The 72,089-nt window shown below is 39.6% G+C and overlaps 4 protein-coding genes and 1 pseudogene across 4 annotated transcripts; all 5 read left to right on the top strand.

Annotated features, from left to right (window-relative positions):
- Positions 1-7,329: 7,329 nt before the first annotated feature.
- LOC113588566 lies at positions 7,330-7,831 on the top strand (annotated as a pseudogene).
- A 3,838-nt stretch (positions 7,832-11,669) lies between these two features.
- On the top strand, positions 11,670-13,918 carry LOC113588570 (perforin-1-like). The gene is made up of 3 exons (XM_035529483.1): positions 11,670-11,733; positions 11,871-12,406; positions 12,511-13,918. The coding sequence occupies exons 2-3, from the start codon at positions 11,871-11,873 to the stop codon at positions 13,682-13,684; spliced, it is 1,710 nt and encodes a 569-aa protein (XP_035385376.1). The 5' UTR covers positions 11,670-11,733; the 3' UTR covers positions 13,685-13,918.
- A 7,503-nt stretch (positions 13,919-21,421) lies between these two features.
- On the top strand, positions 21,422-23,586 carry LOC118241928 (perforin-1-like). Its single transcript, XM_035529484.1, has 2 exons — positions 21,422-22,074; positions 22,179-23,586. The coding sequence occupies exons 1-2, from the start codon at positions 21,539-21,541 to the stop codon at positions 23,350-23,352; spliced, it is 1,710 nt and encodes a 569-aa protein (XP_035385377.1). The 5' UTR covers positions 21,422-21,538; the 3' UTR covers positions 23,353-23,586.
- An 8,855-nt stretch (positions 23,587-32,441) lies between these two features.
- On the top strand, positions 32,442-34,607 carry LOC113568899 (perforin-1-like). Its single transcript, XM_035529485.1, has 2 exons — positions 32,442-33,095; positions 33,200-34,607. The coding sequence occupies exons 1-2, from the start codon at positions 32,560-32,562 to the stop codon at positions 34,371-34,373; spliced, it is 1,710 nt and encodes a 569-aa protein (XP_035385378.1). The 5' UTR covers positions 32,442-32,559; the 3' UTR covers positions 34,374-34,607.
- Positions 34,608-58,923: 24,316 nt separating this feature from the next.
- LOC118241927 (perforin-1-like) lies at positions 58,924-61,037 on the top strand. Its single transcript, XM_035529482.1, has 2 exons — positions 58,924-59,576; positions 59,681-61,037. The coding sequence occupies exons 1-2, from the start codon at positions 59,041-59,043 to the stop codon at positions 60,858-60,860; spliced, it is 1,716 nt and encodes a 571-aa protein (XP_035385375.1). The 5' UTR covers positions 58,924-59,040; the 3' UTR covers positions 60,861-61,037.
- Positions 61,038-72,089: the final 11,052 nt, after the last annotated feature.

The raw sequence follows: 72,089 nt of genomic DNA, 5'->3' as shown, positions 1-72,089 counted from the left end.
ACGTCATCTGAGCCTCTGTTTCTGCTGACTTCACAAGCAATTACACTCATGAGGAAAAGCGGGAACATGCGGAAGTTGCGTACTGATGCCGAGAAAACTGCCTCCATGAAGAAACGTCCCCAGTGGCCACAGTTAAACTTGCAATGCCTCGCTTGGAATATCTGCTGGCAGAAGTCATTAAATTCAGATGCTTTCAGGTTCCCCCTCAGTTCAGCTATAGTATAGCAATCTTTCTGGGTCTCAAAGGCATCTAAAAACTTATTAATCTCTTGCTGATTATTGCATTTCATAAATTTACCCACAAGGGCAGAGCAAAAGGTTTTTTTCTGCACTTTGAAAATAAAATTGTTTAGGACATAGTATGTCATCAATTACATTCTCTCTTGCATGGTACCTGATTTCAATAACAAGGTCCAGAATACTTGTAATGTGTTTAACAGAGGTTCCCTCTTTTGGTCGTCCATTGCTTAGCCATACAGGTAAAAGGTCATTTGCTGGGATAAAATCTGGTGCTCGCCTTTTTTCCTGTTTCTCAAAAAACAGGCTCCATGTTAGACCCTCTAAACAATCAATAGTTTTATATTTTTTGCGCAAGTCGGCAGGGACTTGTGAATCATCTCGCCTCTCCCTCCAGTCTCCACTCTATACAGGAGTGTCTCTCTGTCATCTCACCAGGCAATGATTTTCATGCTGTTGTCTCTCTGTCGCCAAACATCCTCAGCCATTGTTAGTTTCTCTCCACTGGAGCTTACAGAGACTGCAGATCGCATTAAGTGTAGCGTTGTCTCTACATTTAGGTTTCTTAGTGCCCTCAGAAGTTTTTTGGCAAACTGAATGTCATTTCCAAGATCACATCCCACCAGACTGACAGTTTGTATTTGCCCCCCCGACAGTTTCCATGGAACCTACTAGCTTAGCGATTTCCTCAGGACCCCAACCACCAAGCCTGGAAGCCCCATCACTTCCTTTACTGCCATGGCCAACCAGCCCCACCCAACTGACCTGAGACAGATGGACTACATAGCCCTCGATTACATGCAATGTCCCATTCTGGTAATTCAGCAATGTTGACCTAGAGGGATGTTTCTTGAAAAGGAAATGGGCAGACTTCACTACTACTGGATCATCCTCCAGGATAACTATAATTTGGTGGTTATAGTTAGTTGTTTTTTGACTAAATGTGATGTTCAACTCCAAAGATGGAGACTGCTCAAAATTGATCTTGCTTGATGGTTCAGTTTGATAGCGTTTATATATCAATGTATCAGAAAAGTACCCAACTCCAGATGAGCAAGTTTGTGGGAAAGTTAAGAAAGTTCCTTTAGATTCTTCTGGTCTTTGGATAAGAAATAAAAAAGATACCATCTGTCAAAAACATGAACTAAAATGTCTTATTCAGTAATTTAATACATTTAAAACTTCATGTAATTTAACTAAGATGAGCTCAGAAACATTTGTGATGAGGAAGAGTTGGAGAAGAAAAAAAACCTTACCGTGTAGCTCCAAACCTAATAGCTGCACATCTATTTGTTTGGTTTATACCTATTCAAAAAAGGTTCTTTGAGTACCATAACTTTTTAATAACGTCTTTAAAATGCTTCTAAATACAGGTATGAAATTTGGATTTTTGCTTTTCCTAAACAGGTCAGTAAACAAATAATCAGTGGTAATGGGACCAGTACACCTTGGGATCCAAACAGAACCTGTTTAAAAATATACCCTTCATATTATATTTGGCAGTCACCAAAAACCTCAGTGACAAGGAAAATTACATTTCGATATTAGCATAGCAAGCCATCTATATAATGCTACTAATATTTCCTCAGTAAAACATTTTTAAAATATTAAGGTGTTTATATTACCTTCATCAACAGGGTTTGGATCAAGGCAAACAGCACCTGGAGAACAAAGAAGGAGAACACTTGTAGTGCATTCATTTTTGTGCCACTTAAGACAATGGAAGTGTTCACTGAGTCATACATAGTCTCATACATAGGCAAATAGTACCACTATCTCAGGAACTGCTGTGTGTGAACAGAGGTGGAGGGACAGTTATGATATCTGTGTGCACATAAGAGAAGGTAAGTGTCATTTAACAAAGAAGGTGCATTCTACTCATCAGTTTTATAAGTTATTCCCTTCTCCTGATGCAATTCTTAAGAACTGACACATTTTTTTGGGAGTTGTTTTGGCTCTGTACTCCAGCATGCTGGATTTTGAAATAATACAAAACTGAAGTCCAAGTTGCCTGACCCATATAATTGGGCCACTGTTTAGTCAGTTGTTTCTTACCCATCTATGTGCTGCTGCATGGTGTTCATGCACTAGAGAGATAACAATGATACACAGCATTCTGACGTACTGTATGTGTTCTTTCTGTCCAGATGGGTAAGTGCCAGATGAAGGGTGGTGGCGATTGCATTATCTGTTGAATGGTTGGGATAATATGCGAACTGTGGGGAGCCCGCTAAGAGGGGAAGCTGTATCTTGATGTGCCTAATGACAAGTCCCTTGATGCTGAAGACAGGTGTAAGTGCTACTGAACAACACCCATTCAAACCACTGATGTCATTTTTGGCAGTGGAATGACGGCAGACTTCAGACTCCAAATGCATCCAAATTGTTTGGACAGTGCTTCACTTCACAAAAGGACAAAGATAGCAAACATAAAACTAATGTAACTTTGGAGGTGATTGGTAAGTCAGTCACATGGCCAGAATCCCTCTGAGCATCTTACTGAAGATGAGTGTGAAGGTAAAAAGGCAAACAGTCCAAGTTGTGCGTTACCAGGACAGGACACACATGGTCTGGTAACATCTATTAGTTATAAACAGGGGGGCAGTGTAATTAATATCTTATGCTATGTAAAAGCTGTTCAGATTCAAAGGAAGTCATATGGAGAACTGGTGTGTGAGTCGTGTTTGGAAAATTCAGTAAATATCCAATACTTGCATAATTCTTTTTGCAAAAAGAAGACTCAACAAACACCCTAAAGACTGTAGACATGCTTTTAGTCTTCAGACTGACCTCTTGCCTAGGCAGAAAAGCACAGAATTCAACCTGCCTCTGGTTCTAATGACAGTCCATTCTCATCTCAACCATAATCACCTGGTTTGGCTCCTCCACCTCAGAGGAAAAAGCCAAATTCCAATGCATAATCAGTACAGAGGTTTATTAGACTTTGTCTGCCAACACAGTAGTACATTTAGAAAAGCAGAGAAACTGGCAAGACCATATCTGACCACAACTGACCATAGCTGACCATAGTTGTCCATAACTGACCATAGTTGACATTAACTGACCCATATCTCAATCTGACTCGACCTTCTTTGGTCTCTACTGTCAGGCAGAAGACTCACAATAGTCAGTACAGCTAGACACAAAGCCAGGTTTTCCCCAGAGTTTTGGCCCTCATTACACATTAGCCTATAATCCATATCTTATAAATTAATTGATTTTCAATAATCACAAAATATTTAATCTATATCATATGGTCTCAAAGAGACCTAGATCAGTGTACAAATTCCCACCCCACACATCAATATTCTATATGTACTGTATATAACATTAAATCATATCTCCTCAGACTTTGCTGTTTTATATATATATATATATATATATATATATATATATATATATATATATAAAAACTCCATTTCAAAATACCTCTTGTTAATTTTATCTTATTTTAATTAAGTCTAATTTATTGATTTATTGACTTTATTGTATTCTCTTCATATCTGTAAATGGTCCTGTTTATCTGATCAGTGTGGTTGGTAAAAGCTGGTTTTGTTTCTGATTTGGACTTATATAGTTAGGAAGGTTGGAAACATATGCTCAAAAGCAACTGAGCAGTTGAATTTTGCTTATTTAGATTTGTAGGATGCTAATGAGCTGGATATGAAATAAGCTGCCTTAGCCTCATAGCTCCAGAGCAAAACTCAGCGAAGCTTTTTACACCAATACGTTCCAGCTGAGTTACTGGCAAGAAATGTCTCTATAATTTTTTACCAAGTTAATTTTTAAAAATCTTTTTAATTTTTATTTGCTTCTGATATTAATATGTGGATGCAAATGTGATACTTTCTCTTTAGTACATATTTGAGATAGGCTGCAAAATCCAAAAAAGAGTGTGACAGTGTTACCTTAAGACTGTGTTAGAAACCCTCCTTAAACGTCTTCGTGTGTGTGTGTTCGTCTGTGTTGCCACGCCCTCTTGAGCTGTTGTTCACCTGTTCTGTGTTAGGTGTAATCGTCTTGAGTGTATACATGACTCCTGTGTTATAGTACGTGTTGTTGGTGTTTGAGTTGTGTATAGCGTTTGAGGTAGTCGCATGTTTTGCATGCTCGGATGAATAAATCTGTGTCATCGTGCTTCATCCCTGCATCCTGCTTATCTTCGAAACGTCAAACTTTGCTTGCACTTCTTGTAGTGACAGTTGATAAAGCATTCTACTGTATAGTATAATTTTTCACAGTCAAAAGAGCTGTCATATTTGCTATACAAACAACAAAAGTAGAAACTCAGCCAGGAAATGATTCTCAATGGCTTCTTCTTCTCAATACACTTTTCAGCAGGGCAGTTTGCTTCTTTGAAAGGCTTTGACTATGCCATCAGGTTACAGATGTTGAACTAATTGTAATGTATCACACCGCTATTGGTGTGGATTTTTTTTACTAGTGTAAGAGTCATTGCAATGTTGATGTGACATTTTTGACACAGGAGTGAGTGGAGGAAAATGTATACACATCTGTAACTGTTTACAAAAAACTTTTTTGGGGGAGGGGGGAGGTTGTAGATTTGGGGCCAACTGTCACATAACTTCAGAAATGGCCCAATTGGATCAACACAAATTTTTAAAAATCCATAACTGAAACATACCTTTCAAACCTGTGTTTTAGTTTGGCTGTTCTAAATGGCTCAGTGATGTTGAGGTTAGGAGACTGTCATGTACCTATAATCTGAACCTTCACTTTCTTCTGCTATAGTCACTGAAGGGCTGATATGCCTTCATTTTTCAGATCATTGTCATGTTCAATGCAATCCATGCACAGCTTCCAGGCTGATGAATGCAAATTCTCCCGCAATATTTTTGGTTAAGGTGCTGCAGTCATTTGGAATGGAATTATTATATAAATTCCATTGTAGCTCACAATCTCCTAAACAGCCAAGATCCAACTTCATACCTCATGGTAGGGATAGTATGCTTCTCTTTACAGGTCTCGTTAATAATTTTATGGTTGTTATTATAAAGTTCAAGTTTGGTTTCATCACTCCAAAATTATTTTGTTTCAGAGGTTTTGAGTCTTCTCTGTATACTGTTTGATAAATTGTGACAGGACTGTTCTGTGGTCTGGTAGTAGTAAAGCATTTTTTTTCTCTCTACTGTGTAGCACATTTTTGCTTAAGTATCTCCTTATTATGAATGCCGAACTGAAAGTCACACTACTTTTTTTCCAAAAAACCTGTTGTGAAGGGGGAAAGCATGGAATGAGGCATGAACATGGGTCAGGTGTGTCGCTAGTGAACTTCATATAAAAAGTAAAACAGGATGCAAACAAAATAAAGACAGCAAACAAGCTGCTGGCAGGATGTTGTTGACACACAGGTAAGAGTGAAGAATGTGCAGCACTGGATTTGTTTTTGCTGTGGGCTTAAATAGATAGCTAAACAAGGGATAGGTGTGTGCAATAAATCAATAAGTGGGTGATTGGGAGCAGGGAAGGGACAGTGTGTGCGCGTATGGTGTGGGCTGGGTGATTATGTATTTTTCCTCTATTACTGCTGATTACTCAATAAACATCCTATTTGTTTTTAAAGCTTGTGGTTTATCGGTGGCATTTATAATTTTGGTAGATAATCTTTTTTATCATGTTGAAGAACTTACAACCTTTAAGAATTGAGAATGAATTAATATATTTAATTGAAATAATAATTGAGACTGAAAAATATAATTAATTTAATTACTTTTAATTTAAATAACTTTCCATGCTAATCAGGGTGATGCCCCAGTTAATCTTAATGATTTTGGCTGCCAATTTATTAAGTTCATACTGTTCTAAAGTTTATTTTAATGAATAAGAAAAAGGGGGAAATTGATTAATGTACTTTTAAATAGAAATCATGAGTCTTTTTCAGTATGTAAATATATTTTAGAACATTTGTCTTCTGTCACCAGATGAAGTGCAAATAAAATTAACTTTCTTTAATCACAATCTCTAACGGAATGTAAAGGCAACAGTGTGATGCTTCATCTTGTCTTGCCTTGTTTAAACAGGTTTATAGATTAGTCATGTGGAACTCATATGTTTGTTTCCAATGTGTGATATTCTCATGATTGACATTCACAGTAATTGGCTCAGTGCAAAATTCTTCTCTGGGTTTTGCACTGGGCCTATGAAGCTATCACAACTAATTTTATAACCACCTAATTAGCATAGCCTACCCACTGCCCCTATTCCCAGCAATCCTAGAGCAGCTAATAAAGGCAACAAGATGGGTCTACATAGTGCCTATAATCTGATCAGGATTAGGGGTGGTACTGAGTGGAAGACGGCCTTCAGTATGGCCTCGGGAAATGACGAGTACCTGGAGTTCAATATAGGCACTCCAGCCTCACTACATGTTTGATCCAACCACAAAAGAAAATTGAGGAATATGTTAATAATGTGCAGAGGAATAGAATTCATGAAAATAGAACTATAGCAAAACAACATTTATCAAGACAAAATGAACCAAATAAGATTTGTGGTGAACTGAGTGTGGTTAGAACAAAAGAAAGAAACACTAAATTATTAAAGCAACCTCTGAGAGGAACTAACTAGGATTGAATAGGCTACTTAACAAATGTAAGTGAATGGGGATACTTAATCCTGTACCGATGCGTAAAAAAACTGATGGTGACTTTAATGGTGTCGAACTGGTCATATGAAGAGATACAGGCTTTAATGGGTTCAACCAGATCCAAGATGTGAGATGTACATGGAAAATTTCAGTCATCCTAGTAAGTTTAAGTCTGATAGTGTGACATTTTGAGGATGTCTGTGCCTGTAACCTGTCCAAATGCCCAAAATATTCCCTTTTTACACAGATTTGTGATTATTCTTGAATGGCAGTTTAATACACTCGGTCATGATATTATGACAAAATAAAATTTGTCAAACTCTTTTGAAAAAGAGGTCGATGGAGTTGCTGGAGTAAAGTACTCCAAACCAGTAGATGTCACCAAGAGTCATAGTTGGGTGCCTACACGGTCATACTGGAGATTGAGAAGCTCACTAGTTAACTATACCATCAATAGCTTCACGCTGCTTAGCACCACATACAACATGAGTGGTTTAACTAAGTAGAAAAGATGAACAAGTTCAATCTCATGTTCTCAGTGCAGCAAGCAAAGCACTAGATGTCTCTGACGGTCATGGAAACCATTGATGTGATGGAAAACAACAGACTAAGCAGTGAAGAGGTAGTAGACCTAACCTGTGAAGGCTCAGAGCCAGCTGATGTTGATCTCACCAATAATGATTCTGCTGTGCTTGTAGATGAAGGTACACAAAGCAGAGCTGGACAGGCCACAGAGAGCTATGTGTTGAGCAGTGATGGAAGGAAGACACAAATCTCTCTTCTCTACATGCTAGCAGCACAGCCAGGTCTAAACCAGGAATGGTTAGTTGTCCTGTGTCCATGGATGCGTATGCAGAGATCATTGACAGTGGCTGGCTCATGGTATCAGTGTATCAGTGCAGTCAGTGTATCTGCGACTCCCTCAACAGGACCCACACCTGCTCAAAGTGCAGGAAGAAACTCACTTACAAGCAATATCATCATATATATATATATATATATATATATATATATATATATATATATATATATATATATATATATATATATATATATATATCTCTGATGTCAAAGAAAGATGTATTTTCATTGACCTGTGTGACAAGAACAGTGCATTTTTACAAGTTTGTATGTTTCTGCCAAATTTCTTACCTACAGCCTTTAAAGCATCACCTGGATCTCAATGTTTTGTGATTATATGCCAGCACTTTTATGGAAGTGGTAGCTCAATGGTTATGGTACTTGACTTGTAATTGAAAGGTTGCGGGTTCAAGGACCCCCATGTTGCCAAGCTAACACTCTGGGGCCCCTGAGCAAGGCCCTTAACCCTCAATTGTTCAGGTTTTACTCAGTCATAATTGTAAGTCACTTTGGATAAAAGTGTCAGCTAAGTTCCATAAATGTAAAAAGGAAAAATGTCAGTGTCTATGGAGTGTAGCTATTCATTTTTTGTTGATTCCACAGATACCCTCAAATACAGATCCCTGACTACCTGAGATACGTTCCCAAAGGGGTGTGGGCTGAACACAAGGATCAAGTGGGCTTGATGAATTGTGAACCATGCTACAAGCAATATCCTCTTTCTAGTGAATAGGAAGCAGGCTAGAGGATTTCATAAATTCATAAACAGAAACGGGTGATTGTAGAAACAGTTTCTCCTTATAATACGCCTGTTAATCTGGTAAAAAAAAAGGCGGGTGGATGGGGCTGGAGGTTCACACAAGACCTTAGAAGGGTAAATGAAATAGTTATTCCAGGAGCTCCCCTTGTGCCATACATGTTTACTGTTGTTAACCAAACTGCCACTCACAGCCATTTTACTGTTGTTGATTTACATTCTATCTTTATCTGCATCCCTGTGCATAAGATCACACAATTTATTTTTGCTTTTGCTTTTAAATGAAAACAATATTCCTGGACCCCTTTGCCAAAGAGTTTTCTGGATTCACCCACTGTGTTTCAACCACTGCTGCCACTGGATTCAACCACTGTCACTACTGTATGAGACTCCCCATCCTCAATGATGCTACCTGAAGGCTGTATAGTGCACTGTGATGGCAATGCTGGCAACATGAAATGCTTAGCCATTGTTTTGATGAAACCTTTCATCATGTTCGTCAGTCACGACACTGAGGTTGTCTGGGAAGGAGTCCAAGTGGAAATGAAGAAAATGTATCTTAAGTGACATGTTGCACTTCATCAATTTGTATGCCTGAAGCAGACATTGAACCTGTTTTTCATAGTCAGGTGCTTTGTAGTTGCCTAGAAAGTTACATACGACATTCTCGAAGGCTGTCCACGCAACATGTTCTGCACCCTGCAGAAGTGGCTATCATTCATCACATCTTGGATTTGTTGGCCAATGAAAAGACCTTCTTTTATCTTGGCGTCACTTATGCATGGAAACACCTGCAGCAGATAAGCAAAGGCCTCACTTTACTAGTTCATTGTCTTAACAAAATTTTTCATTAGCCCAAGTTTGATGTGCAAAGGCAGAAGAAATATCTTCTTCGGATCTACCAGTGGGTCATGTGCAACATTCTTCTGTCCTGTCACCAGTTTCTTGCAGGGAGGCCAGATCTTTCTGATGTAATGCAAATCTCTTGCTCAACTGTTCCACTTGCAAAGGAAGCAACAATACTTAATGTAACCAGTTGTATCTCGGGTACTGCTGTCCAGAAGGCTGACTTCATCTCAGCATTAGCATCCCTCCACTTCCTACACTTCCTGGCTCTAACAGAAACATGTCTCACCCCTGAGAACTCGGTGACTCTGTCCTCTGCCTTTTCATTCACGCATTCTCCGAGGCGTCTTGGCAGGGATGGTGGAACAGGTTTACTAATGTCTCGAGAGTGGCGTTTCACTCCACTTTCCTTCTCTACACTTTCCATCTCCTCTTTTGAATTTCATGCCATTACAGTGTCTTTCCCCACCAAACGTCATATCATTGTCATCTACCGCCCTCCAGGTTCCCTAGATAACTTCATTGATGAGCTCGACATCCTCCTGAGTCATTTCCCCATTGAAGGAAATCCACTCATTATCCTTGGTGACATCAACCTTCCATCAGACAAGCTGCATTCCTTCTGCATCCTTCTGCTGTTGACAGCATTTGACCTCACCCTCAACCACTCTCCTCTGACTCACAAAGCGGGCAATGTTCTGGACCTGATCTTCATCCGCACCACCACAACATCGGACATCGCAATCACCCCCCTCCACCTCTCGGACCATCACTTTCTATCCTTCTCTCTCTCCCTTCCTTCTCTTTCCATCCATTCCTTCCCAATGTGTTCCTCCTCCTTCCATCACAATCTGCACTCCATAACTCCCTCTTCCCTTACTTCTACTATTTTGTCCACCCTTCCTCACCCTGACTCTCTGTCTTCTCTCTCTTTGGATACAGTTACAAATACTTTCATTTCTACACTCTCCTCATCAATGAATCTTCTGTGCCCTCTCTCCTCTAGATCTGCTAAGTCCTCCCAACCTGCCCCCTGGCTAACAGAACCCACAGGAGAGAACTAAGGACTGCAGAGAGGCGGTGAAGGAAATCTCACATAGATTGAGACCTCAGCTCATACAAGTCTCTCCTTTCCAAGTTCTCACTGGAAGTAACATCTGCAAAGTCATCCTACTACAGAGAGAAATTCGAATCATCATCATCTGATCCATGCAAGATCTTCACTATTTTTTCTTCTCTCCTTAATCCTCCCCCTCCCCCTCCTTTCTCATCTCTTACTCTGGAGGATTTTATCACCTTCTTTGAGGAGAAGGTTGCAGCAATCCGCCAGACCTTTTCCTCTATTCCCAATCCTCCAACCAATGTGCATTCCCCAACGTCCAACTCTCTGACTTCTTTTTCTCCTCTCTCCTCAGATGAAATTCTTCAACTCACAATGATTGTAAAACAAAAGTAGCCGTTTCTCAAAAACTGTATGTGATGTAAAAATTTTGAAGTCATTTCTGTGATCAGCATCAAAAAGTCTATTTGGAACAAACCTTGTAAACCAGTGAAATAGTGTATGGACCACCATGTCCTGTGCTTGCTGTCACAAGGACAGCTGTGTTAACAGATGAAATGTCTTAATGGATACCTGTTTTTTATGTAAAAGATGTTAGATATTAAGGGGGCCTTCTGATTAGGCAGTCTGTGAATTAGTGTGTGTGTGTGTTCCTTTTTCTCTTGGTTCCCCTTGTCTCGCTCTATCTCTCTTGTTTCCCTTATATGGGCTTTGTTCAACCAGCCATTGCCATATGCATGGGGAGTTGGTCAGTTCCTGATTAGAGAAGGTGCTGACTGTGTGTTAAGAGAACCAACCAACGACATGACCTTTTAGGGAGTTGTTTACAACCTGCTACCCAAACAACTGATCTTCACTGTCGCTTGTAGGGACTTCATGCCATCAACAAGTTGTCTGATCCTAGCATTTAACTGCTTTCTGTTATTAGAAAGGTTTAGAAAGGAAATTATTAGAAAGGTTTCAAATGTATATGGGAGTCAGTGAATGGAAAATGCGTGCAATGTTTGAGGCTTGTTGCTTGACAGCTGTCAGAGATGTGTATAAAAAGGAAGCAAAAACAAAAAGCAGAAATAACAACAGAAGAGCATGTTATCATTTGCAATGTAAAAAAATCATTTAAAAAATATTATGATAAAGAATGATGATTTATAACATTCTGTCTCTTCTAAGTCTTACACGCAGTAGTTGAACATTAAAACATCAACTCAGTTACATTACATTGCCTGACAATATTTGCTATAGTGGTCAACCACAGATATTTATATTGAGTGAAGAAGACACTCCTTCCCTCTGCTGTGGGTCTTTAAAAAGGAGTGTCAATTTGTCTGGCATGATTCATGTGTCAGATACAGATTCAAATAAGTGGTGAGTTTTGTAATACACTGAAATTATTACATTTATTAGAGATAAATGTATGAATGTTCATGCGATGAATACTTTAAAGATAGCCTGAGTATAATATTTACAATTTATATAAAATACCTGGAACTTTGTTATTTCAGATGATGGGGTGGAAGTGGAATTGGTTTGTGGGCTGGTGGCTGTGCTACTCTCTGATCTCTGTGATCACTGCTGAAGATCAACTGATACTGGGGAGTCCAGAAGATTGCAAGAATTCTGACTTTGTCCCTGGGTACAACCTTGGAGGAGAGGGCTTTGACATTGTGAAGATGGAGCGTAAAGGTTCCTATGTCATCGACATGGAAACGTGGAACACAGGAAACGGCAGCTGCAAATTGCATAAAAACAGATACTTAAACGGACAAAAGGAGAAGCTGCCCATTGCTGTGGTATTCTGGAGATCAATTTCAAAGTGTTCACAGAAGATTTCCAGCAAAATGTATGAGTCAAGTGAAGCTGTTGTAAAAGATTCTACCTCTTCAGTCTCAAATAACTGGAAAGTTGGTTTGGACATACCATTAACAGCTGGTGGATCATTAGGGGGCACCCATTCCCGTGAGGCAACCAACGCTATGGCAAAGTCAAAAGAAGACAAATTCAGTTTCGCTAAGCATGAAGTCAAATGCAGCTTTTACAGGTGAGGCATTCTTTGATGTAAAATGTTGAAAAACTTTTCAATAAGAGATTCATTTTCACTGCGTCCAATCCATAAATATTAATGGACTAAAAATTACTTTACAGCTACAAAATAGCATCACCACCCCCACTGCATCAGGAGTTTCTTCAAGCTGTGAAGTCTCTTTACCCCACATATGATTCACAATCCTATCAAAACATAATTGACAGATTCGGCACTCACTATACCACAGGAGTTGATCTGGGTGGGAAGATATCGGCAGTAACTGCCATCAAAACCTGTAACGCAGCAATGGATGGCCTTACAAACACAGCAACTAAGGACTGCTTGGATGTAGAAGCATCAGGGACATATCAAGGTGTAAGACTGAAAACAGAATTCTCTCACTGTCAAGAACTAAAGAAGAAACTGAATATTAAAGAAACATTCAGCTCAATGTTTGATGACCGACAAACAGAGATTACAGGAGGGAACATCAATGATGAAGACCTCCTTTTTTCCACTACATCTCAAAATGCTCGAAAAGTGTGGCAGGAATCCTTGAAGTCCATCCCAGACGTAGTGACATACACTCTTAAACCGCTCCACTTACTGCTGAATGATAATAACCCTGCTAAAAAGGGATTGAAGTCAGCCATAGAAAAGTATATAACCAATAATGCCTTAAAGCAAGTTTGCTCTGAGTCTTGTAAAATAGGGAAGAATAACAGTGCCAGAGACCGCTGTGTCTGTGTTTGTCAAAGAAGTACAAATATACTGTCCAACTGCTGTCCTGTTGAAAGAGGTCTTGCCACACTGAAGGTCTTTAAACTTTATGCTGAAGATTTATATGGAGATCAATTCTCCAGAACAGATGCCAGTGTGGAAGTCATATATGGTGATCTAATTATGCACACTGCAGTGATTCATGGAAAAGACAATCCTCGCTGGAGTGAATCATTTGAGTTTGGTTCCATCACGATATCTCTGAAAAATAAGCTTACCTTTAATGTGTATGATGAAGACACCTACTGGAATAGTGACCTTCTAGGTACATGTGATTTTGATCTTAAAAGTGGAAAATGGAGTGAGGTTTGTATGTTTAATCATGGCACCTTCTTTTTTTCCTATACTGTAGAATGTGCTCCTAGTCTACAGGGTCCAAAGTGTGCAGATTACAGTCCTTCTCCAATGGCCTCCTCTCTGGCTGAAATATTCCACTCCAGAAATGGCATTCTGGTTAAAAATATGTGGAAGCTTGAGACAGCCAGTAATCATTCAAAAAAGCTTTATTTCTAGAGCAATTTTGGAGGAAAGGAGAAAAAGTTTCTGCAGAAGTTTTGTTAAACAACTCAATTCAGATTGTAGGTGCCACAGGTGAAACTATTTTGAGTTATGAAATACCTTGATTTTCCATTTCTCCTTTCATATTGTAGTAACTGTAATGTTTATAACCATTGCTAGCTTCTATTTCTGCTTATCTGCAAGTTTGCTATGGTTTAATTAAAGCATTCACAAAGACAGACAAGTGAATTGTTATTGACAAACAGACTTTTATTAATGCAAAGTCAAAACACAAAATAGACTAAGTACATAAGTATTACATAACTGCATAATTAGTGACAGCAAAATCAGAAACAAGGAACATGAAAGCTAAAGAAATACTGGAAGCTAGAAAAGATGTGGAACATGAAGGCAACTGTGGTTCCTGTTGTAACAGGAGCACTAGGGGCTGTAACCTCCAAACTGGGAGAATGGTTCCAGCAGATCCCAGGATGAGTCCAGAAGCATGCAGTTCTGGGAACAGCTAAGATACTATGCAGGACCCTCAAGCTTCTAGGCCTTTGGTAGAGGACCCAAGCTTGAAAGTAAAAGATGTTCCCCTCCACAACTCCATCATCCAAGTGATTTACATGATTGTTTTCATTCTGTCAATGTGTCTACATGTGCTCTGTGTTTACTTCATCATCCTGATACCACACCCCTTGTCAACTTATCAGTTTCACTTATATCTAGTTATCTATAATAGAGTGAAATACATCTTGTTCAATGTTGCACATAATTTATAAAAGTATCATTAGTAAAGAATTAAGTTAAGCTATTATTAACTTGTTAAGTTCTGCAGTAAACTGAGCAACTTTTACTTCACTAAATTGTATTTGTTAAAAATCATACATGTATGCTGTTACAATAATAATACATACAGTGGTGTGAAAAAGTGTTTGCTCCCTTCCCAATATCTTATTTTTTGCATATTTGCCACATTTCAATGTTTCAGATCATCAAACAAATTTAAATATTAGACAAAGATAACACAAGTAAACACAAAATTCAGTTTTTAAATGAAGGTTTATTTTTAAGGGGAAAACAATCCAAACCTACATGGCCCTGTGTGGAAAAAGGGATTACCCCTTAAAGCTAATAACTGGTTGGGTCACCCTTAGCAGCAACAAGTGCAATCAAGTGTTTGCAATAACTGGCAATGAGTCTTTTACAGCACTGTGGAGGAATTTTGGCCCACTCATTTTTGCAGAATTGTTATAATTCAGCCACATGGGCGGGTTTCTGAGCATGAACTGCCTTTTTAAGGTCATGCCACAGCATCTCAATCGGATTCAGGTCAGGACTTTGACTAGGCCACTCCAAAGTGTTCATTTTGGTTTTCTTAAGCCATTTAGAGGTGGACTTGCTGGTGTGTTTTGGATCATTGTCCTGTTGTAGAACCCAAGTGTGCTTCAGCTTGAGGTCACAAACAAATGGCTGGACATTCTCCTTCAGGATTTTTTGGTAGACAGCAGAATTCATGGTTTCATTTACCACAGCAAGTCTTCCAGGTCCTGAAGCAGCAAAACAGCCCCAGACCATTACACTACCACCACCATATTTTACTGTTGGTATGATGTTCCTTTTCTGAAATGCTGTGTTACTTTTACGCCAGATGTAATGGGACATACACCTTTCACAAAGTTAACCTTTTCTCTCATCAGTCCACAGAATATTTTCCCAAAGGTCTTGGGATCATCAAGATGTTTTCTGGCAAAACTGAGATGAGCCTTTGTGTTGTTTTTGCTCAGCAGTGGTTTTCGTCTTGGTACACTGCCATGCAAGCCATTTTTGCCCAGCCTCTTTCTTATGGTGGAGTCATGAACACTGACTTTAACTGAGGCAAGTGAGGCCTGCAGTTCTTTGGATGTTGTTGTGGGGTCTTTTGTGACCTCTTGGATGAGTCGTCGCTGCGCTCTTGGGGTAGTTTTGGTCAGCCAGCCAGTCCTGGGAAGGTTCACCACTGTTCCATGTTTTCGCCATTTGTGGATAATGGCTCTCACTGTGGTTTGCTGTAGTCGTAAAGCTTTAGAAATGGCTTTATAACATTTTCCAGACTGATAGATCTCAATTACTTTATATCTCATTTGTTCCTGAACTTCTTTGGATTGCAGCATGATGTCTAGCTTTTGAGGGGTGTTTGGTCTACTTCACTTTGTCAGGCAGGTCTTATTTAAGTGATTTCTTGATTGAGAACAGGTATAGCAGTAATCAGGCTTGGGTGTGGCTAGAGAAATTGAACTCAGCTTTCCAAAGATGTGATAAACCAAAGTTATGTTTTAACAGCTGGGGGGGGATGTAGGTTTGCCTTTTTTTCTCTTAATAATTAAAACCTTCATTTAAAAACTGAATTTTCTGTTTACTTGTGTTATCCTTGTCTAATATTTAAATTTGTTTGATTATCTGAAACATTTAAGTATGACAAACATGCAAAAGATAAGGTATCAGAAAGGAGCCAACCACTTTTTCACACCACTGTACATGCTGTTAAAATTTCAAGGAAAATGAATAGTAGGGATTCCGTGTCTTCTGCAGTTCAAATTCACTGAACAATTTGTGCCAGATTCCATGTGTCAGTGAATCACTGTTATGGCTCTATCTCAGACGATCCTTGTGACCTTGATATTCTTTTTTATGTAGGGCTCTACATAAAAAAAACCACAGATATGCACATTCCACTGTGTTTTTATCTGTATAATGCACAAAGAACAATGACAAGAAAAAAACAAACCCAAAGAGCAGTGTTTCTTCAGGGTGGGCTTACGCCAACAGAACAAACAAAAATAACTATATTCAGTTCAACCACTAACTTCCTTTAAAAAAGATAATAAAATACAACACTCCTACCCATATAACATGTCTACTCTAAATCCCTTTTACAAAAACAGGATATAGAAAAGGCAAAAGATACTTGGCACCCATACAACTCCAAATAAAAAAATAACAATACTTACAATATACATGACAGGTGTAAATCTGTAAATCTCGGTACTCCTCTTTTGGGGTTTAAACTTCTGCTATCTGTAAGAATTCTAAGCTCCAATTTAAGAACTTATACAAATAACCACTCAAGGCCTAATGCAAAAAGCCACTAAATGTCAAGTACATACTGCTAAGGCCCTATCTAAAGACCCCAGGGAACATTACACTCAGTAGACACTGCTAAGGCCCTATCTAAAGACCCCATTGAACATTACACTCAGTACACACTGCTAAGGCCCTTTCTAAAGATCCTATAGAACATTACATTCAGTATACAGTCCAAGGCTCTATCTAAGAACCAAACTAGACAGGGAAGTACAAACTCCTAAGGCCCCATTCAACTAACTTTGGATAAAAGAGGGTAAATAAGCCCCTATTTCAAAGAAAGCCTATAACTAAACAGCAATGTACAAACTCAGAGCCCTACAGAATTGTGTCTACTGTGGTCGTGTGGTGACTACTGACCAAAATACAATGGCTCAACAACACATAAACAACATAGATATTTAAAGAGTTAATTCTCCCATTTGCCAATAAGGTTATCCATTTACATTTAGTTGGCACTTTTATCCAAAGCAACTTACAACTATCACTGAATACAACTTGAGCAAGTTAGTAAATTAGGGGTCCAACAGTGGTGACTTGATAGAGCTTGAACTAGTAAACCTTCTGATTACTAGTCAAGTACCTTAACGAATGAGCTACCACCACCAATTTCCATTGCCATGAGTCACATCTCCACATCTCACTGGTTCCTTTCAAAGTGCACTCGTGCGGGTAGCCTATAAAGCAAAACCTCAAAGCACAACAGCACGAATAACAATTTCACAACATCCAAGGAAGTAACAATCACAAATTTCCTGACAGATGACAGGAAGTGAAGCTGGGAATACTCACATCAGATTCCTAGAACCTCCATACTGTGGCCCTTCATGTCTGTGTGCTTTCACCCCATCTCTTCAGTCTTTAAACTAATGACTGCTCCTCCATAGAGCTGGTACAGTTTCAAGCAAGACACCCAACACTGTGATATCTTTGCTTGATTTCACCACAGAGCAGCAGTGTAGTTAATATCTTATGCTATGTAAAAGCTGTTCAGATTTAGAGGATGTCACATGGAGCGTGACCTCCACTTTTCCCTAGAGATATAACCAAAGAATGTTATTTCAAAGGCTGCATAAGAAATTCAACAAGCCTCTCTGTTCTGGACTGTCCAGCGTATAATCTCTACTGCAGAGATGTGTCGGATTTTGTCTGCCAACACTGTAGGACATTACAAAAGCAGAGAAACAAAAAGTGCTAGTAAGACTATAACTGACCATAACTGACCATAGCTGACCATAACTGGCCATAACTGACCATAACTGACCATAGTTGACTATAACTGACCATAACTGACCATAGTTGACTATAACTGGCCATAACTGACCATAACTGACCATAGCTGACCATACCTGGCCATAGCTGACCATAACTGACCATAGCTGACCCATCTCTCACTCTTACTCCACCTTCTTCAGGCTCTTTTATCAGGCAGAAGACTCAGAACAATCTCAATAGTCAGTACAGCCAGACACAAAGCCAGGTTTTCCTCAGGGTTGTGGCCCTCATTACACATAAGCCTATTAGCATATAACTTACTTTTCAGTAATAAAATATTTCATCTATACCCCATTGTCCCACATAGACCTATATCAATGTATAAATTCTACAAATGTAGCTTCACTTTCAACACAACAGCCCCCCATAAACTGGTAGATAACCCCAGCAACCTCAGATTAACCACTACAAGCTGCTCATGGATTCTGGACTTCCTCACTAACAGAACAGAGAACGTCAGGGTGGGGGAACTGCCCTTCGTCCACTCTCACACTGAGCACAGGAGCACCACAGGGTTGTGTCCTCAGCCCAGCCTTGATCAGTCTATTCATGCATGACTGTACACCCATCCCCTCTTATACTACAGTGAAGTTTTGCTAATGACACCACAAAAGCGGAACTGATATCTGGAAATGATGAGACTGCAGAGAGGAGGTTCAACATCTGGTCGGGTGATGTTTGGACAATAACCTGGTCCTGAACACCACTAATACACAGGAGATTGTTGTGGGCTTTAGGAGATCCAGGAAAACAACACCTCACCCCTTCCACATAAATAATGAAGAGACAGAGGTCAATGAAATCAGATTCCTGGGACTCCACATCACAAAGGATCTGACACGGACACTTAGCACATCCCATCTGGTGAAAAAGGATCAACAGAGGCTTTCCTTCTTGAAGAAGTTTAAACATCTTTCTCAGCTCTTAGTGAATTTCTACAGCAGGACAACAGAGAGCATCTCTGCTACTGCATCACAGTGTAGTACACCAGCTGCACTACAGAAAACTGGAGAGATCTGATGTAGCTAGTTAAAACTGCACAGAGAACTGCGTAGGACCCTCAAGACACACACTAATAGACCTAGGAGCAGTTTCTTTCCCAGAGCTGTAGCCTCCAATGCACCCCACACCACAATCACACACCCAAATCTGCTGAGGTCTGATGACAAGAAACAAACCAGCCTGCCTCGCCCACACCTTTACTTTACCACCACACTTTACATCCAGAACTGTTAATACTGTTAAATGTTAATTCAGTGGGTGTAATACCTACTGTCTACAGCTTACTGTGAAATTCCTCTTCACACTTCATTGTTTGCACTGTCCAAGTAGACTGTAGACATGTTATACACATATGTTACACTTCATTGTTTGCACATATACATATGCAGCCTTTTTATTTTTGTTGCTGTTTTATTTTATTGCTGCTGGTGTCCCTGTGAGCTACCAAACAAATCTTCATTGTGGACCTACAATGACAAATAAAGTCTTATACTTCTATCTTAAAATACCTCTGGGTAATTTCATCTTATTTTAATTAAGTCTATTTTGCTTGCCTTTGATTACCTTTTTTGTGCTTCATTTATATCTGTAAATAGTCCTGTTTGTCTCATCAGTCAAGTTGGAATGATAAAGCTGGTTTTGCTTCTATTTCTGATTTATGCAGTCTCACTTATGCAGGGCAGCAGTGGCCTAGTGCTTTAGGTGTTTGACTATTAGTGAGAAAGCTGCCAGCTCAAGCCCCACCACTGCCAAGTTGCAACTATTGGGTTCTTAAGCAAGCTCTTTAACCCTCAATTGTTCAAAGTGTATTCAGTCATAATTTTAAGTTGTTTTGTATAAAGCGTCAGCTAAATGCTGTAAATGTTGTCCAGCTGGTTGGAAATGTGCTCACCTTGCCATATAGGTCTTTTGTTGTTGAACAATTCTTGTTGAATTTTGCTTGTTTAGATTTGCACTGAGTTTGCAGAATGCTAATTAGGTGGTCATAAAATAAGATGCATTAATCTCATAGCTCCAGAGCAAAACCAGAGAAGCATTTTCCCTAAGCCATTCAAGTTGAATTCAAGATATGTAATATCTATTTAATTATTGTGAAGTTAGTTTGTAAATATATTTTAATTTTTTAATTTGGTTTAGACATTACTACTTGCATGTAAATGTGAAGGTACCTCTTTAGCACATACTGGAGATACATTGAAACAGGGCTGTGACAAATGTTGCCTTTAGATTGTGTTAAGAGATTGTGTTAAAAAAAAGGTGTGAACTTTGTATGCACTTAGTCTGGTGACAAATCATAAAGCATTCTAATGTATAGTTTCATTTTTCACAGTGCAAAGAGCTCTCATGTTTGCTATTTAATTGTATCACATGTCTGCTATTTAAATTTATAAAAAAAACATTTATTAACTTACCAAACTACTGAGCAAAATTGAACTTGTTACATGTAGCAGCATGTTTTGATGGTAAAAAAAAAAAAAAAATTCTGATCAGACCAAACAAGTCCTGTCCTTTAAGACACTTTAGCAGACACTTTATAATAAACACCTTCTTTGTATCTACACTAACTGACCATCTTATTAGGTACACCATGTGGACGTCTCTATGTCAGAAAGGGAAGGAAGGATGTGAGTGGCAGGAGAGCACGTAGAACCTCTTTTGATTTTAACACAAAACAACAAAAGTAGAAACTCAGCCAGGAAATAATTCTCAGTTGCTTCTTCTTCTCAATACACTTTTCAGCAGGACAGTTTGCTTCTTTGAAAGGCTTTGACTATGCCATCTCTCAGCCGCAGGTTACAGACGTTGAACTAATTGTAATGTATCACACCGCTATTGGTGTGGTTTTTTTTTTACTAGTGTTAGAGTCACTGCAATGTTGATGTGATATTTTTACACAGGAGTGAGTGGAGGAAAATGTATACACATCTGTAACTGTTTACAAAAAACTTTTTTGGGGGAGGGGGGAGGTTGTAGATTTGGGGCCAAGTGTCACATAACTTCAGAAATGGCCCAATTGGATCAGCACAAATTTTTAAAAATCCATAACTGAAACTTACCTTTCAAACCTGTCTTTTAGTTTGGCTGTTCTAAATGGCTCAGTGATGTTGAGGTCAGGAGACTGTCATGTACCTATAATCTGAACCTTCACTTTTTTCTGCTATATAATTACTAAGATTAAGAATGCTGATTTATAATAGGTCTTCTAAATCATACTGGCAGGAGTTGAACACCAATGCATCACCTAAGGTACATTTGCACACGTCACAGTGTTAGTTTTAGTGGTCAACCACAGGTGTTTAAATAGAGTGAAGAAGACAGTCCCTCCCTCTGCTACGGTACTTTAAAAAGCAGTGTCATTTGGTCTGAAATTATTCTTATCTCAGATAAAGAGTTCAGTTTTCTAATTCACCACTTATTTGTCATTTGAATTACTTTAAAATACATTGAACTTTGCAGTTATCTCATATGATGGGGTGGATGCGTAATTGCCTTGTGGGCTGGTGGCTGTGCTACTCTCTGATCTCTGTGATCACTGCTGAAGATCAACTGATACTGGGGAGTCCAGAAGATTGCAAGAATTCTGACTTTGTCCCTGGGTACAACCTTGGAGGAGAGGGCTTTGACATTGTGAAGATGGAGCGTAAAGGTTCCTATGTCATCGACATGGAAACGTGGAACACAGGAAACGGCAGCTGCAAATTGCATAAAAACAGATACTTAAACGGACAAAAGGAGAAGCTGCCCATTGCTGTGGTATTCTGGAGATCAATTTCAAAGTGTTCACAGAAGATTTCCAGCAAAATGTATGAGTCAAGTGAAGCTGTTGTAAAAGATTCTACCTCTTCAGTCTCAAATAACTGGAAAGTTGGTTTGGACATACCATTAACAGCTGGTGGATCATTAGGGGGCACCCATTCCCGTGAGGCAACCAACGCTATGGCAAAGTCAAAAGAAGACAAGTTCAGCTTCACTAAGCATGAAGTCAAATGCAGCTTTTACAGGTGAGGCATTCTTTGATGTAAAATGTTGAAAAACTTTTCAATAAGAGATTCATTTTCACTGCGTCCAATCCATAAATATTAATGGACTAAAAATTACTTTACAGCTACAAAATAGCATCACCACCCCCACTGCATCAGGAGTTTCTTCAAGCTGTGAAGTCTCTTTACCCCACATATGATTCACACTCCTATCAAAGCATAATTGACAGATTCGGCACTCACTATACCACAGGAGTCAATCTGGGTGGGAAGATAAAGGCAGTAACTGCCATCAAAACCTGTAAAGCAGCAATGGATGGCCTTACAAACACAGCAACTAAGGACTGCTTGGATGTAGAAGCATCAGGGACATATCAAGGTGTAAGACTGAAAACAGAATTCTCTCACTGTCAAGAACTAAAGAAGAAACTGAATATTAAAGAAACATTCAGCTCAATGTTTGATGACCGACAAACAGAGATTACAGGAGGGAACATCAATGATGAAGACCTCCTTTTTTCCACTACATCTCAAAATGCTCGAAAAGTGTGGCTGGAATCCTTGAAGTCCATCCCAGACGTAGTGACATACACTCTTAAACCCCTCCACTTACTGCTGAATGATAATAACCCTGCTAAAAAGGGATTGAAGTCAGCCATAGAAAAGTATATAAGGAATAATGCCTTAAAGCAAGTTTGCTCTGAATCTTGTAAAATAGGGAAGAATAACAGTGCCAGAGACCGCTGTGTCTGTGTTTGTCAAAGAAGTACAAATATACTGTCCAACTGCTGTCCTACTGAAAGAGGTCTTGCCACACTGAAGGTCTTTAAACTTTATGCTAAAGATTTATATGGAGATACATTCTCCAGAACAGATGCCAGTGTGGAAGTCATATATGGTGATCTAATTAGGCGCACTGCAGTGATTTATGAAAATGACAATCCTCGCTGGAGTGAATCATTTAAGTTTGGTTCCATCACGATATCTCTGAAAAATAAGCTTACCTTTAATGTGTATGATGAAGACACCTACTGGAATAGTGACCTTCTAGGTACATGTGATTTTGATCTTAAAAGTGGAAAATGGAGTGAGGTTTGTATGTTTAAGTATGGCACCTTCTTTTTTTCCTATACTGTAGAATGTGCTCCTAGTCTACAGGGTCCAAAGTGTGCAGATTACAGTCCTTCTCCAATGGCCTCCTCTCTGGCTGAAATATTCAACTCCAGAAATGGCATTCTGGCTAAAAATATGTGGAAGCTTGAGACAGCCAGTAATCATTCAAAAAAGCTTTATTTCTAGAGCAATTTTGGAGGAAAGGAGAAAAAGTTTCTGCAGAAGTTTTGTTAAACAACTCAATTCAGATTGTAGGTGCCACAGGTGAAACTATTTTGAGTTATGAAATACCTTGATTTTCCATTTCTCCTTTCATATTGTAGTAACTGTAATGTTTATAACCATTGCTAGCTTCTATTTCTGCTTATCTGCAAGTTTGCTATGGTTTAATTAAAGCATTCACAAAGACAGACAAGTGAATTGTTATTGACAAACAGACTTTTATTAATGCAAAGTCAAAACACAAAATAGACTAAGTACATAAGTATTACATAACTGCATAATTAGTGACAGCAAAATCAGAAACAAGGAACATGAAAGCTAAAGAAATACTGGAAGCTAGAAAAGATGTGGAACATGAAGGCAACTGTGGTTCCTGTTGTAACAGGAGCACTAGGGGCTGTAACCTCCAAACTGGGAGAATGGTTCCAGCAGATCCCAGGATGAGTCCAGAAGCATGCAGTTCTGGGAACAGCTAAGATACTATGCAGGACCCTCAAGCTTCTAGGCCTTTGGTAGAGGACCCAAGCTTGAAAGTAAAAGATGTTCCCCTCCACAACTCCATCATCCAAGTGATTTACATGATTGTTTTCATTCTGTCAATGTGTCTACATGTGCTCTGTGTTTACTTCATCATCTTGATACCACACCCCTTGTCAACTTATCAGTTTCACTTATATCTAGTTATCTATAATAGAGTGAAATACATCTTGTTCAATGTTGCACATAATTTATAAAAGTATCATTAGTAAAGAATTAAGTTAAGCTATTATTAACTTGTTAAGTTCTGCAGTAAACTGAGCAACTTTTACTTCACTAAATTGTATTTGTTAAAAATCATACATGTATGCTGTTACAATAATAATACATACAGTGGTGTGAAAAAGTGTTTGCTCCCTTCCCAATATCTTATTTTTTGCATATTTGCCACATTTCAATGTTTCAGATCATCAAACAAATTTAAATATTAGACAAAGATAACACAAGTAAACACAAAATTCAGTTTTTAAATGAAGGTTTATTTTTAAGGGGAAAACAATCCAAACCTACATGGTCCTGTGTGAAAAAGGGATTACCCCTTAAAGCTAATAACTGGTTGGGTCACCCTTAGCAGCAACAAGTGCAATCAAGTGTTTGCAATAACTGGCAATGAGTCTTTTACAGCACTGTGGAGGAATTTTGGCCCACTCATTTTTGCAGAATTGTTATAATTCAGCCACATGGGCGGGTTTCTGAGCATGAACTGCCTTTTTAAGGTCATGCCACAGCATCTCAATCGGATTCAGGTCAGGACTTTGACTAGGCCACTCCAAAGTGTTCATTTTGGTTTTCTTAAGCCATTTAGAGGTAGACTTGCTGGTGTGTTTTGGATCATTGTCCTGCTGTAGAACCCAAGTGTGCTTCAGCTTGAGGTCACAAACAAATGGCTGGACATTCTCCTTCAGGATTTTTTGGTAGACAGCAGAATTCATGTTTCCATGTACCACAGCAAGTCTTCCAGGTCCTGAAGCAGCAAAACAGCCCCAGACCATTACACTACCACCACCATATTTTACTGTTGGTATGATGTTCCTTTTCTGAAATGCTGTGTTACTTTTACGCCAGATGTAATGGGACATACACCTTTCACAAAGTTAACCTTTTCTCTCATCAGTCCACAGAGTATTTTCCCAAAGGTCTTGGGATCATCAAGATGTTTTCTGGCAAAACTGAGATGAGCCTTTGTGTTGTTTTTGCTCAGCAGTGGTTTTCGTCTTGGTACTCTGCCATGCAGGCCATTGTTACCCAGCCTCTTATGGTGGAGTCATGAACACTGACTTTAACTGAGGCAAGTGAGGCCTGCAGTTCTTTGGATGTTGTTGTGGGGTCTTTTGTGACCTCTTGGATGAGTCGTCGCTGCGCTCTTGGGGTAGTTTTGGTCAGCCAGCCAGTCCTGGGAAGGTTCACCACTGTTCCATGTTTTCGCCATTTGTGGATAATGGCTCTCACTGTGGTTTGCTGTAGTCGTAAAGCTTTAGAAATGGCTTTATAACATTTTCCAGACTGATAGATCTCAATTACTTTATATCTCATTTGTTCCTGAACTTCTTTGGATTGCAGCATGATGTCTAGCTTTTGAGGGGTGTTTGGTCTACTTCACTTTGTCAGGCAGGTCTTATTTAAGTGATTTCTTGATTGAGAACAGGTATAGCAGTAATCAGGCTTGGGTGTGGCTAGAGAAATTGAACTCAGCTTTCCAAAGATGTGATAAACCACAGTTATGTTTTAACAGCTGGGGGGGATGTAGGTTTGCCTTTTTTTCTCTTAATAATTAAAACCTTCATTTAAAAAACTGAATTTTCTGTTTACTTGTGTTATCTTTGTCTAATATTTAAATTTGTTTGATTATCTGAAACATTTAAGTATGACAAACATGCAAAAGATAAGGTATCAGGAAGGAGCCAACCACTTTTTCACACCACTGTACATGCTGTTAAAATTTCAAGGAAAATGAATAGTAGGGATTCCGTGTCTTCTGCAGTTCAAATTCACTGAACAATTTGTGCCAGATTCCATGTGTCAGTGAATCACTGTTATGGCTCTATCTCAGACGATCCTTGTGACCTTGATATTCTTTTTTATGTAGGGCTCTACATAAAAACCCCCACAGATATGCACATTCCACTGTGTTTTTATCTGTATAATGCACAAAGAACAATTACAAGAAAAAAACAAACCCAAAGAGCAGTGTTTCTTCAGGGTGGGCTTACACCAACAGAACAAACAAAAATAACTAAATTCAGTTCAACCACTAACTTCCTTTAAAAAAGATAATAAAATACAACACTCCTACCCATATAACATGTCTACTCTAAATCCCTTTTACAAAAACAGGATATAGAAAAGGCAAAAGATACTTGGCACCCATACAACTCCAAATAAAAAAAGAACAATACTTACAATTTACATGACAAGTGTAAATCTGTAAATCTCGGTACTCCTCTTTTGGGGTTTAAACTTCTGCTATCTGTAAGAATTCTAAGCTCCAATTTAAGAACTTTTACAAATAACCACTCAAGGCCTAATGCAAAAAGCCACTAAATGTCAAGTACATACTGCTAAGGCCCTATCTAAAGACCCCAGGGAACATTACACTCAGTACACACTGCTAAGGCCCTATCTAAAGACCCTATGAAACAATACACTCAGTACACACTGCTAAGGCCCTATCTAAAGACCCCAGGGAACATTACACTCAGTACACACTGCTAAGGCCCTATCTAAAGACACTATGGAACATTACACTCATTACACACTGCTAAGGCCCTATCTAAAGACCCTATAGAACATTACACTCAGTACACACTGCTAAGGCCCTATCTAAAGACCCTATGGAACATTACACTCAGTACACACTGCTAAGGCCCTATCTAAAGACCCCATGGAACATTACACTCAATACACACTGCTAAGGCCCTATCTAAAGACACTATGGAACATTACACTCAGTACACACTGCTAAGGCCCTATCTAAAGACCCCATGGAACATTACACTCAGTACACACTGCTAAGGCCCTATCTAAAGACACTATGAAACATTACACTCAGTACACACTGCTAAGGCCCTATCTAAAGACACTTTGGAACATTACACTCAGTACACACTGCTAAGGCCCTATCTAAAGACCCCATGGAACATTACACTCAATACACACTGCTAAGGCCCTATCTAAAGACCCTATGGAAAATTACACTCAGTACACACTGCTAAGGCCCTATCTAAAGACCCCATGGAACATTACACTCAGTACACACTGCTAAGGCCCTATCTAAAGACACTATGAAACATTACACTCAGTACACACTGCTAAGTCCCTATGTAAAGACCCTATGGAACATTACACTCAGTACACACTACTAAGGCCCTATCTAAAGACACTATGGAACATTACACTCAGTACACACTGCTACGGCCCTATCTAAAGACACTATGAAACATTACACTCAGTACACACTGCTAAGTCCCTATCTAAAGACCCTATGGAACATTACACTCAGTACACACTGCTACGGCCCTATCTAAAGACACTATGAAGCATTACACTCAGTACACACTGCTAAGTCCCTATCTAAAGACCCTATGGAACATTACACACAGTACACACTACTAAGGCCCTATCTAAAGACACTATGGAACATTACACTCAGTACACACTGCTACGGCCCTATCTAAAGACACTATGAAACATTACATTCAGTACACACTGCTAAGGCCTTATCTAAAGACCCTATGGAACATTACACTCAGTAGACACTGCTAAGGCCCTATCTAAAGACACTATGAAACATTACACTCAGTACACACTGCTAAGGCCCTATCTAAAGACCCTATGGAACATTACACTCAGTAGACACTGCTAAGGCCCTATCTAAAGACCCTATGGAACATTACACTCAGTACACACTGCTAAGGCCCTATCTAAAGACCCTATGGAATATTACACTCAGTAGACACTGCTAAGGCCCTATCTAAAGACCCCATGGAACATTACACTCAGTACACACTGCTAAGGCCCTATCTAAAGACCCCATGGAACATTACACTCAGTACACACTGCTAAGGCCCTATCTAAAGATCCTATAGAACATTACATTCGGTATACAGTCCAAGGCTCTATCTAAGAACCAAACTAGACAGGGAAGTACAAACTCCTAAGGCCCCATTCAACTAACCTTGGATGAAAGGGGGTAAATAAGCCCCTATTTCAAAGAAAGCCTATAACTAAACAGCAATGTACAAATTCAGAGCCCTACAGAATTGTGTCTACTGTGGTCGTGTGGTGACTACTGACCAAAATACAATGGCTCAACAACACATAAACAACATAGATATTTAAAGAGTTAATTCTCCCATTTGCCAATAAGGTTATCCATTTACATTTAGTTGGCACTTTTATCCAAAGCAACTTACAACTATCACTGAATACAACTTGAGCAAGTTAGTAAATTAGGGGTCCAACAGTGGTGACTTGATAGAGCTTGAACTAGTAAACCTTCTGATTACTAGTCAAGTACCTTAACGAATGAGCTACCACCACCAATTTCCATTGCCATGAGTCACATCTCCACATCTCACTGGTTCCTTTCAAAGTGCACTCGTGCGGGTAGCCTATAAAGCAAAACCTCAAAGCACAACGGCACGAATAACAATTTCACAACATCCAAGGAAGTAACAATCACAAATTTCCTGACAGATGACAGGAAGTGAAGCTGGGAATACTCACATCAGATTCCTAGAACCTCCATACTGTGGCCCTTCATGTCTGTGTGCTTTCACCCCATCTCTTCAGTCTTTAAACTAATGACTGCTCCTCCATAGAGCTGGTACAGTTTCAAGCAAGACACCCAACACTGTGATATCTTTGCTTGATTTCACCACAGAGCAGCAGTGTAGTTAATATCTTATGCTATGTAAAAGCTGTTCAGATTTAGAGGATGTCACATGGAGCGTGACCTCCACTTTTCCCTAGAGATATAACCAAAGAATGTTATTTCAAAGGCTGCATAAGAAATTCAACAAGCCTCTCTGTTCTGGACTGTCCAGCGTATAATCTCTACTGCAGAGATGTGTCGGATTTTGTCTGCCAACTCTGTAGGACATTACAAAAGCAGAGAAACAAAAAGTGCTAGTAAGACTATAACTGACCATAACTGACCATAGCTGACCATAACTGGCCATAACTGACCATAACTGACCATAGTTGACTATAACTGACCATAACTGACCATAGTTGACTATAACTGGCCATAACTGACCATAACTGACCATAGCTGACCCATCTCTCACTCTTACTCCACCTTCTTCAGGCTCTTTTATCAGGCAGAAGACTCAGAACAATCTCAATAGTCAGTACAGCCAGACACAAAGCCAGGTTTTCCTCAGGGTTGTGGCCCTCATTACACATAAGCCTATTAGCATATAACTTACTTTTCAGTAATAAAATATTTCATCTATACCCCATTGTCCCACATAGACCTATATCAATGTATAAATTCTACAAATGTAGCTTCACTTTCAACACAACAGCCCCCCATAAACTGGTAGATAACCCCAGCAACCTCAGATTAACCACTACAAGCTGCTCATGGATTCTGGACTTCCTCACTAACAGAACAGAGAACGTCAGGGTGGGGGAACTGCCCTTCGTCCACTCTCACACTGAGCACAGGAGCACCACAGGGTTGTGTCCTCAGCCCAGCCTTGATCAGTCTATTCATGCATGACTGTACACCCATCCCCTCTTATACTACAGTGAAGTTTTGCTAATGACACCACAAAAGCGGAACTGATATCTGGAAATGATGAGACTGCAGAGAGGAGGTTCAACATCTGGTCGGGTGATGTTTGGACAATAACCTGGTCCTGAACACCACTAATACACAGGAGATTGTTGTGGGCTTTAGGAGATCCAGGAAAACAACACCTCACCCCTTCCACATAAATAATGAAGAGACAGAGGTCAATGAAATCAGATTCCTGGGACTCCACATCACAAAGGATCTGACACGGACACTTAGCACATCCCATCTGGTGAAAAAGGATCAACAGAGGCTTTCCTTCTTGAAGAAGTTTAAACATCTTTCTCAGCTCTTAGTGAATTTCTACAGCAGGACAACAGAGAGCATCTCTGCTACTGCATCACAGTGTAGTACACCAGCTGCACTACAGAAAACTGGAGAGATCTGATGTAGCTAGTTAAAACTGCACAGAGAACTGCGTAGGACCCTCAAGACACACACTAATAGACCTAGGAGCAGTTTCTTTCCCAGAGCTGTAGCCTCCAATGCACCCCACACCACAATCACACACCCAAATCTGCTGAGGTCTGATGACAAGAAACAAACCAGCCTGCCTCGCCCACACCTTTACTTTACCACCACACTTTACATCCAGAACTGTTAATACTGTTAAATGTTAATTCAGTGGGTGTAATACCTACTGTCTACAGCTTACTGTGAAATTCCTCTTCACACTTCATTGTTTGCACTGTCCAAGTAGACTGTAGACATGTTATACACATATGTTACACTTCATTGTTTGCACATATACATATGCAGCCTTTTTATTTTTGTTGCTGTTTTATTTTATTGCTGCTGGTGTCCCTGTGAGCTACCAAACAAATCTTCATTGTGGACCTACAATGACAAATAAAGTCTTATGCTTCTATCTTAAAATACCTCTGGGTAATTTCATCTTATTTTAATTAAGTCTATTTTGCTTGCCTTTGATTACCTTTTTTGTGCTTCATTTATATCTGTAAATAGTCCTGTTTGTCTCATCAGTCAAGTTGGAATGATAAAGCTGGTTTTGCTTCTATTTCTGATTTATGCAGTCTCACTTATGCAGGGCAGCAGTGGCCTAGTGCTTTAGGTGTTTGACTATTAGTGAGAAAGCTGCCAGCTCAAGCCCCACCACTGCCAAGTTGCAACTATTGGGTTCTTAAGCAAGCTCTTTAACCCTCAATTGTTCAAAGTGTATTCAGTCATAATTTTAAGTTGTTTTGTATAAAGCGTCAGCTAAATGCTGTAAATGTTGTCCAGCTGGTTGGAAATGTGCTCACCTTGCCATATAGGTCTTTTGTTGTTGAACAATTCTTGTTGAATTTTGCTTGTTTAGATTTGCACTGAGTTTGCAGAATGCTAATTAGGTGGTCATAAAATAAGATGCATTAATCTCATAGCTCCAGAGCAAAACCAGAGAAGCATTTTCCCTAAGCCATTCAAGTTGAATTCAAGATATGTAATATCTATTTAATTATTGTGAAGTTAGTTTGTAAATATATTTTAATTTTTTAATTTGGTTTAGACATTACTACTTGCATGTAAATGTGAAGGTACCTCTTTAGCACATACTGGAGATACATTGAAACAGGGCTGTGACAAATGTTGCCTTTAGATTGTGTTAAGAGATTGTGTTAAAAAAAAGGTGTGAACTTTGTATGCACTTAGTCTGGTGACAAATCATAAAGCATTCTAATGTATAGTTTCATTTTTCACAGTGCAAAGAGCTCTCATGTTTGCTATTTAATTGTATCACATGTCTGCTATTTAAATTTATAAAAAAAACATTTATTAACTTACCAAACTACTGAGCAAAATTGAACTTGTTACATGTAGCAGCATGTTTTGATGGTAAAAAAAAAAAAAAATTCTGATCAGACCAAACAAGTCCTGTCCTTTAAGACACTTTAGCAGACACTTTATAATAAACACCTTCTTTGTATCTACACTAACTGACCATCTTATTAGGTACACCATGTGGACGTCTCTATGTCAGAAAGGGAAGGAAGGATGTGAGTGGCAGGAGAGCACGTAGAACCTCTTTTGATTTTAACACAAAACAACAAAAGTAGAAACTCAGCCAGGAAATAATTCTCAGTTGCTTCTTCTTCTCAATACACTTTTCAGCAGGACAGTTTGCTTCTTTGAAAGGCTTTGACTATGCCATCTCTCAGCCGCAGGTTACAGACGTTGAACTAATTGTAATGTATCACACCGCTATTGGTGTGGTTTTTTTTTTACTAGTGTTAGAGTCACTGCAATGTTGATGTGATATTTTTACACAGGAGTGAGTGGAGGAAAATGTATACACATCTGTAACTGTTTACAAAAAACTTTTTTGGGGGAGGGGGGAGGTTGTAGATTTGGGGCCAAGTGTCACATAACTTCAGAAATGGCCCAATTGGATCAGCACAAATTTTTAAAAATCCATAACTGAAACTTACCTTTCAAACCTGTCTTTTAGTTTGGCTGTTCTAAATGGCTCAGTGATGTTGAGGTTAGGAGACTGTCATGTACCTATAATCTGAACCTTCACTTTTTTCTGCTATATAATTACTAAGATTAAGAATGCTGATTTATAATAGGTCTTCTAAATCATACTGGCAGGAGTTGAACACCAATGCATCACCTAAGGTACATTTGCACACGTCACAGTGTTAGTTTTAGTGGTCAACCACAGGTGTTTAAATAGAGTGAAGAAGACAGTCCCTCCCTCTGCTACGGTCTTTAAAAAGCAGTGTCATTTGGTCTGAAATTATTCTTATCTCAGATAAAGAGTTCAGTTTTCTAATTCACCACTTATTTGTCATTTGAATTACTTTAAAATACATTGAACTTTGCAGTTATCTCATATGATGGGGTGGATGCGTAATTGCCTTGTGGGCTGGTGGCTGTGCTACTCTCTGATCTCTGTGATCACTGCTGAAGATCAACTGATACTGGGGAGTCCAGAAGATTGCAAGAATTCTGACTTTGTCCCTGGGTACAACCTTGGAGGAGAGGGCTTTGACATTGTGAAGATGGAGCGTAAAGGTTCCTATGTCATCGACATGGAAACGTGGAACACAGGAAACGGCAGCTGCAAATTGCATAAAAACAGATACTTAAACGGAAAAAAGGAGAAGCTGCCCATTGCTGTGGTATTCTGGAGATCAATTTCAAAGTGTTCACAGAAGATTTCCAGCAAAATGTATGAGTCAAGTGAAGCTGTTGTAAAAGATTCTACCTCTTCAGTCTCAAATAACTGGAAAGTTGGTTTGGACATACCATTAACAGCTGGTGGATCATTAGGGGGCACCCATTCCCGTGAGGCAACCAACGCTATGGCAAAGTCAAAAGAAGACAAGTTCAGCTTCACTAAGCATGAAGTCAAATGCAGCTTTTACAGGTGAGGCATTCTTTGATGTAAAATGTTGAAAAACTTTTCAATAAGAGATTCATTTTCACTGCGTCCAATCCATAAATATTAATGGACTAAAAATTACTTTACAGCTACAAAATAGCATCACCACCCCCACTGCATCAGGAGTTTCTTCAAGCTGTGAAGTCTCTTTACCCCACATATGATTCACACTCCTATCAAAGCATAATTGACAGATTCGGCACTCACTATACCACAGGAGTCAATCTGGGTGGGAAGATAAAGGCAGTAACTGCCATCAAAACCTGTAAAGCAGCAATGGATGGCCTTACAAACACAGCAACTAAGGACTGCTTGGATGTAGAAGCATCAGGGACATATCAAGGTGTAAGACTGAAAACAGAATTCTCTCACTGTCAAGAACTAAAGAAGAAACTGAATATTAAAGAAACATTCAGCTCAATGTTTGATGACCGACAAACAGAGATTACAGGAGGGAACATCAATGATGAAGACCTCCTTTTTTCCACTACATCTCAAAATGCTCGAAAAGTGTGGCTGGAATCCTTGAAGTCCATCCCAGACGTAGTGACATACACTCTTAAACCCCTCCACTTACTGCTGAATGATAATAACCCTGCTAAAAAGGGATTGAAGTCAGCCATAGAAAAGTATATAAGGAATAATGCCTTAAAGCAAGTTTGCTCTGAGTCTTGTAAAATAGGGAAGAATAACAGTGCCAGAGACCGCTGTGTCTGTGTTTGTCAAAGAAGTACAAATATACTGTCCAACTGCTGTCCTACTAAAAGAGGTCTTGCCACACTGAAGGTCTTTAAACTTTATGCTAAAGATTTATATGGAGATATCTTCTCCAGAACAGATGCCAGAGTGGAAGTCATATATGGTGATCTAATTAGGCGCACTGCAGTGATTAATGAAAATGACAATCCTCGCTGGAGTGAATCATTTAAGTTTGGTTCCATCACGATATCTCTGAAAAATAAGCTTACCTTTAATGTGTATGATGAAGACACCTACTGGAATAGTGACCATCTAGGTACATGTGGTTTTGATCTTAAAAGTGGAAAATGGAGTGAGGTTTGTATGTTTAAGTATGGCACCTTCTTTTTTTCCTATACTGTAGAATGTGCTCCTAGTCTACAGGGTCCAAAGTGTGCAGATTACAGTCCTTCTCCAATGGCCTCCTCTCTGGCTGAAATATTCAACTCCAGAAATGGCATTCTGGCTAAAAATATGTGGAAGCTTGAGACAGCCAGTAATCATTCAAAAAAGCTTTATTTCTAGAGCAATTTTGGAGGAAAGGAGAAAAAGTTTCTGCAGAAGTTTTGTTAAACAACTCAATTCAGATTGTAGGTGCCACAGGTGAAACTATTTTGAGTTATGAAATACCTTGATTTTCCATTTCTCCTTTCATATTGTAGTAACTGTAATGTTTATAACCATTGCTAGCTTCTATTTCTGCTTATCTGCAAGTTTGCTATGGTTTAATTAAAGCATTCACAAAGACAGACAAGTGAATTGTTATTGACAAACAGACTTTTATTAATGCAAAGTCAAAACACAAAATAGACTAAGTACATAAGCATTACATAATTACATAATTATTCTCTATTTGGTAGATATAAGAACCAAGACAAGTAGGAGAGATTAATTTTCATGGCCCAAAATATCATGCATGCACATCTGACTGCAATGGATCCAGTGCAGTTTCAGTAATAATTCAAAAAAGCTTTTCTTCAAGGACCACTATGGAGGAAAGGAGAGCAGGTTTGAACAGCAGTTTTTAAAAAAAACTCAGATCACATTGCTCGTGCCACATTCAAACTATGACGAGTTATGAAGCAGCTTTTTCATTTTAAGACTGTTAGATAGTGGAGCCTTTCTGTCTTCAGGTACCCAACACAAGGTCCCTGCTTATCAGCTATGACTTGGCAGCTTGACTGCGAGCTGGTGACCTGAGGTCATCCACTCCCTCTTCTTGTCTCCTTTACCCCTCCCTTTCTCTTTCTCTCTCTCTCTGTCTCTCTCTCTCTAAGCACAGAAGTGGCTCATGGTGGGCATGGGAACAGCTAGTGGCTCGTTGCAGAGAACATCTAATCTTTACTAGCTTTTCTCTTTCCTTTCTACGTAGACCCTTAGAACATGCCTCACTTTTCCCTGTCATCCTGTAGATTTAGATAGTGGATATAGGACACATATATACTCTGTGCTTTCCTCAGTAAAGTGGAACTCTCTTGATTCGCTACATTGGTGTCAGTGTCTCTTGACTTCCCCGGATTGATCCGGCTACAGAGGACGGAGGGCAGAGGGTAACTTAGAGGAGATCGAACCTGAAGGACTGGTCACTTTGAACCAGTTTCTAACAAAGACAACACAAACAAAATATCATTCCAGTATTATAATATATTAAACAGTACAGTACACTAAACCGTTTCTGATTTACTTAGTCTCTTCTTATGAAGTTTGGATTAATGTAATGTTGAGGCTAAGTAGGATGCGGTGACAAGTCATGTAAAACAGGACACATTTATTCAAACACCAAGACAACATAGCACATTGGCTGATGTATTGTCAAACACCAACAACAGACAACAGAACAATGGGATTTTATATATATATATATACGTAAACAAGGAACATAACTAGAAACAGGTGTGACACATGGAGGGGAGTGGCCACACAAATGAACACACACACACGCGCACACACACACACACACGCACACACACACACACACATGCACACACACACACACGCACACACACACACACACACACACACACACACACACACACACACACACACACACGCACACGCACACACACACACACAGACACACACATACGCATGCACGCACCCACACACACACACACATGCATGTATGCAGGGAGACATCTAGGAAGAGGGGGCTGTATCGTGACAACTAAGTCATCGTTAGTTTAGTTAAAAGGTTTTTGGGGTGGAAAGGCTCCATTGTATGTGCAATATGCTAAGCATGCAGAACATTAGCATTAGCATTAGCATTCCCTTATCATTAAATAGATATGTATTTGCTTGAATCAATTAAACTTCAGTGTGCTACCCATGCTGCGACCAGTCCCTCATCACTCTTCATAGGATTCTTAAAGTTTAAGTGTATGGGGTTACAAGGGCCTTATTGACACTCCTTGTCCCACGACACTTTTAGGATACTGAAGCTTTGCTCTCATCTGCTCTGGTCTGCTCCTAATGGCTATGTCCTTGCACTGTGGGCTGGAAATACCATTATGAACAGGATACTCATGGTGATCAGTGTTTTTAACGCATTAACTATTACGATATACTTTTCCCTTGTCTCTAATTTAGGAAGCCTCTTGTTGTTCTTGATAGATTCTTGGTGTTTGGAATGCAAGCACGCCCAATCTGCACTTGTCCCTCCTCACCAATGTCTGAGGTCACCTGGTCCCTATTCTTTATGGTAGTCTACAGCAGTAATTACATTTACGGCATTTAGCCGACACTCTTATCCAGAGCGACTTAAAAAGTGCCTTGTCATTTACTCATAGAATACATTCTAGCCAGTACAGCAGGTTAGTGTCCAATATACCAATGATCTAGAATACTGTATAAATACAATAAGGTTTGAAGTACTCAAGGTGTGGATTTGGCTTTGACCATTGATATCATGTATGGAGGGGCTTGTCCATTTTTGGCTTTGTAGGCAAACATCAAGGGTTTAAATCTGATGTGTGCAGCTACTGGAAGCCAATGAAGGGAGCGCAGCAGTGAAGTGACGTGTGAACTTCCGAAGTTTGAAGACTAGTCGTGCTGCTGCATTCTGGACAAGTTGTAGAGGTCTAATGACTCTTAGAGGAAGACCAGCAAGTAGCGAGTTGCAGTAGTCTAGCTTTGAGATTACAAAAGACTGCACAAGCACCTGGGCAGCTTCCTGTGAGAGAAAGGCCCGAAGCCTTCATATGTTACAAAGGAGAAATCTGCAAAACTGGGTAAGATTTGAGACATCAGTTGAAAACAACAACTGTTTGTCCAAAGTTATGCCCAGGCTACGGGCAGCATCAGATGGTGATATCAGGGAGTTCTTGAAGGAAACTGAGGTCATGGTAAGGGTTGGGAGTACCTGGGATGTACAGAAGCTTGGTTTTACTTGGGCTGAGCTTCAAGTGATGGGCTGTCATCCATGGTGCAATATTAGTCAAGCATGCTGAGATAAGTCTGGATACCAATGTGTCAGAGGGTGGTAAAGAAAGACATAACTGAGTGTCATCAGCATAGCAGTAGTAGGAGAAACCATGAGAAGATATTACATCACCAAGAGATTGAGCATACAATGAGAAGAGAAGCAAGCCTAATACTGAGCCCTGTGGAACACCGGTGGATAGTCTACATGGTTTGGATGTAGATCGTCTCCATGTTTCATAATAGGACAGTACCTAGGCACCCAAGACTCCTGTATGGCTCCCCTCATACAGGTGAAGTCCTCATATGTCCTCCAGTCATTGGAGTTGTCTCTCACTGCTCGGTAGTCATTCCTCAGCCTACCATTATCAACTGCTTCAATAGGTAATATTTGTCTAACTGGGTGTCCTGGATTTTGTCCTAGGATGTATTCTACTTTTGCTGTTTTAAGTGTTACCTCTCGAGAGGTCAGATGTGTGATGGACTCCCCTATGGTCTAGTTTTACTACTTTGTAGACTCTAATCAAATACCACTTTCCTGGCTCTAAGCCACCAGGGTGTTCTCTTTTCTAGCCAATCTAATGTCCTTTGGTGATTTAGAGTCAGCCTGCACTCAGACATCTGTTCCCCATTCTAGTCTACTTGAATTGGAATACTGGTCATGGCAAGCGGGGAATGTGGGCATTTTCTAGTATGCACCTAAAATTTGATCCTAGCACTACCAGCTTTCCTTCTTGGTTAAGCCTTATCATATATACAGTTATGTGAGAACTATGCAGGTTCCCTGTGGCGCCCTCATGATTTACCCTTATGGCCTTGCTCCCTGGCATGTGTAGGAGATATGTTTCTATGATTTTCCTGCTCTGGATGACACTGTCCCCTGACCTACTGTCCCCACTCAGTAATCTGCTGTTTCTGGTTCCTTCTTGCAGTGTCTGACATGTATCCAAGTGGATCTTTTGGCAAATTCACTACTGCTGATGTATTGTGAGGTTGCCAATGGTCCTCACCTGAAATGGTCCTCACCACCATCCAGGGCTTTCATCTGAAATCTCTCAGCACTACTCAATCACCTGGTTTCAGGTCATGCAGCAGGGGGGTGATGGTAAGTTCCAGTGGGGCATCTTTCACAGACCAGTGAACTTGTAGGGCCCTATCCCTGTGTTTAGAGGTCTCCCAAAAAGGATCTCGTATGGGCTTAGTCCTGCTCTTCCCTTAACTCTAGTCCTCATGTGTAAGAGCACTATTGGGAGTGCCTTTACTCATGAGAGTCCTGTCTCAGCACAGCATTTGGCCAGTTTGTTTTCGAGTGTGCCATTTTCCCTCTCAACTGCTCCGCCACTAGCTAGTTGGTAGGCACAGTGCTGTTTTAGATCAAACCCCAAGTATTTTCTTACCTCTCCCAAGACCTTACTAACCAAGGGGGTGCTGATATCACTGCCAATTCATTCTGGGATACCCCACATAGGAATTATTTCCATTAGGAGTGCTTTTGCTACTTTGTTGATATCCTACTTTGTTGGAAATGCCTCAACATATTTAGAGGACATTACGAAGGCCAGACAATACCTCTTCCCACAGCTAGGATTTAATTCAATGAAATCCATCTGCAGGTGTTGCAGGTACATTGTTTGTGGCACAAATCATGCAGTTATCACAATATTTCTGAAAGAATGTAGTAAATCCCCTTTGCGAATCACTGCTGTGCTATGCTACTGTGCATCCCTCTTTTTGACACATAGTTCCTACTATGGGTCAACTTAGCATATCATGGAAACATCCTTTTTGGAAGACAGGGTTTCCCATACTATACCCCTTCCTTTATGTGTGCATCAGCTTTTTTCCAGATGGATTTCTCCTCTTGTAGTGCTAGGCTCTGGAGCTCCGTACAGTCGGCTGTTGGGGTAAAAGTGTTAGTAGGAAGTAGTGCATTGGTTCACATAGGATGTAAGACGTAACAGTCTTCTGTGCTGCAACTTTATCTGTAGTGTCTGCTCGTTCATTCCCTAGAGAGATTGGGTTGCTGCTCAAGGCATGAGTGTCACATTTACAAACTGCCACTTTTGACAGGAGTAGAATTGCATCAAGGAGGGCTGCAATCAGGTTATGGTGCATAATGGGTTTGCCTGATAAAGTTAAAAACCCTCTGTGTTTCCACAATGTGCTGAAATCATGAACTACCCTAAAAGCATATTTACTGTCTATGTAGAATGTCACGTGATGCTTTTCAGCTTTTTCTGCTGTTGCTACTGCTCTAAGGCAAATTGGAAGTCTCTGAGCCACAGGATTGAGTTTAGTTGAGAAATAAACCACAGATCTCAGCTTGCTACCATGGTCTTGTATTAACACAGAGGTCATTCAGCCGTTGTTTTCATCAACTGTTTGTGTGAATGGCTTTTTGAGGATCTGGAATGCCCAATGTTGGCGTACTTTGGAGAGGTCTCTTTAAATTTCCAAATGCATTTTCTGTTTCTGGTGTCTAAGCATGCAATGGACCTGTAGACCCTTCCCATGTGCTATTGCACTCAGGGGTGCCTTGAGGACTGCATAATCAGGGATGAATGCTGTGCAGTAAGAACAGATTCCTAGGAAAGTCATTAGCTGATTCTTGGTAATGGGTTTTGGTATTTTGGGGATTGCTTCAATTCTATCTGCATCTAATCTTTTTCCCTGTTCTGATTCTAAGTGCCCAAGAAATTTTACTTCCTGTTGCACAAAATGTCGTTTCTTTCTACTAGCCTTGTGACCGGCTAGTGTCATGCTTACATTTCTCTTTAGTGGGAGCTCCCAGGATACAGTCATCGACATAGTGGAGAAGTACAGAGCCCGAGAACAGTTGCAATATTTCCAAACTATTCTGCAATGCCCCATTATAAATTGTTGGGGGTTCACATACTCCTGGCATAACCATATGAAGGTGTACGGTTTTCCCTTGAACTTGAATGCAAACCAATATTGGCTGTCCGGGTGGACTGGGATGCTTAAAAAGGTGTTAGCTAAGTCTACTACTGAAAATCATTTGCAGTCCTATGGAGTCTGTGAGAGAATTGAGTATGGGTTTGGGACATTTGGGGCTCTAGCTATCACTGCCTCATTAACTGCCCTAGGATCTTGTACAAACCTCCATTTATCTGGTTCACCCTGGTCTCTAATCTTTTTCACTGGGAAAATCTGTGTTCTGACTGGGGAGTTTTCACAGGGAACTATCACTCCTGCCTGTAATAGTTCTTCAAACTGAATTTATATCCATTATCAGCAACACAATTTATAGGAGTTGAGAACTTTTCTGTCACTGACACACTGGTTGCCCCTACTGAGTGTAGGAACCATCCACTCATTTTAGGTACTGCGGTAAAAAGTGTAGGTGTACTGTGATACAGAGGAGCAGTCCATGCATTATATCTGTTCCACTGCGGTGAAGGTCAGGCCTCTGGTATATCAGGGTACTCCCCATTGCAAAGACTGGAACAGAAGCCTTCTCACACACACCCAGCCAGAGCATGGACTTACATAATACTTAACACAGATTAATTATGAAAACATGTAAAGTGTAGTACATGAGTAAAATAATATGTGAGTGAAATAAAAAAGAATCAATACCATAGTTCCATGTGTCTTTTACCAGATTGTAATTGTGAAACATAGTACACGTTCATTTTGTAATCTAAACCTGCATTTTTTTTCAGTAAAATTATTTAAGAACAATATACTTTTTTTTTTTTTTAGAGTAATTATTTTCCTCTATATTCCTATTAATTTTTCTTAAGGTCAGTTTATGCTTTCTATGAGCAAAGACTTCTTTTTTAATTCACCTAGAATGTGGTTCATTGCTGTAATGTTTTTGGCATGCAAAATGTTCTGGTCATTCACGCACAATCAAGAAATTATTTGTGAACAGTGCCAGTTTCTGTTCTAAATACACTTGAAAAATAACAAATAAAAAAAAATAGTATTTGTTTACATTGTTTAACAGTACTTAACCTTTGAATGCCTAGTTTTACAACATGTTAACATTTTACCATTTCTTCCCGAAATGGCATGTAGACGTTAATAAATAACCACAGCACCTCAAAGTGAAAGCTTCCTCTGTAAACCTACCACAATCATTCACATGTCCACATCTTGTAAAAAAGATGCTAAAAGTTCAAAAGGACTTTCAAAATATGCCTCCCTCCATATTTATAACTAATTATATTTGTCTATATTGACCATTAGCTGTGTATCGGTATTTGTTTACATTTTTTTAAATGAATTATTGAAAAAAGGGGCACCACCGTAAACATAGGGCAATTATTATTAATTAATTATTGTTAATTAATACTGCACATTCTCACGTCCACGCCCCCCACAGGTGTTGTGCGTTAGACATCAGTAACCAGACCACCTGGGAGTTATTGTTATTATGTTTAGGCTTATTTAAGACAGCTTGATTTTCATTATATTGTTGTTACGTTGGCTTTTGTTTCTAGTTAGTGCACGTTTGTCTTTGGTTTCGGTTTCGTTCCTTTCATTAAACGCTTCAGATAGATTTCGCGTTTGCTTCTCTTCCTTTCTGTCTGCAGGTTCTTCGCCCGTGACAATACCTTTGCTTAAACTATATTTTCCAGGATTACCCATTTAATGAATAAATGCAAAGTTTATTGATTAATGTCAGGAGGATATAAACGTTATAAATCATAGAAAATATAGAACAAGCGAACTAGCCTCAAGTATACGGAACAAAATGAGAGAAAATAATACCAAAAACTCCACAAATATCTTAATCTGCACGCTAACACAATAACAAATTATTGCAAGAAAATAAATGAACCAAGGAAAATGCCTTAAAAGGGAGAACCTTAATCAGGATATTCCTAACGGGAAATTGGTGTTGTATCCATTACCTACACTAGGAAGGGACTAAATCGAATTATATACTGAGAATACTGGTGGGAATAATGCAAATCTATGCATGTTTAAAGTAAACGGAAATAAATTCTATAGTGGGATTAATGGAACGGCAGATAAAGATTGACATCAGAGCGGGAACATGAATGGAGGCCGAATTACTTATTTGGATGATTTTCCCAGTTCAGATGGCTGTCCATTCGTTTCCGGATGAAATACGCGGTGATGTATAAAGATGAACCGAGCGTAATTCCCAAAGCTTCCCGGGCACCAACAGTAACCCAGCGATATCTGAAGGGCACTGCGCCTGAGCGGGTCCGTTGCTGAATCGATATGCTTTTGGGCTACACAAGTCTTTAGAGATGTCGGCAGGCAGTCTTTGAGAGCTGCCAACACTTACTTAATATTACTTAATATTAAGTTATAGAATTAATATTAAACGCTGCTGGCCGAAAAGTACTAACCTTAAATCTATCGACTGCATCAAACGACAAAAGAAAGAAAAATAATTTAAAAGTGATGCTGTAGTGAAGAGCAAATTAAATAAATATAGACTAAACTAACGTAAATCGGAGAGACTACAGACATACAAAATAACAGGCGCTTATAAGTACTTAGTTCTTCTCAGGAGAGGTTTGACTTAAAAATATCTGTACTTTCATAATCTTAACACTTTCTTTGAAAGTCCAAGAAAGTTTCTTGATTCTTTTTCTTTCTCACTTCTAGATATATTAAACTATTCAGTGTGTGTGTGTGTGTGTGCGTATGTGTGTGTGGATGTGTATTTTCAGATTCAACTAACCACGCTTACTGATTATGAATATCTATTCGTTCTAGAAGCTCAAACTCGGAAATAACAACAACAAATATAATAAAGAATAGGAATAAATCTTGTAATAAGTTAATATATAAAGCTGTGTGTGTGAGTGTGTGTGTGTGTGTGTGTGTGTGTGTGTGTGTGTGTGTGTGTGTGTGTGTGTGTGTGTGTGTGTGTGTGTGTGTGTGTGTGGTATGGAGTGTGTGAGTGAGTGGGCATATCCCCTGACAGGGAGGTCAGTTTCCAGGACAAACTGAGTGAATAAATTCTGTAACACTAATTTTGCCTGAGCATTGAAACTTCAGTGTTTCTGAATAAAAAAAATGTAATGTAATACTCAAGGTATGAAACACAACAATATATAAGGAAAATAGTTATACACTTTTAATAAATGAACATGCTACTTAAAGGTAGGAAACGATTTCATTAGGTAAACATTCTAGTTGTACTAATTTTGCTAGAGACATCCCTATCTTAAACAGTCTTCCTTAACCTGCTTTACCCAAAGAGGCAATCTAATAGTTCCTAAATGTACCTACACATATTCTGCAATGATAGTGGAGAGACATAGATAGTGTGAACATTTTCATAAGTACATGACATAGTAAGATACATATAGAAGGCATTAAAAGGAAGCTACATACCGATTCAACAGAAACAATGTCTAGTTTTATCCTACCCAGGATTTGTCACCCTGTGTAAAAACGTTCTGAATTGTAATGCATCATAAAACTATCATAATGTGTTAATGCACAGTTTCTTTATCCAAGTTGAGACTCTTGTTGCAGTCATTGGAGGGCACTGTAGGTCCATAGTTCAAAACAGTCATATATGTTATTTTAGGTTTGTTATAGAAAAATAGAAAGATTTGATAACATCAAATGCTTTAGGGAAGGTTAGAATCCAGTAGCCATTTGGGAATATGGAGTTTTAATAAGCATTGCCAATCTGAACACTCTAGGATGTGTCTTATTCTTAAATTCCAAGGGAGGTGTTTTATGGCTTTTGAGTTCACCAGGCCAGGTCAGATAGCCATAAAGGTTGAGCCATGTGACCTTGCAGGAGTCGTAAACCTTTCTTTGGTAAAGATTAAAAGCTGATAATGGTGGTGGAGTCCTAAACTTGCTGGAGCCAAGGGTTCTGTTTCCTATAACCTGGTCATCCAAAATGGGTGTTGTGGGTAATTCACAGGTGAAGGTGCAGTGAAGGGAGATGAGGAGGGGGAGCTGCTGTTCTCCATAACAGCTCTGTAGGGTCATCTTACATTTACATTAAAATCCTGTGACCAAGTTACCATTGAGAATCACTTAGTGTGTGTTGACATCATTAGATTGTATATTTTCAATTAAGGACAGCTTACAGGGCTGTGAACTTGAAGCCTTTGCTGGAAAAATTACTTCACTTTGTGGTATTCTGTGTTATGGGCGGTGCTTTTGAAACTGTTGAATTGGGCCTTGAACTATCACAAGGCTAATGTTACTTATCCCTCCCACACACCTTTTATTTAAACTATGCTTTCCCATTCAAATGGTCTCTTTACGTCTGGACATCCTAATGAGAACAAAAAATTAACTAATCTACTAAACATACAATTAGCCAGGATATTACATGTGCCTTAGAACTGAAGATTATATATTATATAAACTTTTAAAATGGCAGATATAAGGACATACAAGATCATTTGAAGAAAAAAAAAAGAGTTTGTTTATTTTATGAATATTTACTCAATCTTATTCAGAATGTTTAGTCATTTTCTCCCATTACTGTCACACTGACTCCAGGCAATATTACCTTTGGCCACTAGAGGTCAGCCTCGCCGTAGTTCTGAGTCCCCTTTCCCTGCGCGTCATCCCTTTATCTCAGCTGTTCCTTGTTAGCCAATTATTCCCCTGTGTATACAAGTTCCTCTCTCCTTTTAGTTAACTGTAGTAATGGGCAGAAACAGTATAATGCATACTGCTTTCTAGTGACCATTAATGATGTTTAGTCAATAATTGCAGTTTTGTAGTAAAAATAGTATCTGGGGATTTTACACCCTTATATAGCTTGAGAGTTAAACAACGCTTCCCCATCCAGTGTTTTGGTGGCATTTAAAGCTTCTGATTTCATTAGTCACAGCAGCCAGAAGAAACAATTCTGGCACACATTCTGTAAAAAAAAAAAAAAGTAGGATGTGCAAGCTGTCCAACTAGAAACAAGTACACACACACACACACACACACACACACACACACACACACACACACACACACACACACACACACACACATAAAATGTAGATTATAAACAGGGGGAGGACATCTGTGTGTAAATACAGAAACTAATGAGGACCAACAAAACACAGGTGAATACAATAACTTGTTAATATTTGAACGAACTAGGGGGGAGAACCAAAACAAACCAAAACAAGGAAACACAAGGAAACCAAAACCAGGAAGTAAACAAACAGTACCGTATGGAATACAGTTATTTGGTGTTGTTTTACCCAAGAATACACTCTATAATTGTGTAGCGGAGTGGGCTACATGTTGTTCAGTATTGCAAATAATTTACAAAAGTAAAAGTTTTCTTCTTGAAGAAGCTTTAAAAAGCAAGACATCTTTCTTAGCTCTAAGTGAATTTCTACAGGAGCATAACAGAGAGCATCTCCGCTACTGCATTACAATGTAATACACCAACTGCAGTGCAGAAAACTGGAGAGATCTGATCTGTATAGTTAAGACTGCACAGAGAAGTGTGGAAAACCAAGTTCCCAAATCCAGGCATAGTTCATGCTAGCTGCCTACATAAGAGCAACATTATCAAGGACTCAATCCATCCAGGCCACAGACTGTTTGTCCACCACTCATCAGGCAAAAGATCAGGACACAATAATAATCAGAGAAAAAGCTTCTTCCCCAGAGCTATACCCTCAGTTACACCACTACCACCCCCACACCATATACACACAAACATCCACAGCTGCAAAAGACTGACAGCAGCAAACAAACAAGTCTGTTGCAAAGAGTACAAAAAAGGCAATAAACTAAACTACGATATAGCTGTAAATATTACAGCTTGTCTGATCAGATTGGTTGGTGTGTTAAATCTAGTTTTGTAGTCAAGCAGGTTGGAAACATGCTCATCATCCCATTAAGAGCTTGCAAGTCTTGTTGAATTTTGCTTATGTAGTCTGCAGTTGGCATGATGCTAATAAGTTGGTCAGAAAATAAGATGCGTTAGCCTCATAGCGCCAGAGCGAAGCCCAGAGAAGCATTTTACACCAAGACATTTCCATTCAGATATAGACATATAATATCTATATAAATTACAAGCTTAGTTTTTAAAATGTTTTTGCTTTTTCATTTTGTATAGATATTACTATGTTGATGGAAACATTCCAGAGGGCAGTGGTAGCTCAGTGGATGGTTTCGGGTTCAAGCCCCACCACTGCCAAGTTGGGCCCCTGAGCAAGGCACTACCATAAAATACCATTTAAAAAATACCATAAAACTATAAGGATAATGTTTTCATTTAAAGTAACTGTAAGGCAAACGTTTTGTACAATTGGAAGGTTATTGCATAATTTAATTAAGTAACAACAGTTACCTTTATAAACTGCTATGTAAAAAGTCTGATATTGGATCAAATTCTCTGTTGGTTTTATTATGTATTAATTATTACATTTTAATAATATTTAGTTGCGGTTTGTTTGTTTTTAAATTAATTTCAAATTGTCACTTTAGTGTTGTGGCTACTCAAACTGAAGTACAGCTTATTTCAACATTCACCATTTAACTCCATTAAGAACCCACGTTTATGATGTCGTTGTGTGCTGAATGTTTCATCAGACTAACCTAAGTATCTTTTGAAGTTCATTTGGTGTAAGGTATCCATCCAAAAGAGGAAACTCACACACTGTCATTTGTGAGTGAAGTCACCATATTTAACCTATTGTATGAAAAATGAAGAATACAGACTACCAAAACTCACTACACTTACTGCTTGTGAAATCACGTTGATGGGGTTTTATTCTTTCTCAGTCTCTGAGGTATAAACCACTGCATTGTAAAAGATGGACTTTTACAGGGCTTTTAACCTGTTTTTTTTTATCCTTTGTGTAGGCTCACCAGCCACTTTTTTGGAGCACCTATCTTGCACCTAAAGTCATCTACTTTAATAGGTACACCTATCTTATATGCCTGTACACCTGTATAAAACCTATTTGCAGTATTGTTTCATTAATGTACTGTATTCATGTACTGTAATGTACTGACTTCACTATGTATCTACAGGTCAAGATAATCCTCAACTGACATCATTATATACTACATTCCTCTTCTGGTAGTCTGTGCTTTCATTGTTATGTAGATGGTACATCTGTACTAGGCTTCATTCATATGTAGATAATACATTTGTACCAGGTTCACCATGGCTTTATGTCCTTTACTATTAACTGCTTGTATAATTTCAAATTGTGAGTGAACCTTTTCAAGATTTATCTTAACAAAATTAAAATTTTGCTCACTGAGCTCAAAATTCTGCTTAGTAGCATTTCTGAATTCTGTACTGACACTGATGGTCTCCTCCCATTTACAAATTGGATCCACAAATTTTGGATCCTACTCTCTTTTCTTTTGAACATTATTGTAGGTTATATATAATTATATGAGTATTGTATTAGATTATATATAGTTATGTTCGCTTCAAGCGATCCACCATTGTCCCAGTCCTGAAGAAACCTCGACCCTCCAGCCTCAATGACTACTGCCCTGTTGCCCTCACATCAGTCGTGATGAAGTGCTTTGAAAAGCTAGTCAGAGATTTCGTCACATCTTCACTGCCAGCCTCCATGGACCCACTGCAGTTTGCATACCGCCACAACCGCTCCACTGATGATGCAATTGTCCCTCTGCTCCACACCACACTGACCCACCTGGACAAAGGGAGGGGTAATTATGTTAAAATGCTGTTTGTAGACTACAGTTCAGCATTTAACACCATCATCCCCTCCCTAATCACTACTAAGTTGCAGGATCTAGGACTGCATACATCCCTGTGCGAGTGGATCACCAACTTCCTAACAGACAGACCATAATCAGTACGGGTGGGCAACTGCGCCTCATCCACCCTCACCCTCAGCACTGGAGCTCCTCAGGGTTGTGTCCTAAGCCCCCTGCTCTACTCACTGTACACCTACGACTGCACAGCCACTTCCAGCTCTAACATCATTGTCAAGTTTGCTGACGACAGTGCTGTCATGGGCCTGATCTCGGACAACGATGAGAGGGCCTACCTGGAGGAGATTAAACACCTGGAAAACTGGTGCCAGGAAAATAATCTCCTCCTAAACGTCAGTAAGACAAAGGAGCTGATCGTGGATTGCAGCAAGAAGCAGGAGTGGCACTACCAACCTGTGAGGATCAGTGGAACCATGGTGGAGAGAGTAGATAGTTTCAGGCACCTTGGTGTTCACATCTCGCAGGACCTCTCCTGGTCCCGCCATACCAACTCCCTGGCAAAGAAGGCTCGTCAGCGTCTTTACCACCTCAGACGCCTAAGAGACTTCAGACTGCCCTCCGAGGTACTGCGGAACTTCTACACCTGCACTATCGAGAGCATCCTCATGGGGAACATCACAGTCTGGTTTGGGAACAGCACCAAGCAGGACAGACAAGCACTCCAAAGGGTAGTGCGTTCAGCAGAGCGCATCACTTTATCAAGGGCAGCTACAGTCCACTCTTGTATTTTATCAAGAACTGGGAAATTAGAGATTGCCCTGTAGTTTGCTAAGTTCTCAGGGTCTAAGCCATTCTTCTTGAGAACCAGGGTAATAGCAGACAGTTTCTTCTTCTTCTTTTACAATTTCCTCCCAGTGTGGTATGTAGACGTTAACAAATAACCTAAGCATCTCAAAGTGAAAGTCTACAGCCTCCTTTGCTGACCTACCACAATCATTCACATGTCATGTACATCTTGTAAAAAAAAAAAAAAAAGCTGTTAAAAAGTCCAAAAGGACTTAAAATAAAATATGCTTCCTTCAATATTCATAACTAAATATATTTGGCTATAATAATTGTTATGTAGGGTCATCTTGTTACCTAATTACCTTTGAGAATCACTTTGTGTGTGTGTGTCAGCCTGACCGCAACAACATCATAATGTCATTGAGACGGGATAAGTGTGATTGCATGGTTACAAGGAGAGGGAAGGTAGCCAGGACTGAGAGATCACACTACCAGAAGATAACAGCAGATTTTGCGGACAGCTACAAGTACCTTGGAATCTCACGAGGCAAATGAGGACCATTAAGAGACCACACGGAAAGCAGCTACAGTCAAATACCTACGAAGAGTGAAGCAAGTCCTGAGAAGTCAGCTGAATGGGAAGAACAAGATCTGGGCTATCAACACCTACCAACACCTACACTTTACCAGTCATCAGATATGTCAACACTACACTCTACCAGTCACCAGATAACTCACTAGCATAATCAGCTGGCCAAAGGTGGAGACAGAAACCACTGACATCAAGACAGGGAAACTCCTCACAATGCATGGAGGGTTTCATCCCAAATCCATGATGGCCCCAAGTTATCAAGTGCTGACACCAGTAACCTGAGGAGGATGGCAATGAGGAGGAGCAGAAACCATCATGGGAGGATAAATCCCTGCATGGTAGGTACCACCGGCAAACAATGGAAGTGGCTGATATGCAAAAATCCTACCAATGGCTGGAAAAGGCTGGATTGAAAGATAGCATGAAGGCACTAATCATGGCAGCACAAGAACATGCTTTGATTACAAGATCAGCAGAGGCTGGGATTTACCATACAAAGCAGAACCCCAGATGCAGGCTGTGCAAAGACGCCCCTGAGACAATCCAGCATATAACAGTGGGATGCAAGATGCTAGCAGGCAAAGAATACATGGAATGCCATAATCAAGTGTTTCACATAGTATACAGAAACATATATGCTAAGCACAGGCCAGAAATTCCAAGGTCAAAGTGGGATAGAATGACCAAGCTAAAATCCTGAGGGACTTCCAGATACAGACTAATAACATGGTAATGGATAAACAATCGGACATAGTAGTGATGGATAAACAGCAGAACAGGGCCATAGTGACAGCAAAATCAGGAACAAGGAACATGAAAGCTAAAGAAATACTGGAAGAAGAGCTAGAAAAGATGAGGAACATGAAGGCAACTATGTAACCTCCAAACTGGGAGAATGGTTCCAGCAGATGCCAGGATGAGTCCAGAAGCATGCAGTTCTGGGAACAGCTAAGATACTATGCAGGACCCTCAAGCTTCCAGGGCTCTGGTAGAGGACCCAAGCTTGAAAATAAAAGATGTTCCCGTCCACAACTCCATCGTTCATGTGATGGACATTCCGCATGGCTATTGTTTTCATTCTGTCAGCATGTCTACATGTGCTCTGTGTTTACTTCATCATCCTGATACCACACCCCTTGTCAACTTATCAGTTTCACTTATATCTAGTTATCTATAATAGAGTGAAATACATCTTGTTCAATGTTGCACATAATTTATAAAAGTATCATTAGTAAAGAATTAAGTTAAGCTATTAACTTGTTAAGTTCTGCAGTAAACTGAGCAACTTTTACTTCACTAAATTGTATTTGTTAAAAATCATACATGTATGCTGTTACAATAATAATACATACAGTGGTGTGAAAAAGTGTTTGCTCCCTTCCCAATATCTTATTTTTTGCATATTTGCCACATTTCAATGTTTCAGATCATCAAACAAATTTAAATATTAGACAAAGATAACACAAGTAAACACAAAATTCAGTTTTTAAATGAAGGTTTTTATTTTTAAGGGGAAAATAATCCAAACCTACATGGCCCTGTGTGAAAAAGGGATTACCCCTTAAAGCTAATAACTGGTTGGGTCACCCTTAGCAGCAACAAGTGCAATCAAGTGTTTGCAATAACTGGCAATGAGTCTTTTACAGCACTGTGGGGGAATTTTGGCCCACTCATTTTTGCAGAATTGTTATAATTCAGCCACATGGGCGGGTTTCTGAGCATGAACTGCCTTTTTAAGGTCATGCCACAGCATCTCAATCGGATTCAGGTCAGGACTTTGACTAGGCCACTCCAAAGTGTTCATTTTGGTTTTCTTAAGCCATTTAGAGGTGGACTTGCTGGTGTGTTTTGGATCATTGTCCTGCTGTAGAACCCAAGTGTGCTTCAGCTTGAGGTCACAAACAAATGGCTGGACATTCTCCTTCAGGATTTTTTGGTAGACAGCAAAATTCATGTTTCCATGTACCACAGCAAGTCTTCCAGGTCCTGAAGCAGCAAAACAGCCCCAGACCATTACACTACCACCACCATATTTTACTGTTGGTATGATGTTCCTTTTCTGAAATGCTGTGTTACTTTTACGCCAGATGTAATGGGACATACACCTTTCACAAAGTTAACCTTTTCTCTCATCAGTCCACAGAGTATTTTCCCAAAGGTCTTGGGATCATCAAGATGTTTTCTGGCAAAACTGAGATGAGCCTTTGTGTTGTTTTTGCTCAGCAGTGGTTTTCGTCTTGGTACACTGCCATGCAGGCCATTGTTGCCCAGCCTCTTATGGTGGAGTCATGAACACTGACTTTAACTGAGGCAAGTGAGGCCTGCAGTTCTTTGGATGTTGTTGTGGGGCCTTTTGTGACCTCTTGGATGAGTCCTCGCTGTGCTCTTGGGGTAGTTTCACCACTGTTCCATGTTTTCTGCATTTGTGGATAATGGCTCTCACTGTGGTTCGCTGGCGTCCCAAAGCTTTAGAAGTGGCTTTATAACCTTTTCCAGACTGATAGATCTCAATTACTTTGCATCTCATTTGTTCCTGAACTTCTCTGGACTGCAGCATGCTGTCTAGCTTTTGAGGATCTTTTGCTCTACTTCACTTTGTCAGGCAGGTTCTATTTAAGTGATTTCTTGATTGAGAACAGGTTGGGCAGTAACAGGCCAGGGTATGGCTAGGGAAATTGAACTCAGCTTTCCAAAGATGTGATAAACCACAGTTATGTTTTAACAGCTGGGGGGGATGTAGGTTTGCTTTTTTTTTTCTTAATAATAAAAACCTTCATTTAAAAACTGAATTTTCTGTTTACTTGTGTTATCTTTGTCTAATATTTACATTTGTTTGATGATCTGAAACATTTAAGTGTGACAAAAATGCAACAAAAAAAAGATATCAGGAAGGGGGCAAACACTTTTTCACACCACTGTACATGCTGTTACATTTCAAGAAAAATAAATAGTATGGATTCCGTGTCTTCTGCAGTTCAAATTCACTGAATAATTTGTGCCAGATTCCATGTGTCAGTGAATCACTGTTATGGCTCTATCTCAGACGATCCTTGTGATCTTGATATTCTAGGACCACAAGGGCTCTACATAAAAAAAACACAGATATGCACATTCCACTGTGTTTTTATCTGTATAATGCACAAAGAACAATTACAAGAAAAAAACAAACCCAAAGAGCAGTGTTTCTTCAGGGTGGGCTTACACCAACAGAACAAACAAAAATAACTAAATTCAATTCAACCACTAACTTCCTTTAAAAAAGATAATAAAATACAACACTCCTACCCATATAACATGTCTACTCTAAATTCCTATTACAAAAACAAAATATAGAAAAGGCAAAAGATACCTGGCACCCATACAACTCCAAATAAAAAAAGAACAATATTTACAATATACATGACAGGTGTAAATCTGTAAATCTCGGTACTCCTCTTTTGGGGTTTAAACTTCTGCTATCTGTAAGAATTCTAAGATCCAATTTAAGAACTTTTATAAATAACCACTCAAGGCCTAATGCAAAAAGCCACTAAATGTCAAGTACATACTGCTAAGGCCCTATCTAAGGACCCCAGGGAACATTACACTCAGTACACACTGCTAAGGCCCTATCTAAAGACCCTATGAAACATTACACTCAGTAGACACTGCTAAGGCCCTATCTAAAGACCCCAGGGAACATTACACTCAGTACACACTGCTAAGGCCCTATCTAAAGACCCTATGAAACATTACACTCAGTACACACTGCTAAGGCCCTATCTAAAGACCCCAGGGAACATTACACTCAGTACACACTGCTAAGGCCCTATCTAAGGACCCCAGGGAACATTACACTCAGTATACACTGCTAAGGCCCTATGTAAAGACCCCATGGAACATTACACTCAGCCAGGAAATGATTCTCAGTTGCTTCTTCTTCTCAATACACTTTTCAGCAGGACAGTTTGCTTCTTTGAAAGGCTTTGACTATGCCATCTCTCAGCCGCAGGTTACAGACATTGAACTAATTGTAATGTATCACACCGCTATTGGTGTGGGGTTTTTTTTTACTAGTGTAAGAGTCACTGCAATGTTGATGTGATATTTTTACACAGGAGTGAGTGGAGGAAAATGTATACACATCTGTAACTGTTTACAAAAAACTTTTTTGGGGGAGGGGGGAGGTTGTAGTTTTGGGGCCAAGTGTCACATAACTTCAGAAATGGCCCAATTGGATCAACACAAATTTTTAAAAATCCATAACTGAAACTTACCTTTCAAACCTGTGTTTTAGTTTGGCTGTTCTAAATGGCTCAGTGATGTTGAGGTCAGGAGACTGTCATGTACCTATAATCTGAACCTTCACTTTTTTCTGCTATATAATTACTAAGATTAAGAATGCTGATTTATAATAGGTCTTCTAAATCATACTGGCAGGAGTTGAACACCAATGCATCACCTAAGGTACATTTGCACACGTCACAGTGTTAGTTTTAGTGGTCAACCACAGGTGTTTAAATAGAGTGAAGAAGACAGTCCCTCCCTCTGCTACGGTCTTTAAAAAGCAGTGTCATTTGGTCTGAAATTATTCTTATCTCAGATAAAGATTTCAGTTTTCTAATTCACCACTTATTTGTCATTTGAATTACTTTAAAATACATTGAACTTTGCAGTTATCTCATATGATGGGGTGGATGTGTAATTGCCTTGTGGGCTGGTGGCTGTGCTACTCTCTGATCTCTGTGATCACTGCTGAAGATCAACTGATACTGGGGAGTCCAGAAGATTGCAAGAATTCTGACTTTGTCCCTGGGTACAACCTTGGAGGAGAGGGCTTTGACATTGTGAAGATGGAGCGTAAAGGTTCCTATGTCATCGACATGGAAACGTGGAACACAGGAAACGGCAGCTGCAAATTGCATAAAAACAGATAATTAAACGGACAAACGGAGAAGCTGCCCATTGCTGTGGTATTCTGGAGATCAATTTCAAAGTGTTCACAGAAGATTTCCAGCAAAATGTATGAGTCAAGTGAAGCTGTTGTAAAAGATTCTACCTCTTCAGTCTCAAAGACACTATGAAACATTACACTCAGTACACACCGCTAAGGCCCTATCTAAAGACACTATGAAACATTACACTCAGTACACACTGCTAAGGCCCTATCTAAAGACCCTATGGAACATTACACTCAGTAGACACTGCTAAGGCCTTATATAAAGACCCTATGGAACATTACACTCAGTACACACTGCTAAGGCCCTATCTAAAGACCCCATGGAACATTACACTCAGTACACACTGCTAAGGCCCTATCTAAAGACCCCATGGAACATTATACTCAGTACACACTGCTAAGGCCCTATCTAAAGACCCCATGGAACATTACACTCAGTACACACTGCTAAGGCCCTATCTAAAGACCCCATGGAACATTACACTCAGTACACACTGCTAAGGCCCTATCTAAAGACACTATGAAACATTACACTCAGTACACACTGCTAAGGCCCTATCTAAAGACCCTATGGAACATTACACTCAGTACACACTGCTAAGGCCCTATCTAAAGACACTATGAAACATTACACTCAGTACACACTGCTAAGGCCCTATCTAAAGACCCCATGGAACATTACACTCAGTACACACTGCTAAGGCCCTATCTAAAGACACTATGAAACATTACACTCAGTACACACTGCTAAGGCCCTATCTAAAGACCCCATGGAACATTACACTCAGTACACACTGCTAAGGCCTTATATAAAGACCCTATGGAACATTACACTTAGTACACACTGCTAAGGCCCTATCTAAAGACCCCATGGAACATTACACTCAGTACACACTGCTAAGGCCCTATCTAAAGACCCTATGGAACATTACACTCAGTACACACTGTTAAGGCCCTATCTAAAGTGTTTTGTATGCACTTAGTCTGGTGACAAATCATAAAGCATTCTAATGTATAGTTTCATTTTTCACAGTGCAAAGAGCTCTCATGTTTGCTATTTAATTGTATCACATGTCTGCTATTTAAATTTATAAAAAACATTTATTAACTTACCAAACTACTGAGCAAAATTGAACTTGTTACATATAGCAGGATGTTTTGATGGTAAAAAAAAAAAAAAAGAAATTCTGATCAGACCAAACAAGTCCTGTCCTTTAAGACACTTTAGCAGACACTTTATAATAAACACCTTCTTTGTATCTACACTAACTGACCATCTTATTAGGTACACCATGTGGACGTCTCTATGTCAGAAAGGGAAGGAAGGATGTGAGTGGCAGCAGAGCACGTAGAACCTCTTTTGATTTTAACACAAAACAACAAAAGTAGAAACTCAGCCAGGAAATGATTCTCAGTTGCTTCTTCTTCTCAATACACTTTTCAGCAGGACAGTTTGCTTCTTTGAAAGGCTTTGACTGTGCCATCTCTCAGCCGCAGGTTACAGACGTTGAACTAATTGTAATGTATCACACCGCTATTGGTGTGGGTTTTTTTTTTACTAGTGTTAGAGTCACTGCAATGTTGATGTGATATTTTTACACAGGAGTGAGTGGAGGAAAATGTATACACATCTGTAACTGTTTACAAAAAACTTTTTGGGGGGAGGGGGGAGGTTGTAGTTTTGGGGCCAAGTGTCACATAACTTCAGAAATGGCCCAATTGGATCAACACAAATTTTTAAAAATCCATAAAGAAACTTACCTTTCAAACCTGTGTTTTAGTTTGGCTGTTCTAAATGGCTCAGTGATGTTGAGGTTAGGAGACTGTCATGTACCTATAATCTGAACCTTCACTTTTTTCTGCTATATAATTACTAAGATTAAGAATGCTGATTTATAATAGGTCTTCTAAATCATACTGGCAGGAGTTGAACACCAATGCATCACCTAAGGTACATTTGCACACGTCACAGTGTTAGTTTTTGTGGTCAACCACAGGTGTTTAAATAGAGTGAAGAAGACAGTCCCTCCCTCTGCTACGGTCTTTAAAAAGCAGTGTCATTTGGTCTGAAATTATTCTTATCTCAGATAAAGAGTTCAGTTTTCTAATTCACCACTTATTTGTCATTTGAATTACCTTAAAATACATTGAACTTTGCAGTTATCTCATATGATGGGGTGGATGTGTAATTGTCTTGTGGGCTGGTGGCTGTGCTACTCTCTGATCTCTGTGATCACTGCTGAAGATCAACTGATACTGGGGAGTCCAGAAGATTGCAAGAATTCTGACTTTGTCCCTGGGTACAACCTTGGAGGAGAGGGCTTTGACATTGTGAAGATGGAGCGTAAAGGTTCCTATGTCATCGACATGGAAACGTGGAACACAGGAAACGGCAGCTGCAAATTGCATAAAAACAGATAATTAAACGGACAAACGGAGAAGCTGCCCATTGCTGTGGTATTCTGGAGATCAATTTCAAAGTGTTCACAGAAGATTTCCAGCAAAATGTATGAGTCAAGTGAAGCTGTTGTAAAAGATTCTACCTCTTCAGTCTCAAAGACACTATGAAACATTACACTCAGTACACACCGCTAAGGCCCTATCTAAAGACACTATGAAACATTACACTCAGTACACACTGCTAAGGCCCTATCTAAAGACCCTATGGAACATTACACTCAGTAGACACTGCTAAGGCCTTATATAAAGACCCTATGGAACATTACACTCAGTACACACTGCAAAGGCCTTATATAAAGACACTATGGAACATTACACTCAGTAGACACTGCTAAGGCCTTATATAAAGACCCTATGGAACATTACACTCAGTACACACTGCTAAGGCCCTATCTAAAGACACTATGAAACATTACACTCAGTACACACTGCTAAGGCCCTATCTAAAGACCCCATGGAACATTACACTCAGTACACACTGCTAAGGCCCTATCTAAAGACCCCATGGAACATTACACTCAGTACACACCGCTAAGGCCCTATCTAAAGACCCTTTGGAACATTACACTCAGTACACACTGCTAAGGCCCTATCTAAAGACCCCATGGAACATTATACTCAGTAGACACTGCTAAGGCCTTATATAAAGACACTATGAAACATTACACTCAGTAGACACTGCTAAGGCCCTATCTAAAGACCCTATAGAACATTACACTCAGTACACACTGCTAAGGCCTTATATAAAGACCCTATGGAACATTACACTCAGTACACACTGCTAAGGCCCTATCTAAAGACACTATGAAACATTACACTCAGTACACACTGCTAAGGCCCTATCTAAAGACCCCATGGAACATTACACTCAGTACACACTGCTAAGGCCCTATCTAAAGACCCTATGGAACATTACACTCAGTACACACTGCTAAGGCACTATCTAAAGACCCTATGGAACATTACACTCAGTACACACTGCTAAGGCCCTATCGAAAGACCCCATGGAACATTACACTCAGTACACACTGCTAAGGCCCTATATAAAGACCCTATGGAACATTACACTCAGTACACACTGCTAAGGCCCTATCGAAAGACCCTATGGAACATTACACTCAGTACACACTGCTAAGGCCCTATCTAAAGTGTTTTGTATGCACTTAGTATGGTGACAAATCATAAAGCATTCTAATGTATAGTTTCATTTTTCACAGTGCAAAGAGCTCTCATGTTTGTTATTTAATTGTATCACATGTCTGCTATTTAAATTTATAAAAAACATTTATTAACTTACCAAACTACTGAGCAAAATTGAACTTGTTACATGTAGCAGGATGTTTTGATGGTAAAAAAAAAAAAAAAGAAATTCTGATCAGACCAAACAAGTCCTGTCCTTTAAGACACTTTAGCAGACACTTTATAATAAACACCTTCTTTGTATCTACACTAACTGACCATCTTATTAGGTACACCATGTGGACGTCTCTATGTCAGAAAGGGAAGGAAGGATGTGAGTGGCAGCAGAGCACGTAGAACCTCTTTTGATTTTAACACAAAACAACAAAAGTAGAAACTCAGCCAGGAAATGATTCTCAGTTGCTTCTTCTTCTCAATACACTTTTCAGCAGGACAGTTTGCTTCTTTGAAAGGCTTTGACTGTGCCATCTCTCAGCCGCAGGTTACAGACGTTGAACTAATTGTAATGTATCACACCGCTATTGGTGTGGGTTTTTTTTTTACTAGTGTAAGAGTCACTGCAATGTTGATGTGATATTTTTACACAGGAGTGAGTGGAGGAAAATGTATACACATCTGTAACTGTTTACAAAAAACTTTTTTGGGGGAGGGGGGAGGTTGTAGATTTGGGGCCAAGTGTCACATAACTTCAGAAATGGCCCAATTGGATCAGCACAAATTTTTAAAAATCCATAACTGAAACTTACCTTTCAAACCTGTCTTTTAGTTTGGCTGTTCTAAATGGCTCAGTGATGTTGAGGTCAGGAGACTGTCATGTACCTATAATCTGAACCTTCACTTTTTTCTGCTATATAATTACTAAGATTAAGAATGCTGATTTATAATAGGTCTTCTAAATCATACTGGCAGGAGTTGAACACCAATGCATCATCTAAGGTACATTTCCACACGTCACAGTGTTAGTTTCAGTGGTCAACCACAGGTGTTTAAATAGAGTGAAGAAGACAGTCCCTCCCTCTGCTACGGTCTTTAAAAAGCAGTGTCATTTGGTCTGAAATTATTCTTATCTCAGATAAAGAGTTCAGTTTTCTAATTCACCACTTATTTGTCATTTGAATTACTTTAAAATACATTGAACTTTGCAGTTATCTCATATGATGGGGTGGATGCGTAATTGCCTTGTGGGCTGGTGGCTGTGCTACTCTCTGATCTCTGTGATCACTGCTGAAGATCAACTGATACTGGGGAGTCCAGAAGATTGCAAGAATTCTGACTTTGTCCCTGGGTACAACCTTGGAGGAGAGGGCTTTGACATTGTGAAGATGGAGCGTAAAGGTTCCTATGTCATCGACATGGAAACGTGGAACACAGGAAACGGCAGCTGCAAATTGCATAAAAACAGATACTTAAACGGACAAACGGAGAAGCTGCCCATTGCTGTGGTATTCTGGAGATCAATTTCAAAGTGTTCACAGAAGATTTCCAGCAAAATGTATGAGTCAAGTGAAGCTGTTGTAAAAGATTCTACCTCTTCAGTCTCAAATAACTGGAAAGTTGGTTTGGACATACCATTAACAGCTGGTGGATCATTAGGGGGCACCCATTCCCGTGAGGCAACCAACGCTATGGCAAAGTCAAAAGAAGACAAATTCAGTTTCGCTAAGCATGAAGTCAAATGCAGCTTTTACAGGTGAGACATTCTTTGATGTAAAATGTTGAAAAACTTTTCAATAAGAGATTCATTTTCACTGTGTCCAATCCATAAATATTAATGGACTAAAAATTACTTTACAGCTACAAAATAGCATCATCACCCCCACTGCATCAGGACTTTCTTCAAGCTGTGAAGTCTCTTTACCCCACATATGATTCACACTCCTATCAAAGCATAATTGATAGATTCGGCACTCACTATACCACAGGAGTCGATCTGGGTGGGAAGATATCGGCAGTAACTGCCATCAAAACCTGTAAAGCAGCAATGGATGGCCTTACAGACACAGCAGCTAAGGACTGCTTGGATGTAGAAGCATCAGGGACATATCAAGGTGTAACACTGAAAACAGAATTCTCTCACTGTCAAGAACTAAAGAAGAAACTGAATATTAAAGAAACATTCAGCTCAATGTTTGATGACCGACAAACAGAGGTTACAGGAGGGAACATCAATGATGAAGACCTCCTTTTTTCCACTACATCTCAAAATGCCCGAAAAGTGTGGCAGGAATCCTTGAAGTCCATCCCAGACGTAGTGACATACACTCTTAAACCGCTCCACTTACTGCTGAATGATAATAACCCTGCTAAAAAGGGATTGAAGTCAGCCATAGAAAAGTATATAAGGAATAATGCCTTAAAGCAAGTTTGCTCTGAGTCTTGTAAAATAGGGAAGAATAACAGTGCCAGAGACCGCTGTGTCTGTGTTTGTCAAAGAAGTACAAATATACTGTCCAACTGCTGTCCTACTGAAAGAGGTCTTGCCACACTGAAGGTCTTTAAACTTCATGCTGAAAATTTATATGGAGATACATTCTCCAAAACAGATGCCAGTGTGGATGTTATATATGGTGATCTAATTAGGCGCACTGCAGTGATTCATGAAAATGACAATCCTCACTGGAATGAATCATTTGAGTTTGGTTCCATCACGATATCTCTGAAAAATAAGCTTACCTTTAATGTGTATGATAGAGACACCTACTGGAATAGTAACCTTCTAGGTACATGTGATTTTGATCTTAAAAGTGGAAAATGGAGTGAGGTTTGTATGTTTAAGTATGGCACCTTCTTTTTTTCCTATACTGTAGAATGTGCTCCTAGTCTACAGGGTCCAAAGTGTGCAGATTACAGTCCTTCTCCAATGGCCTCCTCTCTGGCTGAAATATTCAACTCCAGAAATGGCATTCTGGCTAAAGATACGTGGAAGCTTGAGGTAGCTCAGAATTTCTCTCACCCTCACTTCAAGGACCAATAAGGGTAGTTGGGAGAAGAATAAAGTCATATGCACTAGTTTTACTAAACACCTTAACTCCCATTGCATGTTCCAACACTTTAAAGTTTTTTTGTTTTTCAAACATTATTAGCTTAATTATGATATAGCATGATTTTACATCCAAGAAATATGCGTTTAAATAAAGCATTCACAAAGACAGACTTGTGTGAATTGTCATTCATCAAATGCACTTTTTAAAAAATTTAATTAAATTGCTAGAAACAACTAATTAGCTGTGTTCAGAGACACAATTACCCATCCTTTCAGCATCATGCAAGACCCGGTATAGCTACACTATCATTCAAATTTACTTCCATATGAGATTTTTTATGTCACTGAAGCAGAGAAGCCGAGAAAGAGAAATCTAGTGCATCTATCAAGCATGATAAATCTGGGTAAATGACACCCACATGTTGGCTCCGAATTAAAATCCAATAAAATGAATACAATAAAATTACTAACTAAAACGGACACAACTAAACAAGGTAAATCAGGACCCACTAATAAAATAACATTCTTAAAACATAAAAAATTTAACTAATTACAGCTGCTGAGAGGCGTGTGGCACATGTGACCTCTAGCTGTATCCTCAGAGCCTCTTCCTCTCTCTGGTCAGATGCCACAATATTAAACAACTATTATACAGTACAATAACCATGTATAGGATTACTAAGATATTACTGTATTATTCCTCTTTTTTCAGACACTATAGAGAAAAACTATAGAAATACTACAGAAAAATGCCATTTCAAGAATATAATGACCTTACAGTATTTACAATACATTGTATTTTGAATTTTCCCCCTTTTTGTTTAGTTAGATAAATGATGAGATTTTATATCTGTCTATTGTTAGCTAGATAATATTTTAATTATGGTAACATCTTTGTTAGTCAAACGTCAACTTCATTCCTTTTCAGCACAGATATATTGAGTGAAGAACAAAATACAGTTTACCCAGGATATGATTCTACATGACATAACAGCAGCAAACAGTACAAATCTAATAACACATGCAATAGTGCTACTAGACATACAATAAATGCTGTAAACTGTACACAACACTATTCATAAACTCTACAAATCTCAGTATGGTGGTCTGGAAATAAAACACCAGAACTAGAAACAAAACCTAACCAGAGAGGAGCACGGAGAGAACCAAATACAAATACACAGCACCAAGACGCAGAGCATAGATAAGAGGCAAAGTTCATACAACATACAATGCAGATCAAAATTAGAGAACAACACACAATTTCCTAAATGTCAAGGTCACTGTGTAGTCCTATGTGAATTTATCCTAACAGGAGTAAAAGAGCAGTATTTTAAGCTTATTTCATGAGTTGTATATATTCTAAAGCACAGTATAAAAAACTGAAATGAGATCATTGAAAAGAACACTGATCAAATTTAGAGAACACTTTCAGATACCAGCAAGTTATTGGTGTTAATCTGGCACCTGGTGCTAATTTCCTTAATTATCTGACAAACCCTATTTAACTGTCAGCCGAACTTTCCAGTTTTCACTGACTTTGCAAGATGGTGATCCGTTCCAAAGTGACTGAAACCCTCCAGCAGCAGGTTGTCCAGATGAAGGCCAAAGGGGTGACCCTATCAGCCATAGCACGAGAAGTTGGTCCTTCCAAGTCTGTGATTTCTAGAATATTGTATCTTTACAACATCACAAACTCATTCAAGTCCCCAAAGAAGGCCGGTCACCCACGAAAGACAAATGCAAGAGAGGACAGGACAACGCGGAGAAACACTTCGGGTAATCGGTTCAACACTGCAACTAGAATTGCTCACTGGTTCAGCACTGAACAGGGTAAGGAACTGTCATCAGTGTCTTGACGTTTAAGAGCATCTGGACTGAAAGCCCACTCTGCAGTGACCAAACCTCTCATTAGCAGAAAGAATCAAAAGACTAGACTAACCTTTGCTGAGGAGCATGTGCGAACAGAGGAGAAGTGGTCCAGAGTTCCCTTTAGTGATGAAAGCAAGTTTAATTTATTTGGGTCTGATGGGGAAACATTGTTTGTTCACAATCTGGGGAAACACTGAACCCAAAGTGTGTAAAGAAGTTAATAAAAAGGTGGAGAAGGAAGTGTCATGGTTTGGGGAATGTTTTCAGCAGCAGGAGATGGACCTCTCGTACAGCTACATGGCAGAGTGAATGCAAGTGTGTATCAGAACTTTCAACACGTGCTTCTTTCCTTGCGTTCATCACTCAGTCAGCCAGCAATTTTTATGCAGTACAATGCCCCCTGTCACATGGCAAAAAAAAGCAGTTCCTTGAAATTGAAAACATTGATACAATGAAATGGCCAGCCCAGAATCCTGATCTAAACTCAATAGAAAGCCTCTGGAAAATCTTTGACCGTTATGGCCAAGAAATCCAGTCACCGAACTGTGGAAGAGACTGCAAGAAGAATGGACCAAAATCACACCAAAGCAGTGTGAGATTAGTGATGTCCTGTGGCTGCAGATGTGCTGGTCATTCAAAGCAACAGCCTGTAAACCTCCTACTGATTGGTAAGTGTTATAACCTTCACAAAATGTAGTTAATCTTTCTGTGCTACAGTCATTGCTATTCTCTAATTTTGATCATTGTGTTTTCTGCAAAATAGAGGTTTTATGTTGAAATACCTTTGGTTATTTTGTAAAACATTGTTCTAGTGGTATACGCCTAACAAAATCCTTCAAATGTTGACCAATGATTACATTTATTTCTGAAAAAATCAAGTGTTCATAAATTGTTCTCTAATTTTGATCTCCAGTTTGATGCATACAGATGCAAGACAAAGGACTGTGGTCAAAGCAAGGGAAAAATACATGTCTTCAGGAGTGACCCAGGCCAAAACAATAAACAAAACCCACACTAATGAAAGAAAAGTACACACTAAATAATCCTAACCATAAAAGAAACATGCAACAGACTTCCCTAACTACCTGACACAAACACAGAGGCAAAACCCACACCCAACAAAAATGGCAGTCACTCCCTACCACCAATGTCAAGAACAAAGTAACAAACAATATTTGCACTTTTTATACAATCAAGGTATAGGTACATACACAACAGCTACCAAAAAAGGAGGAGCTAAGCCTAAGACGAAGTCCAAAAATGGGGGAAACAAAGTCATAGACAAGTCATACAAAAGTTCAAATCACAAACCAACAAACTCTAACACAACTCTCTCCCTTCTCTTCCTCCTTCTCTCTTGGGGGAAGGGCCATTAAATAGTAGGAGCAGTTGAAAACCCGGTGAGGAATGGGGCAGAGTCCCAAATGGGGAAATCCCAGCAGTGAACCTAGAACACACACACACACACACACAACCATCTTTCCATAATTTGTGCATATTGCTTCAAGTTCATGTGATCTCCATAAGAAGCAGTATCTTCAAGCATGCTCCTGTTTGTACAACTGAATTAGCCCTGCTGAGCTGAAACCTGAAACTGCTCCCTCTGGCCACACTTTTTTTTTTTTTGTGGGATCAGCAGGACAGATGCATGGTCAGCTAATGTGAGGTGGTTGCAGGGAACAGCCATTTACACTTCCGTGAACAAGCAGGCACACCCAGAACACAGCACCACCCATCACTGAGACTGGGCATGCAGCCATACAATCTTTCACACACACACCAGGACAATTTAGAGTAACCAATTCATCTAACCTGCAGATCTTTTGACAAAATGAAAATCTATCTAATCTACCAACCTGGTGAAATCATATTAGCTACCTTAGCCTGGAACACATATTAGCTACCCATTAAGGTCAGCCCACCTTGTCTCATGTCTTCAGATGCATCAAAAAAGAAAGCGGTGCTTACTCTTTCTCCCTTAGTGACTGGGGCTTCTTCTGAAACTCTGCTCATTTTAGTTCATTTTACAAGTAAGATGCTGGGCTGAGGCTAGGTTTGTTGTGTTGTATTATGACAGAAACACCATCTGTTACATGATCTGTTTTTGAATGCTTTCAATCCTCTGCTTCTTTATCAGCATCTGCAATAAACTGCAGATGTATTTATATTAGCTTATGTTATTACAAAACATTTATTAGACACTTTAGGCTCACTTGTTTTTGTTTGTTTGTCCTGGATGCTACCTTGCATCTAAACCCTAACAGTCACATGTCATGTGATGTCCTTGCTGAGAATACCACACAGAGGTATGCACAAGCAACTGGTTGGACCACACTATGGAACTAGGTAATAGTAAGCAAAATGCTAATAAAGTCTGCCTTAGATGTTAAAGACTTAGCAACAAGAAAACATATAAATTTGACTGATGACACTTCTTAAATTCATGCAGTATTCTGGTCTATTTCAATAATGTAGTGCAAAAAAAACATGAGAACATCTACTATAGTAACAGTGCCAGCACAGCCCACTAGTTTTACCCCGCCCAGACATAGATCAGCCTCACCTGAATACTGATTGACTACACCTGTCTCTCGATTCAGTTTCTTGTATAACCTCTCGGTTCCCATAGCATACTCGTGAAGTATTGTATCCTCATGCATACCGAGTGTTCATTGTTCCTGTTGGTTTTTCTGGATTTTGACCTCTGCTTCCCCTAGACAATGCCTCTCTCTTAGCCCTTCGATGATCTCAGATTCTGCCAGCTGGTTTGGAGCTGGACTGTGCCCTCTACTCTCCTCTTCGCCATCCCCTTCACGTTTACGACTGCCCTTCTAATTCTCCTCACAACTCCTTCCTGCCTGTGTTTACAATAAACTCTTGCATTTGGATCCACACCTACCTGTGTCCTGACGATTCATTACAATTATATAATACAACACACTCCAGGAAAGAAATGAACCGTGATGGTGGAAGCAACTACACATTTGATTCTTTTAGTATAGAAGGATATTTTACTATATATTTAGTAATGCTATTTTCACCTTTATGATCCCTAGATTTGCTGAACAGAAATAGACATTGATAACATGACCTGCCTTAACAGGATATACTAAATTTATTTGGGGAAATAACCTGCTGAGGCTGCAGTGTCTGAGCTATGAGCATGTAATCAGTGCTTGTCTCACTGATAATGGTAAATGGTTGCTGTGCCCAAATAAGAAAACCAATAATAAACACCCCTGTTTTGTGAATAATAGCTTGATTAATATAATGTTCTGATAGTTTATTTATATTGATCTGAAGATCTGCTGGTTTTATTGGACTAAATTCCTTAATCTCTTTAGGCACAGTGTTTGTTTATTACTGCTTTGACAATAATCCTGAAGATTTGAGCCTTTCATTTTTTATCTGAATTGGCAAGTTGTTCACAAGGGAAAGATATTTATGTTGCCTAATCACCTGAATTTGTTTTCTGCTGTCATGGAGGGGTTACATTTACTTTAGATTTGATTATATGTGTTGATGCTGCTTCCTGTTTTTTAAACTGTTTCAAGCCAACACCACAGTTTCAGCATACTGGTTCTTACTGCTATCTAACGCTTTATCAGTTTTTTCCTAGGATGTAACTACATTCTATCTGGAAACCGGCAACTTCCACCAGACATTGAAAACTACTTTATCATCACAAATTACATCCAAAGAACTACCAAAAACATAAGTAACTAACATTTTGCTTTCCTATCATGGCCACTTCTGATTTCACAGCCCCAATTCAGGTGTCCAACAGGTTTTCCCCACTCGGTGAGGCACCCATTGAGAAGCCTGTTGAAAGAGTTCTTGTTATAGGGGACTCTATTTTAAGACACGTGAAATTATCTAGGCCTTTAGGGTCACCAGCAGCAGAAGTTAGCTGTATACCGGGGGCCAGGGAGCCAGACATTGCAAGTAATCTTAAGGTTTTAAAAACGCATAGGTTCTCTGAGATAGTTATATATACCTTGGTCAGTGAAAGATTACTAAAAATAATATTGCAGATGTGTGTCAATTTGTGAAGGCGATGTCCGATGTACTATGCTCTGGTCCCATCCCAATGCAGCACGGCAATATAATGTACAGCCGGTTATTTTCACTGAATTGCTGAATGTCCAAGTTGTGCTCACAAAACCATGTGGTGTATATAGATAATTGGAACATAATGGAGGGCGAGCCTGGCCTTTTAGGGCGGGATGGTATCCATCCTACTAGGGAGGGTGCTGCTCTCCTTTCCTGTAACATAAGCCACAGTCTCATGACAGATCTAGTTAATCTATGACAAACTAGAGTGGAGGCCAGGAAGCAGACAAAGAGGCTAAACCAACCATCTGCTGGTCGCTACGTGACGTCACTGTAGGCTCATCATATTGACAGTGTCTGTTCCCTGAGTTAATCAGAAATACAGAAAACAAAGAAAAACATGTCTTAATAAAATAATTAGTATTAAAGTAACTGATTCACAGAACACTTCCTGCACCTTTTTTAAAAAGTTGGGATTACTAAATGTTAGATCCCTAACATCTAAAATGCTCATGATAAATAAATCCTAACAGATCATAGATTTAATGTACTTTGTCTAACAGAAACCTGGATCAAGCCAAATGAGTACATATCTTTAAACGAAGCATGTCCTTCTAGCTACAGCTATGTACACCTCGTCTATCTGGCCATAGAGGCTACATTGCAGTTATTATACTGATACATTATGCATAAACCAGAAATCTGGCTATGATTTTGAGCCCATTGAAATAATTTTTACTAGCATAAATGATGTAGCCAGTGATAATAAGCCTCTTCCATTAATTGGCATCTACAGGCCACCAGGACCCTACTCAGAATGTATTAAGGAATTTGCAGATCTCCTCTCTAATCTAGTCACTCTAGTAGAAAGAGACATTATTGTTGGTGATTTTAATATTTGCTATATATAATAAATGCTCTGAGACTGGCCTTTAGATCTATATTATAATCAACTGGTTTCACCCAATGTGTAAGAGAACCCACACACTCTGGTGGACATACGCTTGACTTTGTACTGACATACAGTGAAAATAACAAAAATAATCCTAGATTTCTTTTTAGTACAATTGCACATCTAACTGAAGGAAATCCACTCATTCTCCTTGGTGACTTCAACCTTCCATCAGACAAGCTGCATTCCTCCTGCATCCTTCTGCTGTTGACAGCATTAGACCTCACCCTCAACCGCTCTTCTCAACCTCACAAAGCGGGCAATGTTCTGGACCTGATCTTCACCCACACCACCACAACATCAGACATCGCAGTCACCCCCCTCCACTTCTCGGACCATCACTTTCTATCCTTCTCTCTCTCCCTTCCTTCTCTTTCCATCCACTCCTCCCCAATGTGTTCCTCCTCCTTCCATCACAATCTGCACTCCATAACTCCCTCTTCCCTTACTTTTACTATTTTGTCCACCCTTCCTCACCCTGACTCTCTATCCTCTCTCTCTTTGTATACAGTTACAAATTCTTTTATTTGTACACTCTCCTCATCAATGAATCTTCTGTGCTCTCTCTCCTCTAGACCTGCAAAGTCCTCCCCACCTGCCCCCTGGCTAACAGAAACACTTAATTCCCACAGGAGAGAACTTAGGACTCCAGAGAGGCGGTGGAGGAAATCTCACCTAGATTCAGACCTCAGCTCACTCCAGTCTCTCCTTTCCAAGTTTTCACTGGAAGTAACATCTGCAAAGTCATCCTACTATATTTGAAATTTGAATCATCAGCATCTGATCCACACAAGCTCTTCACTATTTTTCTTCTCTCCTTAATCTTCCCCCTTCCCCTCCTTCCTCATCTCTTACTCTTGAGGATTTCACCACCTTCTTTGAGGAGAAGGTTGCAGCAATCCACCAGTCCTTTTTCTCTCTTCCCAGTCTTCCATCCAATGTGCATTCCCCAACAACCAACTCTCTGACTTCTTTTTCTCATCTCTCCTCAGACAAAATTCTTCAACTCCTGACTTCCAGCAATCCAACTACATGTCCACTGGATCCAGTTCCTTCTGCTCTGTTCTAGACAATCGCTAGAGATCTTCTTCCTTTCATCTCTGTCATCATCAACAACTCCTTATCTTCTGGATATGTGCCAACTGCATTCAAAACCATCAGGGTGGTACCAATCCTCAAGAAAGCCACACTTGAAGGTTCCAATGTTATCAACTACAGACCGGTATCACTTCTCTCTTTCCTCTCAAAAGCCCTTGAATGAGCAGTTTACAATCAATTGTCTACAAACCAGCACATTCTACAGAAACAGCCCTCATAGCACTGATGGAGAAACCTCATACTGCTAAAGCTGCCAAACTGTCATCTGTTTTTCTAGACCTTTTGGCAGCCTTTGACATAGTGAACCACAACACTCTTCTCTCTGTTCTCTCCAGGCTTGGTGTGACTGGCTCTGCATGGAGATGATTTCAGTCCTATCTGGAGGGACAATCCTATCAGGTGACACGGAGAGGATCCACATCTAATACATGTAGATTCTCCAGATGTTCCACGCGGCTCAGTATTAGGCCCAATTATCTTCTCTTTGTATACTCGTTCTCTTGGTGATGTAATATCTTCTCGTGGTTTCTCCTACCACTGCTATACCGATGACACTCAATTTCTTTCTTTCCATCCTCTGGCACTCAGCTCTCCAGACATATCTCAGCATGCTTTACTGACTTTGAATCATGGATGATAGCCCACCACTTGAAGCTCAACTGCAGTAAAACCGAGCTTCTGTACATTCCAGGTACTCCCAACCCTTACCATGACCTCACAGTTTTCTTAGAGAACTCCCTGGTATCACCTTCCGAAGCTGCATGTAGCCTGGGCATAACTTTGGATAACCAGTTGTCATTCTCAAGTCATGTTTCAAATCTAACCCGGCCTGGCAGATTTCTCCTTTGTAACATATTAAGAATTCGATCCTTTCTGTTGCAGGAAGCTTCCCAGGTGCTTATAAAGTCTCTTGTAATCTCAAAGCTAGACTACTACTACTCGCTACTTGCTGGTCTTCTTTTAAGAGCCTTCAGACCTTTTGTCAACAGACAACTTGTCCAGAATGCAGCAGCACGTCTGGTCTTCAATCTTCCAAAGTTCACACGTCACTCCACTGCTGCACTCCCTTGATTGGCTTCCAGTAGCTGCATGCATTAGATTTAAAACCTTGATGTTTGCCTATAATGCCAAAAATGGCCCAGCCCCTCCATACATAAGGTCACTGGTCAAAGCCCAATCCATACCTCGAGTACTTTGAACCTCAAGTATGGATCTGCTTGAAATACTATGCTTCAAATCTCATGGAAGACAAGCATCTGTCCTGGCTCCAAGATGGTGGAATGAACTCTCACTTGCTGTCTGGACGGCAGAGTCCCTTGCAGTCTTCAAACGCAGACTGAAGACACATATATTTGTGGAATATTTAAATGACAACTGACCTTGCTCCCATATTGACTGACTAAATTAGTACTTATTGTAGGGTATTGTGTATTACACTGATGTTGTTTAACAAACTCTAGCACTTATTGTTAATTACACTGTTTATTGCTTAAGAGAGACCTTGTGTATTCTGAACTTCTAGGCATCAGCAGTGGTCCCTATATTTCAACAGTATTCTAGATCATTTGTATATTGGACTCTAACCTGCTGTACTGGATAGGATGTATTCAGTGAGTAAATGACAAAGCACTTTTGTAAGTTGCTCTGGATAAGAGTGTATGTTAAATGCCATAAATGTAAATGTAAATGTAACTAGGAATAAAACTAACACCAATGCTCAGATTACAACATCACAAAGTAATAATGAGTTCATGTTTTTCTTCAATGAGAAAATTAAGCACAATAGAGATAACATTAAGAGGATTAACATAATATCGGGCAGCTACTTAGAGATCAGAGCAACCAAGCCAAAAATGACTCTAGAATCCTTTGCACCGATCCAAGTTCTAGAACTTACATCTCTGATCTTGTGCTCAAAATCCTCCACTTGCTGACTAGATTCACTGCCAACACATTTTCCTGTAGCGCGCCACACTGCCACCGTAGCCAACTACTTCTCTGTTGCCCTTAATGGACGTTCTTTTGCGGGATGGGTCTTGGGCACATGCACACCTTGGGACAAGACTAGGACCTCTAGAAAATTTGACTAGACATTAATTGCTTATTTTTCCTTTTTTTTTTCTCTTTAAATTGTTATTTTTGTTGTGACCACTGTCAGCCAGAGAAGGATAGCCCCTGCCTCTGAGTCTTGGTTCCTCTCAAGGTTTCTTCCTCATGCTCTGGGGAGTTTTTCCTTGCCACTGTCACCCTTGGCTTGTTCACTGGGAGCTTGGACTTGGACATTTGTAAAGCTGCTTTATGACATATGTTGTAAAAAGTGCTATATAAATCAATTTAGATTTTTGATTGATTATCACATCTTTAGGCTTTCATGAGATTTTTAACTTCTTTTTTTTTTTTTTTTTAAATGCTTAGCTGAATCAGGGGGCGGTGACAGGGCTAGCACTAATGTACATTTGAGTGATGACTATTGATGAGTGGTAGAATGACTAGATTTGGGTAGTTTCAGTAGCAACTTCGTTTTTAAAGTTCCTGGACATTTCTGGAAAAAAAAGCAGCAGAATCTTTGTATGCTGTGTGTTCCCAAGCAGTGAAGCTTTACCACAGTGACACTTTACAGCATGCCTTGCTGAGTGCTCCTTATCATCTAACCCGCCTCAGATTTTTCCTATGATAGATGGAGTTAATTCCTCCACTCACCATTTCAGTAGAGACACAAACAGCCCAATACTAAGCAACAAATCACAAGAGGTCCCTGCTGGTGTTTTGCCTGCTCAGGGCTAGTGAACTACAGCAGCTGCAAGAACCAACAGCAGCTGGTGAAAATAGTTTGTTTTTGGTCAACACGAGAGGAGACGCTGACAAAAGTAAGTTGGCGAAGAGCCGTACAACTCTGTTAGGCTGATCTACAGCTGGTGGCCGCTAGTTAGTTGGGTTATTTGGCATTAGCAGGGGTTAGCTGGGGTTAGCAGGAGTTAGCAGAAGTTAGCTGGGGTTAGCTGGGGTTATCTGGGGTTAGTTGGGGTTTAGAAAGAGCACACTACAGATGTTGCTCAACAACCAGTATCAGGATGTTCGCTGCCAGCACAAAGAACAGCCCTACAGTGTCTGTTCCTACTTCAGCTCAGTGCCATCTACTCCCGAGTTATTGTCAAGAAGAAGGGAAGAAGCTGGAGGCGTTGTCTACCAAGCTCCATAATCTGGTGAGGAAGGCATACCCCAGTGATTCTGAAGTGGAGCAGCTC

This window comes from Electrophorus electricus, chromosome 8, assembly GCF_013358815.1.
Source record: "Electrophorus electricus isolate fEleEle1 chromosome 8, fEleEle1.pri, whole genome shotgun sequence".
In the NCBI taxonomy this organism is placed as follows: domain Eukaryota; kingdom Metazoa; phylum Chordata; class Actinopteri; order Gymnotiformes; family Gymnotidae; genus Electrophorus; species Electrophorus electricus.
The sequence above is the reverse complement of the archived record's forward strand: the minus strand, read 5'-3'. Positions and strand labels throughout refer to the sequence as shown.

Excerpts from the sequence above, each read along its gene's own strand:
- LOC118241927 (XM_035529482.1), top strand. The coding sequence starts at position 59,041 with ATGATGGGGTGGATGCGTAATTGCCTTGTGGGCTGGTGGCTGTGCTAC. Across the intron at positions 59,577-59,680 it reads GTCAAATGCAGCTTTTACAG|CTACAAAATAGCATCATCAC; the intron begins GTGAGACATTCT and ends ATTACTTTACAG.
- LOC113588570 (XM_035529483.1), top strand. The coding sequence starts at position 11,871 with ATGATGGGGTGGAAGTGGAATTGGTTTGTGGGCTGGTGGCTGTGCTAC. Across the intron at positions 12,407-12,510 it reads GTCAAATGCAGCTTTTACAG|CTACAAAATAGCATCACCAC; the intron begins GTGAGGCATTCT and ends ATTACTTTACAG.
- LOC118241928 (XM_035529484.1), top strand. The coding sequence starts at position 21,539 with ATGATGGGGTGGATGCGTAATTGCCTTGTGGGCTGGTGGCTGTGCTAC. Across the intron at positions 22,075-22,178 it reads GTCAAATGCAGCTTTTACAG|CTACAAAATAGCATCACCAC; the intron begins GTGAGGCATTCT and ends ATTACTTTACAG.
- LOC113568899 (XM_035529485.1), top strand. The coding sequence starts at position 32,560 with ATGATGGGGTGGATGCGTAATTGCCTTGTGGGCTGGTGGCTGTGCTAC. Across the intron at positions 33,096-33,199 it reads GTCAAATGCAGCTTTTACAG|CTACAAAATAGCATCACCAC; the intron begins GTGAGGCATTCT and ends ATTACTTTACAG.